A 72,089-nucleotide genomic window follows, 5' to 3' on the forward strand; every position below is an offset into this window, starting at 1 on the left:
GCTTCACAATATATTAATCTTTTTCTTCAAGGCTTTTGAATATAATGTGTTGTTAGAGTTAAAGGAAATTGTTGAATTGTGTTTTACCTCAAATGTGAAACTACTTGTCAATTGTCATCTTTACTATTTCTCCATTCCGTGTGCGGCTAACCACCTAATTGATGTTATTGAGTTTCTTTGGCAAGAAAACAACAGCTACACCAATACCACATGCTTTTCCAATTAATTCATCATGCTGCTGAAGTAGAGGTGAGATTAGGGACATACATAACATCTGGGGACTGTAGTCAACATGACACTGTGCCAACACCCACTGGGGTATAGGTACCAATTTGACATAGTTTGTTGCCTAGTTGAACAGAGTTGTCATTAAAAAATCCTTCAATAGCATGTTTACTGGACTGTCTCTAGGAAACACCCATATAGTATTATTATTAGTATTATTAGTTAGTGATTTATATAGCGACATTAATTTCATGGTGCTGTACATGACAAGGGGTTACATTCAAAGGAATAAATATCGTTTAAACAAAAAAAATTACAATGACAGACTGTTACAGAGGAGAGAGGACTTTCATTCTGCAGGAGAATGGGAAAGAGACAGAAGGTGGGGGGTGTGGCAAATCGGATGGTGGAGAGGCGGCAGCTCGTATGGTGGTGAAGAAGTCACATCTCCGACCACCATGCTCTCCAATTGACATCTTTTGAAATGCAGCCGAAATGTCAAAATCTCTATCTTCAGTTCTAGACAATGCATGGGCTCCTTTTAAACGTCAGCGGCCAACCAGTTAAGTATTAGTAGGTGAGAGCTTGTCAGAATCCTGCCCAAGAACACCAGGCTTCAGTTGTTGCGAGTAGTGTTGAGCATTCCGATACTGCAAATATCGGGTATCGGCCGATATTCGCTGTATCGGAATTCTGATACCGAGTACCGATATTTTTTCTATATCGGATACCGGAATCGGAAGTCCCCATAATGCAATGAGCCACTGTTGTGGCTGTGATTGGCTGCTGAAATGATGTCATCATGATGCGCGGTCTGTGCGCATCATAATGCGCGGTCTGTGCTGACTGCGGGGGGGTCTGTGCCGACTGTCGGGGATCTGTGCGGGCCTCTCGGGGGTCTGTACAGGCCTGTCGGGGGCCTGTGCCGGCTGCCGGTGGTCTGTACGGGCCTCTCGGGACCTCTCTCTTTACATTCAACACATTAGCCAGCTGATGGGACTACTACTGTCCCATCATTGGCTAATGTGTCAATCACTGTCATTGTAGCAGGCATCACCCGATGGGACTTGTAGTCCCATCGGACGATGCCTGCACACACACAAGACCCCCGGCAGGCCCGCACAGACCACCGGCAGCCGGCACAGGCCCCCGAGAGGCCCGTACAGACCACCGGCAGCCGGCACAGGCCCCCGACAGGCCTGTACAGACCCCCGAGAGGCCCGCACAGACCCCGCCCGCACACACAGACACGCACAGTGTCCGCCCACGCACCGCCCACACTCTTCCCCCCTCCCGAACAGGATGTACAAGGAAAGAAAGGTTTTTTTTTAATTCCGATATTTCTGTCCCATCGACTTGAATGGGACTTCCGGGATCGGAATCGGCGATACCCGATACTTTTTTTGTATTGGGCCGATCCAATCCAATCCGATATTTCTGAATATCGGATGGTATCGCTCAACACTAGTTGCGAGTCCTTTCCCCGTGAACATCCACATAATTTTGCTCTGGCTCTTCCAGGCATGATTTCATCTCGAAGATTTAGCCTTCGTAATACAGAGACAGAGTACAAGACAGAGTATAACAGCGCCTAAGCGTTCACCCTCTGCTACTCAGACTTTCTATCTGCGCAGTGACTGCCTCTAGGTGGAAGATGATGATAGTTGTAGTAGTTGGAGCATTTAACACAGTCATGAAGCTGCCATAACAACTTTAAACCAAATTCTTTTTACTCATATCCCCCACTGTAAAATGTGGCCTGTTTTTTTTAAAAAAAGCAACAGAGTGCCATATATAACTGGAGTAACAGACTGGAAAACACTGGAATACCGGCCTAAAATCCCCAAATTTTAATCACACGGACATATGAGGTGTGTCACAGATATACCACACGCTAAAAAAAAAAATTTTATTGGATGCAAAAGAGTGCTGGATATAACGAGAGTGACAGACTGGCAAAAAAAGAGAATTTAGGCCAAAAATGCCTCAATTTTTGAGACACGGATGTATGAGGCGTGTCACAGATATATCCCACTGTAAAATGTGAGCTGTTTTTTAAAATAATGCAGCATAGTGCTGTATCTAAGTCCAGCGAAACCCAGGACCAAAAAAGAAAACAGCAGTAAACTGGCCAAGCTTTGAGCACACACAGATATGAGCTGACACGGAGATGCCACTACAACAATTTTTTTTGGGTGTGGTAAATACTGCTGTATATAAGTCCAGTGACACCCCGGACCAAAAAAGAAAACAGCCGTAAACTGGCCAAACTTTGAGCACACACAGATATGAGCTGCACGCAGATACCACGCCGAAAAATGTGTAGCCTGTATTTTTTTAATATTTTGACAAAATACTGCTGTATATAAGTCTAGTGACACCCCGGACCAAAAAAGAAAACAGCCGTAAACTAGCCAAAATTTGAGCACACACAGACATGAGCTGACACGGAGATACCACACCGAAAAATGTGTGGCCTGTATTTTTATAATTTTTTGACTAAATAGTGCTGTATATAAGTACAGTGCCAGACAGCAAAAAAAATGAATTTAGGGCTAAAAAGACGAAAATTTTTAGCAGACGGATGGATGAGGCATGTCACAGATGTACAACACTGTAAAATATGTTGCCTGTCTGTATTTTTTGTGGGGTTCAGCAAAATACTGTCAAGAAATTGTGTAAGACACTCAAAAAAAAACTCAACCGTACCACGTAAAAAATAAATATTTCTCTGCACACTCAAAAAGGATGTTTGGGACCCCTTTAAAATTGGTGGATTTTCACGCTGTGCTAGGAAAAGGATCTGGCTGTATTGTGCACTGTCAAAAAGCAAATGGAGGAAAAAAAAGGGCTCTGGATTGCTTTGCAATAAAAAAAGCTCTATTAGCCCCGGCCAACAAAACTTTCAAAGCCAATTACACCTGGGGCTAGGTATATACGGCCAATATATCCCACAGGTAGCAGCAGCAGCACCAGGACACAGGACCATCTTGATATATGCAATGATATGTATACACACATACAGTGCCTGCAGGCCTTGCACTGATGTGTATACAGCGACATACACTACCCTGTCTGCCTAGCACTGGAACCTATATACTCCGGAATTAGTCCTTAGAAGGACTGTTGGTTTAGCTGGATTTGAGTTGTTTCGGATGGTAGACCCCACACTCACTAATCTCACTAATAAATCCCCTATTCTGACCCTATCAAGGCAGCAGCACTCCCTACACTCTCTCAATCCGGAGCTGAATGCGGTGAGCAGGGCTGCGTCCGGTTTCTTATACCCCTGATGATGCTGTGCGGCCAGCCAATCACTGCACGACCACAACAAAGATGGCTGCGGCGTTTTCATTTCCTGGCAGACAATCCCTGCATTGTGATTGGTTCTGTAAAGTCTGCCAAAAAAGCTGGATGGAGACCCAAGTTCCCGCCGAGTAATGCTTGGTGCTTGCCAAGTACAGTGATACTCAGGTGAGTACCGAGAAGTGGCGAATATGTTCGCTCATCACTAAGTGGCAGTTAAGGGTACTTACTTATGCCTCAGCATCGCTTTTAATGACACTGAAAAATAAGTTTATAGCACCCCCAGAGTCAGAATTTCTATGGAGTCTCGGCTAGAGGGGGGTAGCTGAGAACCCAGAGAACATAATTCGGGTCTGTTTTTACCGATACCAGTGTTGCGGGCGACGTTATTAACAGAATAATAATAATAATTTAATTTCTCTCTCCTCTGATGTGATCGTACATCAGAGGAAAGAGAAATGGGGTGTCCTGATCCTCCCCCGGTACCTCCGATGTCCTTGCATCCACCCGTGAAGTCCCCCTGCCATTGGCGGCATCTTCCGGGAAGAAAATGGCTGTGGTATGCGCAATGAGCCCACCGAGATCTGCCGACTGGCACCTGGCAACAATAGGAAATTTTTCCTATTGGTTTATTTTGATCACTGTGATAGACCCAATCACAGTGATCAAAATAAAAAAATAGTAAATCAAACCCACCTTTATTAACCCATTAGTTAGGCAAAAATAATACAATTAAAAAATGTATTTATTTCCATTTTTCCATTAGTGTTAGAGTTGGGCTAAAGTTGGGGTTGGGCTAAAGTCAGGATTATGGTTGGGCTAGGGTTAGGGTTAGGGGCTAGGGTTAGTGTTGGGCTAAAGCTAGGGTTGGGCTAAAGTTAGGGTTGTGATTATGGTTAGGATTACGGTTAGGGGTGTGTTAGGGTTAGGTTTGTGGTTAGGGTTATGGTTGAGATAAGGGTTAGGGGTGTGTTGGGGTTAGGGTTGTGGTTAGGGTTGCGGTTAGGGTTATGATTAGGGTTGGGATTAGGGTTAGGGGTGTGTTGAGGTTAAGGTTGTGGTTATGGTCACAGTTGGGATTAAGGTTAGGGGTGTAATGGGGTTAGGGTGGAAGTTAGAATTGGGGGGTTCCACTGTTTAGGTACATCAGGGGTATACAAACGCGACCTGACAGGACCATTGATTCCAGCCAATTTTGTGTTCACAAAGTCAAACAGTGCTCCCTCCCTTCAGTGGCTTTCCCCCACATACAGGGTATTGGCGTAATCAGAAGAAATTGCACAACAAATTTTGTGGTCCATTTTCTCCTGATACCCTTGTGAAAATAAAAAAAAATTGGTTCCATAGTAAATTATTTGTGAGAAAAGAAATATTTTCATTTTTTCCTTCCACATTGCTTTAGTTCTCGTGAAGCACCTGAAGGGTTAATAAACTTCTTGAATGTGGTTTTACACAATGTGAGGGGTGCAGTTTTTATAATGGTGTCACTTTTGGGTATTTTCTGCTATATTAACCCCCCCAAACTCACTTCAACTGTGAGGTGATCCCTAAAAAGAATGGTTTTGTAAATTTTGTTGGAAAAATGAGAAATCGCTGTTCAACTTTTATCCCTTATAACGTCCTAATAAAAAAAAATTATGTTTCCAAATTTGTACTGATGTAAAGTTGACATGTGGAAAATGTTATTTATTAACTATTTTGTGTGACAGTGCTCTCTGATTTAACCCCTTCCTGACATCAGACGTACTATCCCGTCCATGGGACCCGGGCCCCTATGCCCATGGATGGGATAGTCCGTCTACCGCGATCAGCGGCGCCCACGTGGTGAGCGCCGCTGATCGCGGCCGGGTGTCAGCTGATTATCACAGCTGACACCCGGCACAATGTGTCAGGGGCGTCACGGACCGCCCCCAACACGTTAACCCCTTGCACACCGCGATCAAACATGATCGCAGTGTACCGGGGGTTAAAGGGAAGCATCGGCAGGGAGGGGGCTCCCTCCATGCTTCCCTGAGCCCCCCACGGCAGCGCAATGTGCAGCGCTGCTGCCGGGGGCTCCTTTCCTGCAGGCCCCCGAATCCAAGATGGCGACGGGGGCCTTCGGGGGCCTGCAGGAAGCTGGCTTCCTCAGTGCCTGCAAAGCGCAGGCATGAGGAAGCCTTGTGCACTGCCTGTGACAGATCGCTGATCTGTCACAGTGATCTGTGATGTGACAGATCAGCGATCTGTCACAGAACAGTGATGTCCCACCTGGGACTATTTAATAAAGTAAAAAAAAATTAAAAAAAAGTGTTAAAATAATTTAAAAAAAATCGCCAAATAAATTACAAAAAAAAAAAAATATTCCCCCAAATAAATCTATTTTTTGAAAATAAAAAAAAAACAATAAAAGTACACATATTAGGTATCGCCGCGTCCGTAACGACCTGCCCTATAAAACTGTCCCATTAGTTAACCCATTTAGCGAACCCCTTAAAAAATAAAAATAAAAAATGAAGCAAAAAATAATGATTTATTATCATACCGCCAAACAAAGTGTGTAATAACGCGCGATCAAAAAGACGCATATAAATATCCATGGTACCGCTGAAAATGTCATCTTGTCCCGCAAAAAACGAGCCGCCACACAGCATCATCAGCGAAAAAATAAAAAAGTTATAGCTCGCAGAATAAAGCGATGCAAAAATAATTATTTTTTATATAAAATAGTTTTCATTGCATAAAACCGACAAAACATAAAAAAAGACCTAAATGAGGTATCGCTGTAACCGTACTGACCCGAAGAATAAAACCACTTTATCAATTTTACCGCACGCGGAACGGTGTAAACGCACCCCCCCAAAAGAAATTCATGAAACGCTGGTTTTTGTTCATTCTGCGTCCCAAAAATCGGAATAAAAAGCGATCAAAAAATGTCACATGCCCGAAAATGGTACCAATAAAAACATCAACTCGTCCCGCAAAAAATAAGACCTCACATGACTCAGTGGGTCAAAATACGGAAAAATTATAGCTCTCAATATGTGGTGATGCAAAAACTATTTTTACAATAAAAAGCGTCTTTTAGCGTGCGACAGCCGCCAAACATAAAAACCGCCATAAATAGTAAATCAAACCCCCCGTTATCACCCCCTTAGTTAGGGAAAAATAATAAAATAAAAAAAATGTATTTATTTCCATTTTTCCATTACGGTTAGGGTTAAGGTTAGGGCTAGGGTTAGGGTAAGGGTTAGGGTTAGGGCTAGGGCTAGGGTTAGGGCTAGGGTTAGGGCTAGGGTTAGGGCTGAGATTAGGGTTAGGGGTGTGTTGGGGTTTGGGTTGGAGTTAGAATTGGGGGTTTCCACTGTTTGGGCACATCAGGGGCTCTCCAAATGCAACATGGCGTCTGATTTCAATTCCAGCCAATTCTGAGTTGAAAAAGTCAAATGGTGCTCCTTCCCTTCCAAGCTCTGACATGCGCCCAAACAGTGTTTTACCCCCACATGTAGGGTATCAGCCTACTCAGGACAAATTGCAAAACAATTTTTGGGGTCCAATTTCTCCTGTTACCCTTAGGAAAATAAAAAATTGGGGGCAAAAATATCATTTTTGTGGAAAAAAAGGATTTTTTTATTTTCACGTCCGAGCGTTATAAACTTCTGTGAAGCACTTGGGGGTTCAAAGTGCTCACCACACATCTAGATAAGTTCCATGGGGGGTCTAGTGTCCAAAATGGGGTCACTTGTGGGGAGTTTCAATAGTTTAGGTACATCAGGGGCTCTCCAAACGCACATGACACCCGCAGACCATTCCATCAAAGTCTGCATTCCAAAACGTCACTGCTTCCCTTCCGAGCCCCGACGTGTGTCCATACAGTAGTTTTCTCCCACATATGGGGTGTCAGCGTACTCATGACAAATTGGACAACAACTTTTGGGGTCCAATTTCTCCTGTTACCCTTGGGAAAATGAAAAAATTGGGGACTAATTGATCATGTTTGTGGAAAAAATGAGATTTTTTTATTTTCATGCCCGGGCATTATAAACTTCTGTGAAGCCCTTAGGGGTTCAAAGTGCTCACCACACATCTAGATAAGTTCCTTAGGGGGTCTCATTTCCAAAATGGGGTCATTTGTGGGGGGTTTCCACTGTTTAGGTACATTAGGGGCTCTCCAAAGGCAACATGACACCCGCAGAACATTCCCTCAAAGTCTGCATTCCAAAACGTCACTACTTCCCTTCCGAGCCCCGACGTGTGTCCATACAGTAGTTTTCTCCCACATATGGGGCGTCAGCGTACTCAGGACAAATTGGACAACAACTTTTGGGGTTCAATTTCTCCTGTTACCCTTGGGAAAATAAAAAAATTGGGGACTAATTGATCATGTTTGTGGAAAAAATACGATTTTTTTATTTTCATGCCTGGGCATTATAAACTTCTGTGAAGCCCTTGGGGGTTCAAAGTGCTCACCTCACATCTAGATATGTTCCTTAGGAGGTCTAGTTTTCAAAATGGGGTCATTTGTGGGGGGTTTCCACTGTTTAGGTACATTAGGGGCTCTCCAAAGGCAACATGACACCCGCAGACCATTCCGTCAAAGTCTGCATTCCAAAACGTCACTACTTCCCTTCCGAGCCCCGACGTGTGCCCATACAGTAGTTTTCTCCCACAAATGGGGTATCAGCATACTCAGGACAAATTGGACAATAACTTTTGAGGTCCAATTTCTCCTGGTACCCTTGGGAAAATAAAAAAATGGTGACTAAAAGATCATGTTTGTGGAAAAAATACGAATTTTTTTATTTTCACGCCCGGGCGTTATAAACTTCTGTGAAGCACTGGAGGGTTCAAAGTGCTCACCACACATCTAGATAAGTTCCTTGGGGGGTCTAGTTTACAAAATGGTGTCATTTTTGGGGGGTTTCCACTGTTTAGGTACATCAGGGGTTTTCCAATCGCAACATGATGTCCGATCTCAATTCCAGCCAAAAACGTCAAATGGCGCTGCTTCCCTTCCGAGCTCTGCCATGCGCCCAAATAGTGGTTTACCCCCACATGTGGGGTATCAGCGTACTCAGGACAAATTGCACAATAACTTTTAGGTCCTGATACCCTTGGAAAAATAAGAATTGAGGGTGAAACGATCATTTTTGTGGAAAAAATATGATTGTTTAATTGTACGGCTTTATGTTATAAACTTCTGTGAAGCCCTTGGGGGTTCAAAGTTCTCACCACACATCTAGATAAGTTCCTTAGGGGGTCTAGTTTCCAAAATGGTGTCATTTGTGGGGGGTTTCCACTGTTTTGGTACATCAGGGGTTTTCCAATCGCGACATGATGTCCGATCTCAATTCCAGCCAAAAACGTCAAATGGCGCTGCTTCCCTTCCGAGCTCTGCCATGCGCCCAAATAGTGGTTTACCCCCACATGTGGGATATCAGCGTACTCAGGACAAATTGCACAATAGCTTTTAGGGTCCTGTTACCCTTAGAAAAATAAGTTTTGAGGGTGAAAAGATCATTTTTGTGGAAAAAATATGATTTTTTAATTGTACGGCTTTATGTTATAAACTTCTGTGAAGCCCTTGGGGGTTCAAAGTTCTCACCACACATCTAGATAAGTTCCTTAGGGGGTCTAGTTTCCAAAATGGTGTCATTTGTGGGGGGTTTCCACTGTTTTGGTACATCAGGGGTTTTCCAATCGCGACATGTTGTCCGATCTCAATTCCAGCCAAAAACGTCAAATGGCGCTGCTTCCCTTCCGAGCTCTGCCATGCGCCCAAATAGTGGTTTACCCCCACATGTGGGGTATCAGCATACTCAGGACAAATTGCACAATAACTTTTAGGGTCCTGATACCCTTGGAAAAATAAGAATTGAGGGTAAAACGATCATTTTTGTGGAAAAAATATGATTTTTTAATTGTACGGCTTTATGTTATAAACTTCTGTGAAGCCCTTGGGGGTTCAAAGCTCTCACCACACATCTAGATAAGTTCCTTAGGGGGTCTAGTTTCCAAAATGGTATCATTTGTGGGGGGTTTCCACTGTTTTGGTACATCAGGGGTTTTCCAATCGCGACATGATGTCCGATCTCAATTCCAACCAAAAACGTCAAATGGCGCTGCTTCCCTTCCGAGCGCTGCCATGCGCCCAAATAGTGGTTTACCCCCACATGTGGGGTATCAGCGTACTCAGGACAAATTGCACAATAACTTTTAGGGTCCTGTTACCCTTGGGAAAATAAAAATTGGGGTGAAAAGATCATTTTTGTGGAAAAAATATGATTTTTTAATTGTACCGCTGTACGTTATAAACTTCTGTAAAGTCCTTGTGGGTTCAAAGTTCTCACCACATATCTAGATAAGTTTCTTGGGGGTCTGTTTTCCAAAATGGGGTCACTTGTAGGGGGTTTCCACTGTTTAGGTACATCAGGGACTCTCCAAACGTGACATGGCATCCGATCTGAATTCCAGACAATTTTGCATTGAAAAAGTCAAACGGCGCTCCTTCCATTCTGAGCTCTGCCATGCGCCGAAACAGTCGTTCCCCCCCACATATCAGGTATCAGCATACTCAGGACAAATTGCACAATAACTTTTGCAGTCCAATTTCTCCTGTTACCCTTGGTAAAATAAAAAAATTGAACCTGAAGTATTTTTTTTGTGAAAAAAAGTTAGATGTTCATTTTTTTTTAAATATTCAAAAAAATTCCTGTGACGCACCTAAAGGGTTAATAAACTTCTTGAATGTGGTTTTGAGCACCGTAAGGGGTGCAGTTTTTAGAATGGTGTCACTTTTGGGTATTTTCTATCATATAGACCCCTCAAAGTGGCTTCAAATGTGATGTGGTCCGTAAAAATAAAATCGTGTTGTAAAAATGAGAAATCGCTGGTCAACTTTTAACCCTTATAACTTCCTAACAAAAAAAAATTTTGGTTCCAAAATTGTGCTGATGTAAAGTAAGCATGTGGGAAATGTTAGTTATCAAGTTTTTTGGGTGCCATATCTCTGTGATTTAAGGGCATAAAAATTCAAAGTTGGAAAATTGTGAAATTTTCAAAATTTTCGCCAAATTTCTGTTTTTCTCACAAATAAACGCAAGTTATTTGAATGAAATTTTACCACTAACATGAAGTACAATATGTCACGAGAAAACAATGTCAGAATCACCGGGATCCATGGAAGCGTTCCAGAGTTATGACCTCATAAAGGTACCGTGGTCAGAATTGTAAAAATTGGCCCGGTTATGAACGTGCAAACCACCCTTGGGGGTGAAGGGGTTAAGGGTACAAAAATTAAAAGTTTGAAAATTGCAAAATGTTCAAAATTTTGGCACATTTCCATTGTTTTCATAAATAAACGCAAGTTATATCAAAGAAATTTTACCACTAACATGAATTACAATATATCACGAAAAAACATTCTCAGAATCAGTGGGATACATTGAAGCATTTTAGAGCTATAACTTCATAAAGTGACAATGGCCAGAATTGTAAAAATTGGCTTGGTCATTAAGTACCAAATTGGCTCTGTCACTAAGGGGTTAAGGCTATCTGTTCATGTCCTCAAACTGAAGCACACTTGGGTTATGAAGCAGGACAATGATCCAAAACACACCAGCAAGTCCACCTCTGAATGACCTAAGAAAAACAAAACAGACTTTGGAGTTGTCTAGTCAAAGTCCTGAACTTAATCTGATTGAGTATGCTGTGGCATGACCTTTAGGGTATGTGCACACGTTGCAGATTTCCTGCATATCTGCAGCAGATTTGCCACTGAGGATCTGCTGCAGAATGGCTAGTGATTTATAGTACAAAAAACTCACTTTTAAATAATGTCAGGAAATTGCAATCATAGAGTGAACATAAATCTCTTTTAAAATACAAACTTTTAATCAATTCTTTTAAAATCACCTAACCCAGTGTAAACCGGTATACAAACCAGCAGATACAAATAATAATAATCTGACCAAACACCTGCCTGCCAAGACCCTACAATATACCTAATCTCGCTCCTTCCTTGCTGAGGAGGTTGGCACCCTAAGAAACGATTTTTTTTGCGCCCCCACTCAACGTGGACTATATCTCTCTCCCCTAATAAAGTCCAATAAATATATGTGGGAGAACAAGATAGTGAAGGAAGAAATGAAAGGAATACCTCCTTATACAATACTAGCTATGAACCCGTTCTACGCCCGGGTGGCGAGCATTTTTATTGGTATATGGTCTTCCATCCTGGTATGTGCCGCCACCCTCTTATCCTGGTACGCATGGCACCCCTCATTCCTATCCTGGTATGCATGGTACCCTCACCCTCCCCACCAATCCTGGTATGCATGGCACCCCATTGTTCATCCTGGTATGCATGGTCCCCTCACCCCCCAATCCTGGTATGCATGGCCCCCTCACCCCCTATCTTGGTATGTATGGTCTCCTCACCCCCTATCCTGGTATGCATGGTCCTCTCACCCCCCAATCATGGTATGCATGGTACTCCCTCATCCCTATCCTGGTATGCATGGTCCCCTCACCCCCTATCCTGGTATGCATGGTACCCCTCATCCCCCAATCCTAGTATGCATGGTACTCCCTCATCCCTATCCTGGTATGTATGGTCCCCTCACCCCCTAATCCAGGTATGCATGGTACCCCTCATCCCCCAATCCTGGTATGCATGGTACCCCTCATCCCCCAATCCTGGTAAGCATGGACCTCTCACCCCCTTATCCTGGTATGCATGGTCCCCTCACCCCCTATCCTGGTATTCATTGTACCCCTCATCCCCCAATCCTGGTATGCATGGTACCCCTCACCCCCCAATCCTGGTATGCATGGTACCCCTAATCCCCCAATCCTGGTATGCATGGCCCCCTCACCCCCAAATCCTGGTATTCATGGCCCCCTCACCCCCCTATCCTGGTATGCATGGTCCTCTCACCTCTCCTATTCTGGTATGCATGGTCCCCTCACTCCTATTAAAACTACACACATACAAAAGAAACCATTTATACTCACCCTTCTTTCCTCTGCTCCAGCGCTGTCACGTTCTGCTGGAGGCCGGGGCAGGAGTGTGGCCGGAATCGCGCATGCCCATAGCGCTCTCCGGCGCCATATTGCTGAAGACACACTGCAAGTGTGTCTTCAGTAAAATGGTGCCGGATCGCGCTATGTGCATGCGCGATTCCTGCCGCCGCCGTGCTCTTGCCCCGGTCTCCGGCCGAAGAGAAGCGCCGCGGCAGCGCTCCTCCGGGTCAGGTAAGTATGTAAGTATGGCGTCGGAGATTGTGGTATGCAGTGTGTACGGTACCGCCATCTCCGGCGCCATACACACTCCTCACCGCTGGATGCCTCATTCTGTCTGGAGCCAGACTGCGCAGGCGCGTCGTGCTTACGCAGTCTATAAAGGCTTCGGACAGAGTGACGCTTACAGCATTATATTATAGATATAATACAGTATCTCATAGGTTACTTCATGGAAATGGCAGAACAGGAGCAAAAAACAAAGAAAAATCTCAAATACATGCCCAAAAACTGCCTGCTCAATGACTAGCTGGCAGATTTTAGTACAAATATCCTACATAGATTGAAGCATCCAGACAGGATATAGCCAAAAATAAGTCAAGCTTCACAAATATTGAGGATAGCTAATAATGGCTACTCAGCAAATCCTCATATAGCAGCTCTATAAACAATACAAAGAAACAATAGATCAATTTAAGTAGGACTTAGTATGAGTTGAGGACACCCGACGCGTTTCCCCGTTGTCACGGTCCATCAGGAGGACTTGATAGTGCAGATGCCGGATGCCATGATGATTTATAGTACAATGTTAATCTATGGAGAAAAAAACCCGCTGTGAACATGCTGCGGAAAAATCCACGCGGAAATGCAGTGGTTTATTTTCTGCAGAATGTCATTTCTTTGTGCAGATTCCACAGCGTTTTTACACCCATTCCATTATAGGAATCCGCAGGTGTAAAAACGCACACCACAACCCTAACCGCAAACCTAACCCAACACACACCCCTAACCCTAATCCCAACCATAACCCTAACCCTAATCCCAACCCTAACCCTAACTTTAGCCCAACTCACTTTAGTTTAACTCTATCCCTAATGGAAAAATGGAAACAAATATATTTTCTTTATTTCATTATTTTTCCCTAACTAAGAGGTGATAAAGAGGCATTTATTTACTATTTTTTTTTATTTTGAACACTGTCAAAGGATCTAACTCAGTGGCCAAAATTAACTAATAGGAAAAATCTTCCTATTGTTGCCTGATGCCACTTGGCAGATCTCGGGGGGCGCACTGCGCATGCGCCCACCATCTTCTCACTGGAAAAAGACACCGGCGGCTGTGGGAGGAATCCCAGAGACCCAGGGACACTGAGAGGTACCGGCGGGAGAGATCGGGCACCTTATTTCTCTCTCCTCTGATGTGCAATCATATCAGAGTATAGAGAAATTAAATTTCATATCAGACTTTTTTTTACAGTCGCCATTATATGGTTAATAACAGTGATCGCAAAACCAGGATTGGTAAAAACTGACCTGAATCATGTTCTATGGGGTCTCGGCTACCCCTGGCAGCTGAGACCCTGGAGAAAATCTGACTCTGGGGGGCGCTATACACTTAAACCTCAGTGCCGTTAAACAGCAGCACTTTGGTTTAAGTACCCTTAACTGCCGCTGTGAAAAGGCATATCGGCGGTCATTAAGGGGTTAAAAACCTTTTGAAGTTAAAAAAAATGTGGTTAGTGCCATAATTTGAGTGTTTTTTTTTTATTGTGTGGCGAGTTGGTGCTTTTATTTATACAATTTTATGGTACATACTGATTGTTATTGCATATTTTACATTGTTACGGTGACCTAGAAAATGGAATTCTGGAGTCTTGATTTATTTCATATTTACAGATTTTATCGATTAAGATGAATAATTTTTTTTTTATATATTTGACTTTTTCTGATGCTGTGATAAGAAATATGTTTATTTTCCTATTCTTTACATTTCTTTATTTTTAACTGTGAAAAAGGAAGGTGATTGAAGTTTATATATATTTATATATCTACTGTATATCTATGTATATATATATATATATACTGTATATATATATATATATATATATATATATATATATACATTTTTTTTTTTACTTTGTAGGATCCTTAGGGGACTTGAACCTGCAATGCAATCCTACAGTATTGTTGTTTATACTAATATACTAAAAATTATTGTGTCCTATGATCCCTATTTTGTGGCTGGATATCACTTGAGAAATAGCATGATAGGCAAAGTTCTTCAGCTCCCCATGATCATGTTATGGGCAGGTAGGAGGTAATTACAACCCGAATTAATGTGCTGTCCGGATTGTGCACTTAAAGGGAACCTGTCTCCTCCCCAGAGCGTTTTTAAGTAAAAGAGCCACCTTCAGCAGCACTAAGGTTGCATTCTGTGAAGGTGGCTCTTCTGTTTCTGACCCCTAGTAACACAGAAATATTGACTTTTATAAATAGGTCCTCATACCTGTAATGCGCCCAATAGGTATGGTGTGTCCCCCTGTATCAGCCGTCCATCATGCCTCTGTCCTGTGTCTGGGCACCGCCTCCTCCTGTGTAGTATGCCTGTGCTGTGACAACTCTAGCTGCGTCTTCCCCATCCCCCTCCTCCTCTTTCTTTTTCCTCCCTCAGCACACAGCACCTAATGAGCTGACCTGCCAGTGACCTACTTGTGTGCCGAGAGTGGAGAAAGAAAGAGTAGGAGGGGGATGGGGAAGGCGCAGCTAGAGTTGACACAGCACAGGCACACTACACAGGAGGAGGCAGCGCCCAGACACAGGACAGAGGCATGATGGATGGCTGGCAGACGGCTGATACAGGGGGACACACCATACCTATGGGACGCATTACAGGTATGAGGACCTATTTATAAAAGTCAATATTTCTGCATTACTAGGGGTCAGAAACAGAAGAGCCAACTTCACAGAATGCAGCCTTAGTGCTGCTGAAGGTGGCTCTTTTACTTAAAAACGCCCTGGGGGGGTGACAGGTTCCCTTTAAAAGTCTCTGTCAGTAATTGAGGTTAATAGCAGCAATTGGTGGCAGCCCCAATCGCTGCTGTTAAAGGCAGATGACAACTATGTGATATAATTGTCATCTGCCATGTGAGGAGCAGACTAATTGACATGCTTCATGATGTAAAAGTACGTCATGTAGCGTTAGAAAGGTTTCATCCATAATAATATTTTATATGATGTAATACTTAATATTTTTATTGTAAAACTGTAGCTGAAAAAACTACAGCTGAATTAAAAAAAAACTACCTCAAGTACAGACCCTACATATAAATAAAAAGTTATCTCTATATAATATACATGCTTATATTAGTAAGATATAAAAATAGAAATGTTAATAGTTTATTTTTAGCAAATAAAATGCAAAGCGAGTGAACAAAAGACAAATCTAAAGTAAATCAATATTTGGTGTCGCCGTGGTTTGCCTTCAAAACAGCATGAATTCTTCTAGATACACTTGTACAGTTTTTGAAGTATCTCAGCAGTTAGGTACCAGACATCTTGAAGAACTAAACACAGATCTTATCTGAATGAAGGCTTGCACAAATCCTTCTATTTTTTCATGTAATCCTACACGGACTTGATGATGTTGAGATCAGCAATCTGTGGCAGCTGTGTCATCACTTGTAGGACTCTGTTCTTCAGTACACTGAAGATATCTCTTAATGCATGGATAGACCCGTAGAAGCGCTATCCAAGCGCAAAATGGCCGTCATTCACCTGTCTACACCACATGTCTCCATCCACATACTGCTGCACCGCTTAATGTCTATATGAGTTAAAATAAAGGACTTTGAACCACAAAAGAAACAGTTTCGACTTTCTACATGCAGTCTTCAAACAGAGACTGGACTGTTTGAGCTGGTTTAGTGAATCCTGCATTGAGCAGTGGGTGGACACAATGACCCTAGAGGTCACTTCCAACTCTAACATTCTATGATTCTATGAATGGTGGAAGAGGTAGCTGATGGTTCCCCGTTCTACCATTGTATTAATCTGAAGATGGAAATATAATTGGATTCAACATGCTGGATGTGGGAAGGGGTTGCTGCTGTTTGGCACCTGGACCCCCAACTCATGAACCCTATAGCTGAGTAGTCTGCTACTACTGGCAGTATGCCACTGATTTGCAGTATGTAAATTGAGTAAATGATTGGTAATGAATATGCATATGTCTGGCTAATATAAGTGCATGTGTAGCTTGATGGTGCATGTAAAGATTTGTGTCACTATAAGAAGTGGTGGGCATAACAAATTAGCACAGGGGCCTTGGCTTTGAGTGGGAGAGGAAGGGCAATAGGTAAAGGCAGAAGTCATGTGGTTAACTCTGGCTTGATTTAGAAAATAACATAAAATAATATGATGAATGTGAGTACCTTAATTTAAGTTAATTAAATCTGCTAAATCTAATTCATATCTAACAGCACAGAACGTTTAAGATATCTCTATGTGTAAACAATTTAAAGCAGTCTCAGTGTTTGGCAGCAATACTCTATAGACACAGTTTGACATTAACATAATGAACTCACGACCACAATGAAAATGAAAGCTTTATTTTAGAAATATTGGCTTCGGAGTTCATGAAAACTTTACCACAGTTATTATAAAAGCTGTATACAGTATTTGCAGGTTATGAACCTTATGAAAGCTGATACCTTAAAAATGCATTATTTTGTGAAATTCCCAATGTAATGTGTAAGTAGCCTCATGGAATGTTTCCATATATGTAGATCATTGGTGGAAATAAACAACTATTGCTTTAAAGAATATGGAAGGAGACGGACATCATGTTTTAGAACATTCTGTACAAGGAGTACAGGATGAGGCATGATCATAAAGGGGCCTAACGGTGGCCAGAGTGTCGTTTTTTAGGGAGGTTACTCCCTGTAAACATGTCTGTAAACCAGAATGGTCATTCTATGCTGCTATGTTGTAATTAGTTCTCTGTTTGCTTTTATGGGCTTCCAAGACCCAGATGATTCATTCAGTCTGCTTATATTATGCCTAAGAAGCTGACATTAGATATTTATCGCAGAAAAATGCAACTGTGTTAAAGAGGTTATCCAGAACGATAGAACATTTTACTATTGGCCTAAAAATTAATAGGCAGGTAGTTGTCGGGCGTGGATCTCTGCCAGCCCCGAGTGTTCAAAGACTGCTCCTGTCGGCAATTCAGCGGCTTCCACTGTCATCAACTCAAATGAGCAGTAGCTTTTCTTCAACTCTGCTCTGTTGTCTAATTGAGCCAGCTGTCAATCAGCATGACATAGACACTCAGGCATGTCAACAGATAAGCCTGGAAGAGAATGAGCTGTTTTGATTATTTGGAGAAACTAAATTGCCAACATGAGTGTCTAGAAGCCACAAGTAAGGCTTTAAAGGGATTATCCAGTACCAGACCAGTTGAGATTAATCAATTCTGGACCCAGACTAAAATACTAATAATGCTTGCTCACCACCTGGAGCAGTTTCACTGCTCCTGTTCTGGTGGTAATGTCACATTGTTGTGTCACGTGCAGGCTGCATCCAAGGAGCAGCCACTCGTCTGCTGATACTCATCAATATTCAGTTAGGGTGAACATCCGCTTAAGTTAAATAGTAGAGGCTGCAGCTAACAAACGGCTGCTCATTGACTGCAGCCTGCACATGACACAACAATGTCACATCACCATGCAAAGTGCCGCTGACATCAATGGAATGGCGTTACTGCAGCAGATTAGTATACTTTTTTATTTTAATTCAGGTCCTGAATTGATGAAGTTGGGGTTGTCCAGTATTGGGCAACCTCAAGATTTTGTTTCAGTATTTTTTTTTCAGTAAAAAAGGGAATTTTTTATCAAGTTAGAAAACTTTTCCCAAATGATGTGGTGCTTCTAACTCCTCATGGAATTCAATCCTGTTTCCTAGAATACAAAACTGAAATGTGCTTTTGTGAACTGGCCTTTTCGGTACCAAGAGTAACCAATGTGCTAATTACATTTCTGTTGTATCTCTTTATGGATTGGATGGTTTATCTCTCATTACATTGATGTCAGACACTGCAGCAATAAATAGAAATGTTTGCAGGGATCCATTATGGATCAAAAAGGAGAAACAAAAACAGCTCTCCATTGAGTCAGTGACAAGAGTCCATGATCGACGCCACTGCCGGTGCTCAGGTAAGGCAGCAATGAAGAAGAATCCAGCTCCCAATGCAGCAAACTTGATAAAATATGCAATTTTTTATTTGAAAAATATTAAAACCAAATGAGTATCAAAAACATATATTGCAATAATCCATGCTATGGAAAAATGGTGGGGAACATAGGGTCTATGGATGACTGGATGACCCTTCATATAATTTTTCCGGGCTTTACACTTTGTTTAAAGCCTTTGAGTATAGAACTACCACAACTACACTTTCTTATTTTTTATGAGGTGCTACATTTGGTGCCTTCATGGGTGTTTGGATGATCCTGCTTATAAATTTTGGCAGGCTTTTCACATAGTGTATAGCATTTATGACTCTAGGGTTACCGCTACATGACAATTTGAACATAACGTGTACGAGGCCCTCCTTTATGTGTAATGCAGAGTGTAACTGAGTCCCTAATTTTTGGCACTTCTTGCTTCCTTCATAAAGTACACTGAAATGTCTATTTCTTTAAATAAAAAGTTCAATTTTGGTTTACTTAAATTATTTTTAATTCCTTTTAAATTTTTTTCTTATATACAAGTCATTTTACAGGAAAAAATGTTTAACTTTTTTCCTGTAAACTCCAATTTCTTATCGACTTGGAATGTTCTCCTTCCATTCAGCACTTTTTCCATCCATTTCAACATTTTCACTGCTCCCCCAGACCTCCTTGTAAGGTCTGCCAGAAAAATATTCAGCTTTCTCATTGACTCCCATTGTACTCGTTACTAAAAACGAGCACACGAGCATTAGAAAGTGCTTGGTTCCAGTAGCAAGCATCCGAACTGCGCGAGGGACTGATTCCCTTCCACCAAATAGAATTCATATCTTCTTTTAGGATATGTAGATTGCATTTCACTCTATTGCAAATGGTAGAAAAGTGTGTAGTGTAGGTGAGTACCAGGGTGGGTATTTCATTATTAGAGTTGTCTTTATTTCCCTTTTTACCAAATTTGTTGATTAAGGCGTTCCTGGATTTATTATCCATGATTTTAGCTGCACAATTTAGAGACCAAGGGGGATAATTTTATTTTTGTTAATCTGGAGTTGATAATTTGGAATTCCTTCTGAAAAGAAACTGTATCACTTCAGTATCTCTTGGCTCCGGTATGTTCCCCAACTGGGATAGCCTTGATAGGGGAGAATGAATACTAAGAGCAGGCAAAATCGTATTACCAGAAGTTGGTTTTCTATATGTTTTGCTTTTGATGGGTAAACTGTGTTGGCCAATAAGTGCTAAACCCAAAAATGTAATAGAATGTTTATGTGATGAGCTAGTGAAACGCTAGTTGAATTGATTGTTCTTCAGAAAATAAAAAAAGATGATATATCAAATGATTGTCCATACCAAATAAGTAATATATTCTCTATAAATCTGGTATAAAATGTGATAGAACTTCAGAAGGAATTTTCTTCATTAAAAGTGAAGCATTCATCCATTATCTATATTATACATGACACAGATGAGAGGATGAAACAACCAAATTTCTGCAGTCGTCGGCAAGTAAAGTAGACTCCATTATGGGTCCAGATTTTGAGTACATATGTTGTGTAATTATTATATGCTTCATTTACACATTGTTTTTTCTGTTTACTATAACTACGTTCCGTATAAAATGGTTTGTCTTTAAACGGCACAAATGGTTATTAGCTAAATTACCTATCTGAAAGCTTGATAAACAATGCTCCATTACGTCTCTTTATCTTTATCAAGGAAGAAAAAGGGATCAATATGAGAAGATTTGGTTTCATTGTGCTCCAGCTACTGTAATTAGCTTCATTTCACAAGGTGCCTAGGAGGGCAGGATTTTTGTCATGGTAAGTTTGATTAGAAATGAATGGAGAAAGAAACACATTCTTCAGCATTTCCTTCAGTGCAGATTATAAAGTAGACTTATTTTCCTTCAACAGAAGTGATAAAGTCTTGTACACACGTGTATTTTTGGAGATACTGTATATACAGTTATGGCCGAAAGTGTTGGCATCCTTGTAATTGTTTTAGAAAATGAAGTATTTCTCCTAGAAAATTATTGCAATTACACATCTTTTGGTATACACATGTTTATTTCCTTTGTATGTATTGGAACAACACAAAAAAACTGAGAAAAAAGGAAAATAAGACATAATTACATGAAAAACAACAAGAAAATGAGACGGACAAAATTGTTGATACCTTCAACTTAATATTTGGTTGCCCACCCTTTGGAATACTGTAGATAATTGCACTTAATCACTAACAACTGATCAACTGGAATTTAGGACCATTTTTTTTTGCAAACTGCTCCACGTCTCTCATATTTGACGAGCGCCTTCTCCCAATAACAATTTTAAGATCTTTCCATAGTTATTCAATGAAATTTAAATCTGGACTCATTGCTGGTCACTTCAGAACTCTCAAGTGCTTTGTTTCCATCCATTTCTATGTGCTTTTTTATGTTTTGGGTCATTGTCCTGCTGGAAGACCCATGAACTAGGACACAAGCCCAGCATTCTGATACTGAGCACTATATTGTGACCCAAAATCCTTTGGTAATCTTTAGATTTCATGATACCTTGCACACAGTCAAGGCACCCAGTGTCATAGGCATCAAAACAACCCAAAACATTGCCATGATGTTTCATTTTTATCAGATATCGACGGATAGTTCACGCTGACACTGATGCATCCTGAGCCTACAGGACAGCTTGAATTTCTCTGGAACTTGATTGGGGCTGCTTATCTACAATCTGAACTATCCTGTATTGCAACCTTTCATCCATTTTTCTCTGCTGTCCATATCCAGGGAGATTAGCTACAGTGCCATGGGTTGTAAAGTTCATGATTATGTTACCCATCGTGGGCAAAGGAACATTAAGAACATTAAGATCTTTGGAGGTGGACTTGTAACCTTGAGATTGTTCATATTTTTCAACAATTTTGGTTCTCAATTCCTCAGACAGTTGTCTCCTCTTTTTCTGCTCTCCATGATTAGCGTGGCACACACAGACACACAATGCAAAGATTGAGTCAACGTCTCTTTTTATCTGGTTTCAGGTATGATTTTCATATTGCCCCACCTGTTACTTGCCACAGGTAAGTGTGGATGAGCATTACATGCTTGAAACTAAGTTGTTTCCAAACAATTTTGGAAAGGTACCAACAATTTTGTCACTACAATTTTTGGGGTTTTGTGTAAAATTATGTCTAATTTGCCTTTCCCTCTATTTTTTGTGCTGTTCCAATACACACAAAATAAACATGGAAATAAATGTGTATAGCAAAATATTTGTAATTGCAATATTTATTTGGGAGAGCTACTTCACTTTGCACAATTTCAAGGGTGCCAACACTTTTGATCATGACTGTATGTACATATATACAGTTGTGTGAAAAAGTGTTTCTCCCCTTCCTGATGTCCTATTGTTTTGCATGTTTTTCACACCTAAAATGTTTCATATCACTAGAGTTGAGCGAAACAGGTCGAAAAATTTCAAAAGTCGCCGACTTTTGGTAAAGTCGGGTTTCATGAAATGAAACCCGACCCTAGGGTGAGGTCGGCCACGAGCTCAGCGACTTTAGCGCCAAAGTCGCGTTTCAAAAGTTTGTTTTCCGCGCTTTTTCAGCCAATCAGGATCCACGGACACTGTGGGCAACGTGATGAAATAGGCAGGAGTCACCACCATCTTTGAGAAGGGCATGCAAGTGAATGGCTTGCTTTGGGGGGCATCACAGGGGGTATAAAAGGGCGTGCACGCCGACCGCCATGTTACTCATGCTGATCTCAGAATAGGGAGAGCTGCTGCTGATTCTGTAGGGAGAGTGTTAGGCAGGGAAGAAGACACCAAAAACTGCTTCTGCTGCTAGCGATTTTGCCTGTACAACACACCAGTCACTGTGTATGCAGTGCAAGTGGTGGCTATATTTTGCTGGATCAGCTGTGTTGGTTGTTAGGCTGCCTTATAAGGCTTCCTGATAGCTGCATTGCTGTTTTCCCACTGCTCTGCAAACTGCTTTTTTAAAAGCAATCCAAATTTTTTTTCTTGTCCTGGTGAGGTACTGAGCATGCATTTTTTCACACCATACAGTGGTGTACGCTCCTCACACAGTACCGTGTAACGGCTGTTATCACGGCCACAGTGAAGCTATCTGTGTGTGACTCTGTAAGAATAAGTCGAGGACATGTTCCACTCTTACAGACCTCCACCTTCTAGTTTTGTCTGTTTTTCAAACAGTTAAGTATATTTGCTGTTTGATCACATTCAAAACTATAGAGATACAGTGTGTGTCAGTCCGTATACTTAAAAAACACGGAGCTTGACAATTTTACGGACACCGGACAGCGGTGTACGTGCACGCTCCTCTCTCAGTACCGTGTAACGGCTGTTATCACGGCCACAGTGAAGCTATCTGTGTGTGACTCTGTAAGAATAAGTCGAGGACATGTTCTGTTCTTACAGACCTACACTCTAGGGAGATTCCTATTCTGCCCAATTCTATATAGACCTTGTAGTTTGTCATACACTAGCCAATTTCTGCCTGTGAAACAGCAGTGTGATATTCACTGGGCCTCACACAATCCAACAGTGTCCACAAGTGTGTTCAGAAATTCTACATCTCCCCAGTCCTATAGTGACATTTTTCACACCTGCGACATTGAGCCTGTGACATAACGGTGTGATATTCACTGGGCCTCACACAATCCAACAGTGTCCACAAGTGTGTTCAGAAATTCTACATCTCCCCTGTCCTGTAGTGACATTTTTCACACCTGCGACATTGAGACTGTGACATAGCGGTGTGATATTCACTGGGCCTCACACAATCCAACAGTGTCCACAAGTGTGTTCAGAAATTCTACATCTCCCCTGTCCTATATACACCTTGTACCTTGTTTTACATTACTATATAGTTTGTGGGATTTTGTGTACATTTTTACCAAAAATGAGGAAGGCTGGTGGAAGAGGCCGTGGAATTGGGCGGGGGTTGCCAGCTGGTAATGATGGTGTTGGTGGTGGATCTGATGGTAGTGGCAAAAGCAAAATAGGACCGAATGCAGGAGGTGTTGAGCCTGCGTCATCATCTGGCTACACAAGGCCTCGAAGGCTTAGTTTTCTAGGAGTTGGAAAACCGCTTTTAAAGCCAGAGCTTCAGGAAAAAGTTTTGGCTTATATTGCTGACTCATCCTCCAGCTCTATCGCCTCCTCTTCTGAAGTTGTAAAAAATAAAAGCACTGAGTCGTCATTGGAGGCTCATGTTCATGAACCACACCTTTCCTTGTGTCCTTCACCCCAACCAAGATTGAAGGATGACACAGGCCATACAACTGATTACTCCATGGAGCTGTTTTCACATACCATGCCTGGGTTATCAAGTGAAATGCTGAATTACCCAGGCCAAGATGAATCTGACATGGAGTGCACTGATGCACAGCCACTGATAGATGATTCTGCTGGTACATTCAGTCAGAGCACTACATTGTCCTCGCAGTGTAATGAGCCAGATTCTGACCCTGATGAGACTCAGGTGCCCCTTCCCGCATACTATATTACCATACACGGTGACACAGAGGAAGGTGCACATGACATTGAAGAGGAGGTGATGGATGACCCAGTTGTTGACCCAGATTGGCATCCATTGGCGGAAGAGGGTGCTGCTTCCAATAGCTCAGATGAGGAGGAGGAGCATCCACATCAGACATCGACATCGCAACAGCTGTTATCTGGCAGGCCCGGAGCACTCCAAAGACAGGTTCCAAAAATCAAAAGAGTTGCTGGACAGCTTGTCCAGACGGTCAAAATAGCACAGCGTGCTAGGCCGCAAAATGTCTTCCAAAGTGGGAAGAGTGCAGTGTGGCACTTTTTTGAACAAAATCCTCATGATCATGCCAAGGTTATCTGTAAGAAGTGCGCAAAGACCTTTAGCCGAGGGAAAAATCTGAAAAATTTGAATACCAGTTGCATGCTTAGACATTTAACCAGCATGCACTTGCAAGTGTGGACACAACACCAAACCTCAAGTACCACATGTGCAACTGATCACAAAGAAGGTAGTCAGCAACGCTACATTGTTTCCCCCACTGTAAGCCAACCGGTTAGCACAGCAGCAAATGTTGAGGTGTCGTTGCAAGGCCACAGCAGTCAGGGAATCCCACTGTTTTATCAACGAAAGACTGAATCTAGGCCATCAGAAACAACACCAACTCCATCACCATCATCAACCCTCTCTCAGTCCGCCCTGTCAACCGCTAGTTCCACCATATGCAGCTCTCAAGTCCAGCTCACCCTCCCAGAGACTATGAGTAGGTCAAGAAAGTACTCAGTCTCTCATCCGCGTACACTGGGTTTGAACGCCCACATTGCCAAACTAATCTCGTTAGAGATGATGCCCTATCGGTTGGTGGAAAGCGCAGCTTTCCGCGAACTCATGGCCTATGCAGTTCCACGTTATGACCTACCCAGTCGCCACTTCTTCTCTCGCAAAGCCATCCCAGCCCTCCACCATCATGTGAAAGACGCATTGTCCATGCACTCAAGCAGTCAGTGAGTGGAAAGGTGCACCTCACAACAGATGCATGGTCCGGTCGGCATGGCCAGGGCCTTTACGTGTCCATCACTGCGCACTGGGTTAATGTGGTGGATGCAGGGTCCACAGGGGACAGCGGTGGTGGGACAGTGCTGCCTAGCCCACGGTATAGGAAACAGTTGGTTGTAGGCATTCGACCCTCCTCCTCCTCCTCCAGAAGCGAAAGCTCGTCCACAGAGCGCAGTCGTACGAGCACTCCATCTGCAGCTGCCACTGTTGCACACGAGGTGTCCCCCTATCGAGCAGCTAGTGGAAAGCGTCAGCAGGCTGTGTTGCAGATGATGTGTTTGGGCGACAGACACACCGCGGAGGTGCTGGCCGAGTACTTTCAGCGACAAACTGAGTCATGGCTGGGCAGTATACATCTTGAGGCTGGCAAGGTAGTTAGTGATAACGGCCGTAATTTTGTGGTGGCTATAGCCCTTTCAAAACTCAGCCACATACCTTGCTTGGCTCACACCTTGAACCTGGTGGTGCAGTGCTTCCTCAACAATTATCCGGAGTTAACAGCCCTGCTCCAGAAGGTGCGAAGACTGTGCGCGCACATCCGCCGGTCGCCTGTACACTCCATTCGTATGCAGAAGCTGCAGCGATTGCTCCACCTTCCCAACCACCGCCTCATTATCGACATTGCAACAAGGTGGAACTCCACCCTGCACATGGTTGAGCGGCTGTGCGAACAGAGGCAGGCCATAATGCATTTGTGGGAGGATACACGGCCAGGCACTTTGAGAGCAGACATGGATTTGACAGGTGTGCAGTGGTCGAAGCTGAAAGACCTCTGTAAAGTCCTTCAGTGTTTTGAGGAATGCACACGTCTGGTAAGCGCAGACGACGCCATCCTAAGCATGAGCATCCCACTTATGCGTCTGCTCATGCAAACTTTGACGCACCTTAAGGAGCAGGCGTCTGCAGCCAATGTTGACGAGGAGGAAGAGGAGGAGGGAATCCTTGATGACATTCAGCCATTGTCTGCTCAGGGACCTCTCCTGGATGAGGTGGAGGAAGAAGAGGAGGAGGAGGATGATGATGGGGATGATTACTTAGGGGAGGAGGATGCATCTCGTGGGGCAAGTGAAAATGTTGGCGTGGCAAGGTCTGGTACAGTGTTTATGCATGACTGGAGGGATGTGGATTTGCCAGAAAGTGCTCCTCCAACCAGCACTCGCAGTGCATCATTGACACCGGGATCATTGGCCCACATGTCAGATTATGCCTTGCAGATCCTAAAAAGGGACCCCCGCATTGCCAAAATGATGAACGATGACGACTACTGGTTGGCCAGCATCCTGGATCCACGCTATAAAGGCAAATTACAAAACATCATGCCACACGAGAACCTTGACCTAATATTGGCTAATAAACAAGCAACTCTGGTAAACCGGTTGGTTGAGGCATTCCCAGCACACAGCAGCGGTGATGGTTCTCACACGAGCCGTACGGGCCGGGGGCAGCTTGGCAGAGGTGTTCGTGGTGCACACAGCAGAAGTGGCGTTTGAGACAGGGGTTTCATGACAATGTTGTGGACTGATTTTTCAAGTACCGCTCACACAACTGGTAATACTGCATCGATGGAAAGTGACAGGAGATAGCAGTTGTCAACTATGGTTACAAACTACTTTTCCTCCCATATCGATGTTCTCCCGCACAGGTCATTCCCCTTTGACTATTGGGCCGCTAAACTGGACACCTTGCCTGAATTGGCACAATATGCCTTACAGGAGCTCGCTTGCCCAGATGCAAGTGTGCTATCGGAAAGAGTCTTCAGTGCAGCTGGATCAATCCTGACAGTAAAAAGGACCCGTCTGTCAACCCAAAATGTGGATGATCTAACCTTCATTAAAATGAACCATGCATGGGTTTCCAAGGATTTTGTCCCACCTTCCCCAGATGACACATAGGTTGCCAGAAAAATGGCTTGCTTTGGTCCTCCTCCTATTCCGCGAACTTGACCTATTTCGCCTTTTGCAGCAGCTGAATGTCCCACATCAACATATGCCACTTTGTAAACCACCCTAACTGGGCTGCCCCCCCCCATGGCCGGGGTCACCACCTAGCGCATGAAACCATGAGAGTGCCGTTGCCCTGGACAGGTGGGTAGGCCGACTCTTGGGCGCGGGCACTGGCACAGGGTCCCTCATAGGGCAATCAAGTGTCTCTGACGGTGGTGGTGCACACCCGCCGTCAGACACACCGTCGTACTATGAGGGGCCCAGTGTCAGTACCGACGCCCACGAATGTGCCCCCCTTGGGCAGGGCCCCAGCATTTGCAATGTTTACCTCTCCCTGCTCCTCTGCTGTGTAGTCTGGGCTGTCAAATCCTTCACTGGGAGTGCCACAGCAAATTGATAGAACTGAAATATGATGGTTAAGATGTAGCTATGCCCTGTCCTGCTGGCTGGGCTCTAGCTCCAGATGATCAATGGCTTCCATTTCTTATGGACGTCGACTCACAATGACATGCAGTGGTGGTTTATCATCAGCTTTCACAGTTTTCCTACTCACAAACGTGTGACATTCCTGCGCACATTTTAAAATGTGCCCTCTCATGCCAATCAAATAGAATCGCCTACGGCCTGTGGCTTCTGTCTTTTGCGCTCCAAAGTTACATGACAGATCATGATAGCCAGTGAGCACCATGTTTACATCGCTCCCTGTGATAAAAATTTGATTGAGATGAGTAACAGTGATGGAATCAACGGAAGTGCGATACAGCAAGACTTTATTCACAAATAAATGTTTTCACTGTCTCAACACACAAATTAATTGAGGGTCAGCATCGCCTATGAGAATTGTGATGGAAGTTTTTCCTGTGAATAGTAATTCTTAGATTTCTGCAATCACTAGCTTTTATGTCAGTAATTGTATGCATCTCATTTCCTGTTGCGGAGAGGCTGGACTGTATTACTGAGACAGAAATATATATGAAGATTTAAAAATAACACAAAAAGTATATAGTTGTGTACGCCTCAAATGCATTTCCTTTTCACCACTTTTTAGATTGCTGTGTAATCCATACTGAGAACACGGAGATTTTACATGTTTAAACTATGCTATATATACCTGCTATCCAGTGATAAAGTACCCTTTCTCAACTTTGTACAATCTGGTCAAATCCATACTGGGCCTGAGAACACCTGAGTCTGCCTCCTGATCTTTAGACATATATTTTTAATGTGTAAACTAGGCTACATATATACGTGTTATCCAGTGAAACTGTACCCTTTATCAACTTTCTACAATGTTGTTGAATCCATACTGGACCTGAGAACGGCTGCCGAGCTGTTAAGCAAGCTACAGCACCTGTGGTTTGGACACGTAATTTTTTCAGGAATGACGGTTAGGCCTAACTCCAGAATTGCAGTTGACCTGACCTTACTGGGAAATCATCGTTCGTTCGCGGGGAATAATCTGAATCCCAGATCCCCATCACTAACGGAGTTCAGCAGGTTATCTGCACCTGTAAGCGACAAAAGCTGGTTCTTTCAGTGTAGCGTGCATGCAGCCCTGGACATGTACGGGAATGCTAGACCTGTTATTGCTCGATCTCACATGCCAGAGTCTCGCTTATCCCTCTAGTAAGCTTGACGCGTATTGTGGGGGCATGCCGGAGTCTCGGTTGTTAACGGAATAAAGCTGAGAAATCGCTAGCACAACTACAAACACACATACCACACATAGAATTGACAAAGCTTTCAAAGTGTGCATCTTTTCTTTAGGTGGCATGGTTGTGGTTTCCCAGGTGGAGTCCAATTAAGCCACAGGTTCCACTTCTGGTGGTGCCCTTTTGGACATTCCTTTAAGGTTCAGCTTTGCAATCATACTGCCCCCGGAAGCCAAAAACTTTGCCTTCATGGACGCTGTTTGAAGGTTCGTGGGAATAACGCCGCCCGATCAGCAGTCGGCATATGGCTCGCCCTCCCAGGGCGGTGGGGTACTCGGTACCGGGCCGGTGTCAGTGGGATGTGTCACAGCAGCGGTGACCCGGACAGTGGCCCTGGGCGCCCATGTAAATGGTGTGGTATAATGATAAAGAGTTTATATAGATAGTTTGACGCCACCTGTGGTGTTCGGCAACATAGATGTTAGGCCGACACTGCATGCAGATCCTCTGGGACTGATGGTGTTGTGCAGCAAAGACGGTGAAGCTCCCCACAGGTGGAGCTGGAGTCCCAGGGAAGTGTAGATGTAGTGATGGGGGAAAGGCACAGGCGGTGTAGGTGCTGGTACCCAGATGTAGCGGTGCTGGAATAAATGTAGGACACCAGAGCATGCAGTTCCAAAGCTTTACTCACAGTCTGCAGGTTACACAGATGCCTGCCTCCGTGCTGTGTCCTCTGGGTCAGGACCTCAGCCAACCTCCGGGACCAAAATGGAAAGCTCCCTTCCAACACTCCGCCAACATGTACCTTCCTGAACGTCTCCTTTCTAGCGCTTGTGGGGGAAGCACTCACAGGACCGTGGTTCACTGAAGCGCCTCCTGTCTAACAGATGTTCCTCAGACTTTACTTATATGGCAGACAGCTGTAGTCTTTTCCTTCTGGCTCCCACACGTCGATGCTGGGGCCTCCGAGCCTTAGTTGGGTACAGAGCATTTATAGCTGCTACTTCCCCCGGTTTCTGCTGCAGGAACGTCAGTGTCCCTACAAACTCGGAGACTGGAATCGGGATCATGCGCTCCAGCTAGGAGTGAGCCTTAACTCTGCTCATCCTCCAGCTCCCCTTCTCACATCCACACACTTCCCCTTCCCTGCACAGAGTGCCCTAACTTACCTCCTCCCGACCACAGAGAGCAGCTCCTCAACAGTCAGGTTCAGAGGTCTCCCTGCTAGCCTGGAGTGGGAAATGTGTTGGGTGTTGGTTTCACTGCTAGAGAGATCCTTCGTTGCTCCCAAGCTTGACAACACACTCCCTAGGAGGAAGGTAATGCCACAGTGGCGACCGTACTCTTGGGGATGCCACAAGTGCACTGAGGCCCAGCCACTGCTGGATGATGCTGCTGATACATTGACCCAGACCACTACATTCCCCTTGCACTCTACACTGCCAGAATCTGACCCAGAGGAAACTCAGGTTCCCCTTCCCACATACTATACCACCTTACACGGTGACAAAGAGGAAGGTGCAGATGAAAGTGCAGGTTCCTTGAGCAGGTGGTGGTGGTGGCATACTCATGGGCGATGGCACTGGCACAGGGCACCGCATAGTACGCAAAAGTGTCTCTGCCGGTGGGAGGGCCTAAACAGCCAAGTGCAGTGAAATGGAAGATGGGGACAACAAGGATTTCAGAGTAGTGCTGGGATTCCCTAGCAAGGAGACGTATGTAATTGTTTTCAAGGTTGGGACAGCAATTTTTGGGGAGCACTATACTCTGGTGAATGATATATGGGGCCCACCATACACTGGAACATTCCAAAGGTGGACATCAGACACTGGAGCAGCATTTACAGGGCCCATTATACACTAGAGCAGTAGAAATGGGGCCCATTATATATGGAGCATTATTTGGGCCCATAAGACAGTGGAGCTTCATTCATTGGGACCAACATATACTATAGCATTATGTGGAGCTCATCATATTCGGTTTGAAACATTATATGGGATCAATGATTCCATATGGAGAAATATATGGGCCTCATTACTCTGTATAGCGCACTAAGCGCTGGCCATAATACTGTATGGAGTTATATACTGTCCGTTTTTGGAGGTATTGGAGAATTTAAAATGGATATCAGTCATGAGATGTAAGAAGTGAAGTATTTTTCATTGTACTATACTGCTATTTCTCTGCCGAATCGGAGCATCATGAGTTGTGGTATGTGTTAAAGGGGCGCTCTTTGGCCATGGGCCCACGAAAACCTGGAGCCAGCCCTACCCCCCCACAACTGTAGCAAAATAACCCCCATTTTTCAGTGTGTAACTAGTATTATGAAGTAAATTAAGGTTGACAAGCTTAAGTAATAAGAATTGATGCTTTTGGCATTCAAATGGGCACTGTAGGTGTGTTTCCTGTCCTCCTCTCACTGCCGACTTTAATTCCCCATCGACTTACATTGGGTTTCGTGTTTCGGTCGGACCCCCGACTTTTCCCTCTAGTCGGCCGATTTTGCTCGACCCAACTTTTGGAAAAGTCGGGTTTCATGAAACGAAACTCGACCCTAAAAAACCAAAAATCGCTCAACTCTAGTGTCACGGTCCGGTCCGGCGCCACCCAACTTCTAGCAATGACATCCTCCTCCTTATTTCTGCCACAGCTCCTGCACAGGCGTACTATATCTGCCCTATTGAGGGCAGAGTAAAGTACTACCTTGCCCGTTACAGTCTCCATCTGCTGCGTTGACTGTAGTGGAAGAGGTGTCGATCCCCATTAACCCCATTCTGCCATATGACATACTATCCCGTCCATGTGCCCTGGGACTTAATTCACAGGGTTGGTATAGTATGTCATAGCGATGAGCGGCGCCCACGTGGTGAGCACTTTAGGTGTGTTTCCTGTCCTCCTCTCACTGCCGACTTTAATTCCCCATTGACTTACATTGGATTTCGTGTTTCGGTCGGACCCCCGACTTTTCCCTATAGTCGGCCGATTTTGCTCGACCCGACTTTTGGAAAAGTCGGGTTTCATGAAACGAAACTAGACCCTAAAAAACCAAAAGTTGCTCAACTCTACAGATCACCAAACAAATTTAAATATTAGACAAATAAAACACAAGTAAACACACAATGTAGTTGTTAAATTAAGGTCTTTATTATTAAGTCAAAAGGAAATCCAAAACTAGAGGGCCCTGTATGAAATAGGGATTATCCCCCCTTCCCCTTTAAAACATAAATTGACTAGGGTTTATTACATCTTTGGGAAGCTGAGTTCAAATTCCCTAGCCTCATGCCGGCCTGATTACTGCCACACCGATTCTCAATCAAGAAATCACTTAAATAGGTCAAAGTTGAGTAGACCAAAAGATCATCAAAAGCTAGACATCATGCAGCAATTCAAAGAAATTCTGAAGCAAATCAAAAACAAAGTAATTAATCTAACAGTCTGGAAAAGGTTATAAAGCCATTTCTCAGGCTTTGAGACTCCAATGAACCACAGTGAGAGACAATTATCTACAAATGGCGAAAACATGGAAGAGTGGTGAACCTTCCCAGGAGTGGCCGGACGACCATAATTACATCAAGAGCACAATAATGACTCATTAAACAGGTCACAAAAAAACCCACAACAACATCTAATGAACTGCAGGCCTCACTTGTCTCAGTTAAGGTCAGTGTTCAAGAGTAGACTTTACCATAAGAAATAGACTGAGAATAAAATGGCCTGTATGGCACAGTTCCAAGACGTAAAAGTTCATCTAATTTTTGCCAGAAAACATCTTGATGATCCTCAAGACTTTTAGGAGAATACTCTGTGGACTGATGAAACAAAAGTTCAACTTTTTGGAAGGTGTATGTCCCATTACATCTGGCATAGAAGTAACACCGCACACCGCATTTCAGAAAAGGAATGTTATACCAACAGCAAAATATGATGGTAGTAGTGAGATGGTCTGGAGCTGTTTTGCTGCTTCAGAAGCTGGAAAACTTGCTGTGGTAACTGGAACAATGAATTCTGCTGTCTACCAAAAAATCCTGAAGGCGAATGTACAGCCATATGTTTGTGACCTCAAGCTGAAGAGCATTTGGGTTGTGCAGCAGGACAATGATCCAAAACACACCAGCAAATCCACCTCTGAATGGCTTAAGAAAAACAAAATTAAGACTTTGGGGTGGCCTACTCAAAGTCCTGACGTGAATCCGACTGAGATGCTGTGGCATTACTTTAAAAAGGTGGTTCATGCTTGGAAGCCTCCATTGTGGCTGAATTACAACGATTCAGCAATAACAAGTTTGCCAAAATTCCTCTACAGCAGGGGTGGGCAATTAATTTTCCTGAGGGGCCACATGAGAGACCATGACTGATGTGGAGGGCCTAACTAATAGCTTGAAATTAATTCTACTCAATATTTATTTATTAATTGTATCGCTTAATATTGAGCATAATTAAGTATGCTGACACCCCCTATATATCTTTGAACCACCCACAGCCCCTTATATGCAGCATGAGCCTCACACAGCCTACTACATATGTTGCATGAGCCCCACACAACCTCCCTATATACGGCATGAGCCCCACACAGCCTCCTTATATATGGCATGAGCCCCACACAGCCTCCCTATATACGGCATGAGCCCTACACAGACTCCCTATATACGGCATGAGCCCCACACAGCCTCCTTATATACGGCATAAGCCCCACACAGCCTCCTTATATACGGCATAAGCCCCACACAGCCTCACCATGTACAGCATGAACCCCACACAGCCTTCCCATAAACTGCATGAGCCCCACACAGCCTTCTTATATACAGCATGATCCCCAGTCTCTCCACATACTGAATGAGGCCCCACACAGCCTCCTTTATACTGCATGAGGCCCCCACTGCCTCCCCATAAACTGACTGAGTCCTACAGAGCCTCTCCATACATTGTACGATAGTATACAGCCTTCCCATAGCCTCACCATGTGCAGCATATCACCCCCAAAGCCTTCCCATGTGCAGCATGATACCTCCACAGCCTCACCATGTGCAGCATGTCACCCCCATAGCCTCCCCATGTGCAGCATGATACCCCATAGCCTCACCATGTGCAGCATGTTACCCCCATAGAGCCCCCATGTGCAGCATGATACGCCCATAGCCACCCCATTTGCTGCATGAAACCCCCATAGCCTCCCCATGTGCAGCATGACACCCCCATAGTCTCCTGTGTGCAGCATGACACCCCCATAGCCTCCCCAGGTGCTGCATGTCACCCCCCATAGAATCCCCATGTTCACCCCATAGAATCCCAACTTCACCCCCATAGAATCCCCATGTTCACCCCCATAGAATCCCCATGTTCACCCCCATAGAATCCCCATGTTCACCCCCATAGAATCCCCATGTTCACCCCCATAGAATCCTCATGTTCACCTCCATATTCATACACATTGAAAAAAAAAAAACACATACTCACCTAGGTCCCATTCCTAGGTGTCCTGCTTCTGTTGCTGTCTCCGATGCACTGACTCTCCGACGGTACACAGCTGACGTGATGACATGACATCATAGTGTCAGCTTTTTACACGCTGATTGGTGAAGGAAGTGGCCGGAAGACCCTCCCCTTCCAATACTAACTGCAGGAGACAGCGAGCGAGTAGACAGTGCGGCCCGCGGACCTCAGGTTTTCAGCCCCACGGCTGTCTCGGTCCGCAGGCTGGACTGAGACAGCCAGAGGGCCAGATGTGGCCCACGGGCGACACTTTGCCCAGGTCTGCTGTACAGCGTTGTAAAAGACTCATTGCCAGCTATTTTAAAGGGTGCTAAAGTGCTAAGGCTGCTAAGGGTGGCCCAACCAGTTATTAGGTTTAAGGGGCAATCATTTTATCACACAGACCCTGTAGGTTTGAATTTCATTTTCCTTTAATAATAAAGACCTTAATTTCAAAACTGCATGTTATGTTTACTTTTGTCATCTTTGCCTAATATTTAAACATGTTTGATGATCTGAAACATTTAAGTGTGACAAACATGCTAAAGAATAGGAAATCAGGAAGGGGGCAAACATTTTTTCACACAACTGTGTGTGTATATGTACAGTATATACTTGTATATGCAAACTTTTTTTAGACTGTGTTGAAAAAAGGAAAACATTCAGCACACTAAACCTAAAAACTGGGAGATGGTTTAAGAAAAAACTGGGAAGTAAAATGCATCTAAAAATGAAAATGAGTCTATAAATACAGTAAATATATAGACAGGGAAATATGGCTGATTAAAATATGCCTTTATTGGAAGTATTGGCAAAGAAAGTGCTATAAAAAGGTGCACCACACTTATAACATAAAAACAACATGATATTCAGGAATACAATTAAAATATAACCGGGACCAATATACAAAAAAATCAATATTAAATCTAAGGTGCAAAATATGTTAATACAACTGATAAAAAAATCAATAAATGAATTACTTATGTCACCTTAGATAAAATTGCAAGCTGAATGATGTTATAAATTAAACCAGAATAAAATTTATGATATATACTGATGTGAAAGATAAATATAGTGTATACATACAGTATATATGTGTGTGTGTGTGTGTGAAAGTTTGAAGATATCCAAGGATATAATAATTAATACAGATCAAAAAGTTAATAATAAACATAATTATAAATTTAAGTGATGTAATCCAAATTAAAAAAAAAAACTAAAATAATAATCCTATTTCACCAAGTTAATATGACCAAAAACATAGGGTTAAAAATAGCCAACATCAGTGAAAATTATCAAGATATGTGTGGAAGTATGCAGCATGGAAGGGGGTTACCTGAGTATTGAAGTGATGTTAATTTTTAACATCATTCAGCTTGCAATTTTATCTAAGGTGACATAAGTAATTCATTTATTGATTTTTTTATCAGTTGTATTAACATATTTTGCACCTTAGATTTAATATTGATTTTTTTGTATATTGGTCCCGGTTATATTTTAATTGTATTCCTGTATATCATGTTGTTTTTATGTTATAAGTGTGGTGCACCTTTTTTATAGCACTTTCTTTGCCAATACTTCCAATAAAGGCATATTTTAATTAGCTATATTTTCCTGTCTATATATTTATTTATAGACTTATTTATTTTTACTTTTAGATGCATTTTATTTCACAGTTTTTTCTTAAACCATCTCCCAGTTTTTAGGTTTATCAAGTTTCGAGTGGTTTCCACTCTTTTATCTCTCTGGTTGGCTGTGGATATTACATATATCTTTCTATATATTTAATATTATTTTTTATATCATAAATTAGGATATATATTGAATTTTTTGGAATTTACATTTTTTATCACAGCCTTCCTTTTTGGTATTCTATTCAGCACAGTAAGTAGTTATGGGTAAACACCTACTGCTCGGGCATGGGCCACGAATACAGACTTCTCCAGGAAGTCCGTTTAACAGATCGGGTTCGGCTTCCCGAACATCGGGTGTTTTCCATGCTGTCATGGCATCCCAAGGAACACTGATGGCTCTAATCTGCTCTAATCTTATTACCACCAGTCAGAGAGCTGCGGTTCCCACTTTGTGAGATGACAGCGTGAACCAGCAGCTGTTACCGGCGGTAAAAGATTTACTGCCAGTCGCAGAGGCGTCGGCTGATGTGAGTACTACTCCCCTCAGCTTACGACAGCTGTGGCTAATAGCAAGAGCAGGTGCCGCAGATGGGTGTATATATAAGCCAGTGCTTGAGCTATAAATAAATAATAAAAATAAAATGACGTGAGGTCTGTTCTAATTTTGGTGATGAGTATAGCAAAACTGACAGCTGCAGGCTGCAACCCTCAGCTGTCCCTTTTATCATGGGTGGTAATCAAGAAAATAGATGGTCCCCATGCCTTTTTTAAAATTTAAAATAACGGCATGGGGTCAACTCCATTTTTAACAACCAGCCAAGCTAAAGCAGAGAGCTGGGAGCTGGTATACTCAGGTTGGTAAGGGGCCAAGGACATTGCGCCCTCCTAAAAATTGCAGCACACAGCCACCTCAGAAAAGGCTAATTAAATGTGCAATTCAGGCATTTTGCCAGGCTCTACCCATTTGCTCTGTGGCATTAGCAAACAGAGTTAATATTTTTGAGTTTGATGTCATCTTTGTACTGTCAGGTGACATCAAACCCACAGGTTAGTAATGGAAAAGCATCTTTAAGACACCTATTCATTACTAACCCCATAGTCATAGTGTAAATAAAAAAACAATCAGAATAAAGTCCTTTGTTTGAAATAAAAATCCACACCCGGTTTTGTAAATTTATTTAAAAATAACTAATACTTGTAGCCAGACTGGTTAGTGCAAGTGAGGATTGTGGTCCCCCTGCCACAAACCAGACTTACCCAGGAGGGGCGTGACTAAGCAGCTACCATGGTGTTCACTGGAGACTCTAGTAGTGAGGTCAGGCTTGTGTGGCAGGTAGCTACCAGGTACCACTTCACGTTGGCATCTGGCAGCAGCAGCTGACCGCCAATAGGATAGGACACTGTAACGATAGGTGCAGGCAAATACTATAGGTATACTATCTTGCTCAGTACTGGCAGGCACAGGTGATATATAGGCAGGCATGGTTGACACTTTGGCAGGCAGTCAGGCACGGCTGACATACTGGCAGGCAGGTGGGCACAGCTGACACTCTGGCATGCAAGCGGGTGGACATAGTTTAGACTGGAGGGACAGAAACAGTTTCAGGAAGGACTGGGACACAGGCAGGTATGAATAGAATACAGGGATGGGTAGGGCTCAGTTCAGACTTGGAGCATTTTCAGGAAGGACTGGGACACAGACGAATATGACGCGAATACGGAAACAGGTAGGACCCAGTTCAGGCTGGACAGACAAGGAGCTGTAGGTGCAGAACATGTGCAGAGCTGCAGGGCGGCATTTGTGGCACAGATGCAGGGCTGCAGGTGTGGCAGAGCTGCAGGTGCCGCAGAGATGCAGGTACAATACAGATGCAGAGCCACAGGTGTGGAACAATTGCAGAGCTGCAGGTGTGGAACAGATGCAGAACCATAAGTATGAAACAGATGGCAGGACCTGATTCACAGAGGTACTTACAATGAAGTAGCAAGTGAACACAAAGATCACTAACGTTGTGCAGAGACAGAAGAATAGAGATACGTGCTGGTTCAGACACTGCAGGTCTTTAGAGATAGAAGCTGGTTCAGACACTGAAGAATAGGGAATAGCAATAGAGATAGACACAGCAGGTTAGGGAAGGATCCAGACTTGGACATATACAGGTACAGGGATAGGTCCACAAGGACAGACACAGGTACAGGTTCAGGATACAGGCTTCAGGCTTGGGTACTCAGCCCCCCAGGGTGACATAAACAGGACAGGATCTAGCAATTCAGTAGTTGAACACAGACTGTTATGCAGAGAAAGTTATGCAGACATCTTCAAATTGGTGGAGATGCCTTAAGTACCAGGTGCCTCTTAGCAATTGGCTGGGGACACATTAGGAATGCACACACTGTCGCTTTAAGAATAAGGAAGGGCAGGCATGGCAGCCCTAAGCATACAGCCAGGAAGTATTCACACAGCAAGCAGAGGACACATGGTTCACAGCTCACAGCAAGCAGAGGAAAAAAACTCACTGAATGGCCAAGAGTGTTCAGTAAGTCGATGTGATGGGAAGCCACGCAGTGATGCCGGCAGGGATGTTGCAATAATAAACAGTTATACTCGCCCTATGCCCATTCCAGTGAAGCTCTTGTCCTCTAAAAAAAGTAAAATAATAAACAACAAAAATACCTTGCGCCTAATACATCAATGCCCATGTTCCCTATAAAAAAAAAAATAAAGAACCATAACCCTCACCTGCGCAAAATGAAAATGTTCCACGCCGTAATCCATGTCTGTGATATGTCGTGTACAACTTGGACGGTGCCATGATGTGACCATCCAGGCTGAAAGCCACAGGAAAATGACATCATTGATGTTAGCACAAGTCACTGAGGCTACATTCCCTCATTTAACTTTGAGGCAGGACGATAAACTGCAGTTAATTGAGTTTTGTTTAAAAAATTTGTGGATATGTGAATGACATGACAGTATATAATTACTTGTAAATCAATTAATATGATTTTCATAAATTTACTCCTTGAGTGAAGTGAAATTAATTTGTCTTTTTTACAATAATAGCTATATTTTAGCTTCATTTTCCCTTGAAATATACAATAACTACATCAATGTTAGATTAAAGGTTTGATAGGTGTGACGCTGAAGGCTGCATGACTGCTGGATTACTCTGATTTTTCTTTTATCTCTCACATATTAATAATAACTTACTTTCTGCAGCAAAAAATCTCTGGAGAAGAAATACTTTCTATTGCAATCCTGTTCACATAATATAAAATTCTACTTCTTTTAGCTTGAAGAGGGAGCAACAGGCAGCAGAACCATAATGTGAGGCTAGTCACTTCTAACAGCAAAGCCTTGAGTCAGAGTGGTCAAGAAGTCCAAGGTCAGAAGCCAGGAGGGTACCTCATAAACAGAAGGAAGAAACGAAAGCGTAGTCAGGTAACAAGGTCAGCGTACTGGGAGGATAACGGATCAGAGCTGAAGGGGTTAAACAGGCGGATGTCAGAACGAAGTCCAAGGTCAGGCAACAGATCAAGCATACAAAACTCACGGCACAGGAAAACACAGCATAAACCTCACAGGATGAATGTGTGTCTGTAAGTGTTCTGGGAAACACAGCTCAGTTAAGAAGCATGGTCATTAATTGGAATAATGAACACATGAGACAGCTGATGCCTCACAGTCTCAGATTGGATAGTCAAGCTGTCAATCAGCACACTGACAGATCAGCATGCCCCTGTATCAGATTGGATGGCCAAACTGTCAATCAAAGTACTGACAGCTTCAGCCTACCCCTATGTCAGATTGGAAGGCCAAGCTGTCAGTAACCACATCCCAGACAAACTGAAGGGTGGAACCGTGGCACATAACATGGGTCTTTATAAGATTAATAGGTATGAGCAAGCACTAAAATGCTGTTGAGAACAATGGTGTTACACTTTTAGTCCACTTTAAGGACAAACAATAAACCATTCAAAATCTAAGAGAAGCTGGAGTTTACAGGAAAAAAAGTTAAACATTCTTTCCGAGGTAATGAAATGTATATAAGGCAAAATTTAAAAAGAATTAAAAAAAAAAATAATTTTAAGTAAAATTTTAGTGAAATTTATGAAGGCACAAAGAAATGCTAATAATTAGATGGAAGAGTAACTCAGATACATCCTGTATTAGACATAAAGGAGGGTCTCATGCACATTCAGTTCAAATATTTATGTAGTGGTACTCCTAGACTCATAAATGCTATGTACTAAGTGCAAAGCCTGCCAAAATTTACAAGCAGTGTCATCCATCACCTTTGAAGGCACCAGCTATAGTACCTTATTCAAATATTAAGAAAGTGTAGTTGTGGTACTACAACTCTCATAAAGGCTCTGCACACAGGGCAAAGCCAGAAAAAAACTATAAGGAGAGTCATCCATAGATCCTAGAAGGCAACAACTGGAGGTCCTCATTCAGATATTTTGAATGTGTAGTTGGTGTACTGCTATACTCATAAAGGCTTTGCACAATTAAAAACACTTTTTGTGCTGCTGTAATTTGGTGGTGTGGAAAAGTCAGAGCTAATACAGGCTTTGTTCATTTTTATCAGAGTGAGCCTGTCAGCATATTCTGCTAACATACGAAAGCGTCTGTCTGCTCCGTTTGCTAGGACCCCCCGGTGACACTAAACACCAACTCAAACAAGACACTAGCGGCAGGGCAGCACAACACCTCCAAGGCATAGAGGGACAGCTCATGCCAGGTGTCCAGCTTTAAGACCCAAAAGTTGAAGGTTGCAGAGGAATTAGGGAGTATGATGGTTTTGTTGGCCAGATATTGCTTGACCATCTTTAAAAGCTTTTATATCTCCTTGTAAAAAATACTTGGCCTTCAGGGCATGGACGCTGGGAGGGTGTCATGAAATTGGCCCAAACCTTTGACAGTGTACCTTTTGCCTCTGCTGTACCTGTTGTATATCTCCCTCGCTTCTCCTCCTTTGTTGGGCAAGGAAGCTTGACCTCTTTGCCTCATGGTATAGCACCATTTTAATAGACCTCTCCACCTCATGAAGGAGAGATGCAAATTTTCCTTGCAGAGTTTGTCTATATGAGTGAACAACCAGTACTCTTTTTTTGGTCAAGATCTATGTTACTGAGAGTTACAGTATAGGCAGTGGTACATAAAGGAGGCCATATGTGCCATGCTCACTACAGCCAACACTTCCCTGTCTCCTCCATGACTACTCTACATATCATTCTCCTCCTCCATATCTTCCTGCTCATTCCTCTACTCAGCCCATCCACATAAGAGAGACGAGATGAAGCAGTATGGGTACTAGCCTCTGCTGCCCTATGAAGCAGCTCCTGTTCCTCCTCTTCCTCCTCTGTCTCCCCATCCTCTTTGTTACTCAATTCTCACTGAAAAGATGATATGAAGCTGGGCTGGGTAGTATCTCCCTGTCTCATGTCTTCCTCCATCTCCACTTGGTCCACATGGAAAGCTTCAGCTCTAATTGTGAGTAGTGACTGTTTCAATAGGTACCGAAGCGAGATCATTGCGCTGATTATGACATCATTTCTGCTCACCAACTTTGTGGAGTCCACAAAGTCTAGGAGAACTTCACAAATATGAGACATCCATGCCATACCATCAATAATGTGCAGAGAATGACCTGAATACCAACAGGTGTGTTGCAGCTGGTACTAAACAACCTGCCTCTGCTGCCCACAATGCCTTGCCAGCATGTGCAGTGTGAAGTTCCAGTTTGTGAGCATGTTGCAAACCAGTCAGTGAACTGGCACTTCTATGCTCTGCTGCAGGACTGCCAGAGCAGCAGAGCTGTAGGCGACTTGCGGAAATGGGGGCTGACATGGCGTATCTTGACCAGAATTTCTGCTAAATCTGGGTATGTTTTCAGAAACCACTGAACTACCAAGTTGACCACATGTGCCAGGCACGGCACATGTGAGCTTGCTAAGCTTCACAGCCACCACCAGGTTACGCCTGTTATCACACATGACATGCCTGTTTGGAAGTTCAGCGGCAAAACACAGATCTGTCTTGTCTGCTATTTGTTAAAGAAACTCTGCCATGGTGTATGGGTAGTCTCCTAGACAAATTAGCTGCAGCTGAGCCTGTTGCAGTTTGCTTAGGCAGTGCTGCAAAGCTTCCAGCTGATGTGGACAAAGTGTTCTGTGATTGCACTTTGGAGATGGAGTATGAGAAGGAGCAGGATGGGCTGCAGGAACTGGTGTAGAAGGTGGAGGAAACTCTGATTGAAGTAGGAGTAGCAATCCTTGGCGTCGGTAGAACACCTGTCATGCCGGGGTGGAACTCGGCCCCGGCCTCCACAATGTTCACACAGTATGCCTTCAGGCAAATGTAGTGTCACTGGCCACAAGAGCTTGTCCACGTTGGTTGTTATGTGGACAATCCCAGCAACTGTGTTGGTAAGGGCGATGATGTTCCTGGACATGTGCTGGTCCAAGCGAGGATGCCACAACTGGAGACATACTGGTGGCTGGGGACCAAGTACCAAGGGACCAAATTTCTACACCTATACCAGACCAAATTTTACTTTTATTTGAAAGTGATGACATTTCACACAAACCAAGTTCTACAGTATATATAAGAACAATGACTTTTGGAACAACCAAATATTTACATATGTACTAGGCAAATTTTGGATTTTATTTCAAACCAAAGAAAATTCACACAAACCAAGTTGTAAAGTATATGTGTCAATAGTCAATTTTTGTAACAAAAATATTTTAACTGTACCAGGACAAGCACTTTGTGAAAATTTTAACCCACTGTAATTTTACACAAAACACATTAAACTGTATGGATGACTAATTGAATCAGTAAAAAAGTAAACACTGTTTTGGAATGTTATATACCACCAAAATCTATTCAAGAACAGGTAATACTGTATGCATGAGCAATATATTACCGATACATTTTTGAACAAGTTTTTGGTGAAGTATATAGCAACGAAATGTACCTAAGAAGATGCAAAACCCTATGGATGACCATTATATTACCAATAATTTTTAACAACTTTTTTGGGAGGGTTAGATACCACCAAAATGTACTCCTAAACACGTTATACTCTATGGATGACTAATTTAATCCTGATAAATTATTTAACTCATTTTTGGAGTGTTATATATCGCCGAATTGTACCCCAGAAAAAGTAATACTGTATGGGTACCTAATTGAATCCAGATACATTTTTGAATGTTTTTTAAAAGGTTAGATATCACAGAAATTTACCCCAAAGCACAGAATAGTGTATGGGTGAAAAATTTAACCTAGCCAAATTTTTAATGTTTTTTTTTTAGTTTTACAAACCACCATGTTAAACTAAATTGATGAGTAATTCAATCCAGAAATAAATTTGGAACGTAAATATTTTAAAAGCGTAGTTTATATATTCCTACACTCATAAAGGCTTTGCACAAATTATAAAGCCAGAAAAAAATTATAAGGAGGGTAATATATAAATTATCTTCAGGTGTCCGCTTCTTTTTCTCCTTCCATAGGAGGCTGGAGGACTGCCTCCACCTGCTTCCTGGAGCCTGATTCCAAGGTGCCTGGGCTGTATGTGAACCAGCTTCCGGTAGTGCCAGAGCCCTCAAGATATAGAAATAGGAAACAGCCCCCTGTGCCACCTGCAATATTAACTGCTCCTGTATAGGAGGTCGGGAACTCCAAGGACAGTACACTCTCTTGGGGGTGGTAGTAACCCTGTGTCAAGCCCCCTAAAGGAGCTTCTCTCAGGCCCTTCATTCTTCAAGATGGGTTCATCCTGCTCCCTTTCTTCTGGGATCACACCCACTGCATACCAGTCATGTTGCCACTCCATTTTGAGGAACGTGACACTGGTTCCAGCCATCAGCTCTTGCAGACATAAAGGCCAGTGTTACTTCTCTACTGCCCGATGGATGAACAAGATATGATGACGGGTCCTAAACTCTTCAATAGACCCACTTCTCTGCTGACTGTTGCAAGTAATGACCACCCCCTGGGATGCCAACTGTCGGTACCTTGCGGCAAGAGGGTTTGATAACATAGCTCCAGACCTGGTCCTGGCTTGCCTCCTTGTCTCTTCCAACCGGCCTAGGCCCCACAGTCCACTCACCAGTTCCTGAATCCTGGCTCTCCAATCTGCACTCCGCAAGAACCCCAGCGGTAAAGGGTCCGGGCCTTGGTGGTTCCAGGAAACAGTCCATATTTGGATCACATGCTTTTGCCATCTTTGCTGTTACGCTAGCTTCCTCTAGCTCCAATATTCCCCTGGTCACTATTTTGAGAGTCTCACCTGGTTCTGCCATTTTTGTCTCCCACTAAGCATGTTACACTGTATGGATGACTAATTGAATACAGTAAAATTTTTTAACACTTTTATGTAGTATTAGATATCACAGAATTGATCCTCAGACTACAGAATAATGTATGGGTGAGAAATGTAATCCAGCAATTTTTTAAACACTTTTTTGAGTATTAGGTTTCACAGAAATATGCCACATAACACAAAATAGTATACGGGTGAGAACTTAACTCTGCCAAATTTAAAATGCTTTTTTGGATTGTTATAGATCTTTTTTTTTTTTACACCAGAACATAGACTAGTGTATGGGTAACCCAGGAAAAAATTTTAACAATTTTTTTGAGTGTTATATAAGAAAAAAAAAGTAACACAAAGCATACTTGATGGATCAAAATATATTAAATGTTTTCACCCCACCCAAAAAAAGCTTCAACTATATATTTTGCAAGGGACTGCAAAGCCTTAATCCCTGTCTACAAACTGTATTCTTCCACTGTCCCTGCTCCTGTCACTCTCTCTCACTTCCTAGACTAAATGCACAATGTATGTGATTCAAACAGTAAAGCAAACAATTAGCCCTTAGAAGGGTTATTAGAATAATGGTTCAGCTTCAGCACCAGTATCAACACTACAGGACTCTGATTCCTTGTACTGTGCACACACAGGCCTAGACAAGCACTCTCTCCCTCCAATATGAAGTGTCACAGAGCTGTGCAATGGCATCAATGTGCCAAGCCGAGTGGCACCTTTTTTTTTTTATGTCAGAAGGCCAGCCAATCACAGAAATGCCACAACCAAGATAGCTATGGAATTAGTTACTGGTAGGCAATCCCTGCATGCTTATTGGCTATGCAACAGGCGGCAAACAAATGGGGCAGGGATTTGAGTTTTTCATTGAGCACCATCCAATACTCGCTGAGTAACGAGTTCTTCTGAGCATTTTGATACTCGAGTGATAACCAAGTATCACAAAGCACGTTTGCTCATCCCTATTATTCAATGTAATCTGTTACTATTCCGGGGCCACTAGCAATGGTGGCCCCAAAATAGTAATAAATAAATAGCAATAAAACATTAAAAGTAAAAAATGAGATGCAAAAGAAAAAATGAAGTTCACTTTATGTTTTGTGGCTTTCTCTATGTTGTGGAACTGATATGCCTTCTACAATGGTAGCTAAAACTCTACAGAGATAAGGTTACCCGTTCATCTCTGCTGATTTACGTAGGCCACTGTGGGGCAGTGTCCGAGTGGATTCTTACAGCTCTGATGGACAGCATTAGATGGAAATGGTAATTTACTTTAGAAACAGCACATAGTTCTCAGGGTTTCAAGGACAAAGCGCACTTCTCCTCAGGAGACCAGATACCTTAAAGCAGGGGTGGGGAATGTCCAGCCTGCGGGCCATATATGGCCCGCCATATCATTTGATCAGGCCCGCAGCCACTCCAGAGCCGCGATCGGGTACCTTGTTGCAGGAGCCAGAGGAGCAGAGGAGCACTCTTGCTCTGATTCCTAGCCCCGCCCGCTGGATACCGCGCACTGATGCGTGCACGCACGCCAGAGTATGAGCTGCGCTGGACTGGTCTGTGGCCTGCCTCCCCGGCCTGCCTTCTTCATCATCCCAGCCTGCCAACTTCATCACCCTGGTCACCGGTGCGGTGGTGACCATGTGCTGCTGTGTGTGCGGTGCGGGGCCTGGGGCCATCTAGGAGTCACTGTGTTGAACACCAGGTCAGTATGTGCTGCCTAATGTGGAACTGTGCTGCTTAATCGGGACATGTGCTGCCTAATGGGGACATGTGCTGCCTAATGGGGACCTGTGCTGCCTATCGGGGAGATGTGCTGTCTAATGGGGACCTGTGCTGCCTAATGGGTACCTGTGCTGCCTATTGGGGACCTGTGCTGCCTAATGGGGACATTTCCCTGCCTATTGGGGGCCTATGCTGCCTAATGGGGACCTGTGCTGCCTAATGGGGACATGTGCTGACTAATGGGGACATTTGCCTGCCTATTGGGGACCTATGCTGCATAATGGGGACATGTGCTGCCTATTGGGGACATTTGCCTGCCTATTGGGGAACTATACTGCCTATTGGGCACCTGTGCTGCCTATTGGGGACATTTTCCTGCCTTTTGGGGACCTGTGTTGCCTAATGGGGACCTGTGCTGCCTAATGGGGACATTTACCCGCCTATTGGGGACATTTTCCTGCCTATTGGGGACCTGTGCTGCCTAATGGTGACATTTGCCTGCCTATTGGGGACCTATGCTGCCTAATGGGGACCTGTGCTGCCTATTGGGGACATTTTCCTGCCTTTTGGGGACCTGTGCTGCCTAATGGGGACCTGTGCTGCCTAATGGGGACATTTACCTGCCTATTGGGGACATTTTCCTGCCTATTGGGGACCTGTGCTGCCTAATGGGGATCTGTGCTGCCTAATGGTGACATTTGCCTGCCTATTGGGGACCTATGCTGCCTAATGGGGACGTGTGCTGCCTAATGGGGACATTTACCTGCCTATTGGGGACATTTTCCTGCCTATTGGGGGCAGTTACCTGCCTATTGGGGGACCTGTGCTGCCTATTGGGGACCTATGCTGCCTATTGGTGACCTGTGCTGCCTAATGGGTCCTGTGCTGCCTAATAGTGACATTTGCCTGCCTATTGGGAACATTTACCTGCCTATTGGGGACCTCAGAGATTTAGTTTTCGTAGCCTCAGCTGCATGATTTATGGCTGCTGGACAGCCTGAATACATGTGAGGAATGCCTGTTTGTTAAGGAATCCCCACGTTTTCAGGCTCACCAGCAGCTGCAAATCATGCAAATGCGTCGACAGAAACTAAATCTCCGAGCACGCCAAAATACTCAGAGGACAACCGAGTATGCTTGGAAAAACCCGAGCAGCGAGTATACTCGCTCATCATTATTAATAATTTTATGCGGCCCCCGAGCGCTATTATAAAATTCCAAATGTCCCTCGGCAGAAAAAAGGTTCCCCACCCCTGCCTTAAAGGGAAGCCATCATCATAAAATGAGGCATTGATAAAATAGGTTTTTTGTGTTACATCTTTTTTTTAACTCTTAATTTTTTTGTTTCATATCACGATCTTTATGTAATAAAAAAAAACAAACAAAAAAAACGAAATTAGTAATCTTGCAGTTTTCACACTGGCCACTGAGGTTTTTTAGACTCATACTTCCTGTCATTTCAGGAAGAGTTTTCAGCAGGCATCTTATCATCAGATGCTGGATTACTTTAATAGGTACACCTCTATATGGGTCGCCCTCGCACACCCAGGGCAGCGGGGTACTCGGTACTGGTCGGGTTTCCTCCCTCTACTAATGTACCTATACCCGACATTGCCATTTCTGTGGGTGGTTCCACTATTACTCCCCAGCAACAGGCCCGCTGTCTTGGGGTCATACTTGACTCCGAGCTTTCCTTTGCCCCCCACATTCGATCACTGGCTCGCTCTTGTCATCTGCACCTCAAAAACATTTCTAGAATTCGACCATTTCTTACTTTTGACTCTGCAAAAACTCTTACTGTTTCTCTTATTCATTCTCGTCTCGACTATTGTAACTCCCTTCTAATCAGTCTCCCTCTTACCAATCTCTCCCCTCTCCAATCTGTCTTGAATGCTGCAGCCAGGATCATATTCCTCACCAATCGTTACACCGATGCCTCTACCTTGTGCCAGTCATTACACTGGCTACCCATCCACTCCAGAATCTAGTATAAACTTATTACCCTCACCCACAAAGCCCTCCATAGCTCAGCACCACCTTATAACTCCTCCCTTGTTTCAGTATACCACCCTACCCGTGCCCTCCGTTCTGCTGATGACCTGAGGTTAGTATCCTCAATAGTCAGAACCTCCCACTCCCGTCTCCAAGACTTTACACGTGCCACGCCAATTCTTTGGAATGCACTTCCCAGGTCAATACGATTAGTCCCCAATCCCCAAAATTTTAAGCGTGCCCTGAAAACGCATTTATTCAGACTGGCCTATCGCCTCAACACATTAACCTAATCTATCCCTGTGTGGCACAGCCAAAAGTTTTACCATAAACAGATTTCCCGCATCATGTTCCCACATGCTTTATGCATCCATTAGCCCTCTGTGTTTGTACTGTTACATACTTAACATTATGGCTGGTTCATACAATCAGGGCAACTGTTGCCACCCACCTTTCGTGTCTACCTGTTTCCTCATAGACTGTAAACTTGCGAGCAGGGCCCTCTTTCCTCTTGGTATTTGTTATAATCTACTGTATGTGATTATTGTTATGCTGTAATGTCTATTGTCTGTACAAATCCCCTCTGAAATGTAAAGTGCTGCGGAATATGTCGGCGCTATAAAAATAAAATGTATTATTATTATTATTATTACTGGGCCAGTGTCGAGGCGGGAATGTGTCACAGCAGCGGTGACCCGGTCCGTGGCCCTGGGCGCCCAATATCAATGGCGGTGATGTTAATGGTGTTAGAGTTTATTAGAATAGTTTGTCACGCCACCCATGGTGTTTGGCAAGTAAGATGTTGAGCCAACGCTGCATGCAGATCCGCTGGGACTGATGGTATGGTGCAGCAAAGATGGTGTAGCTCCCCACAGGTGGAGCTGTAGTCCCAGGGCAGTGTAGGTGCAATGGAGGCGGAGAGGCGCAGAATGGTATAGATGTTGTTACTCAGGTGTAGTGGTGCTGGAATAACTGGAGGACACAAGGGTGTGCGGTTCCAAAGCTTTACTCACTGTTTGCAGTTCACACAACTGCCTGCCTCCGTACCGTGTTCTCCAGGTCAGGGCTCCAGCCAACCTCCAGACAGGATAGGATTCTCCCTTCCACACTCCGCCAACATGTACCTTACTGAACGACTCCTCCAATGCGCCTTTAGGTGCGAAGCACTCCAGTACTTAGTTTCCCTGGAATGCCTCTCTCTAGGTGTTCCTAGTCTTTACTTGTATGACTGACAGCTGTAGCCTGCTTCGGGGACTCCTCACTGCGTCCTGGCTCTCTATTCAGTTGCTGTTGTGTCCCAAGTCTATGATGGGAGCAAGGCGTTAGCGGCTCACTACTCCTCCGGTGTCTGTTGCCGGACATAAAGATCCAATCAACCTCGGGGACCGGGCCCCGGCCTTTGCGCTCTCTGGACTGGAAGGGTTCTCTATCTTTCTTCAACCAGCTTCCCACTGTCCTTCTATTCTCCTTCGCTCCGATCTGTTCTCTCTCTCTTATGGAAGGTTAGGTTATCAATCTTATCCGTCTTTTTCTCTGGTCTTTCTCGTGCCAGCAGCCCAGATCACTGGGACCTGCTGCATCACGTCCTTCAGACACCCATCTTCTCTCTTCTCTCTCCTCTAACCAACTAGCCTCAAATCCTACACCTTCCCTCTCTTTTATATCTAACTCCACCCGCCTCCCCAGCACCTCTCGTGTTACGAAGCCAGGGACCACAAAAGGCACCCTATGACCTTTCCAGCATAAAGCATGGATGGGTCCCTGCTGAGCTATCCTGTGTGTGGGGTGCAGGTGTTGGAATGCGGAAAGGCGTTCCCAGCCTACCTAGATGGTGGGGCACCACACCTTAGGAGAAGGTGCAGTACCTCTGTGGCGACTGAAGCCTCAGGGGCGCCACATATACACAGCTAATAACACAAGATTCACCAATCACAATAGTCAATGTCACAGCTGAACCTCGTCAAAATTACCTTTGCACAGGTGTATTAGACGCTGTAATTACAAAAGATACGGTCATGATCTGATTATTGTGGCTATGTACATCTGTTATTTCTATAGATAGATAGATAGATAGATAGATAGAAAGAATGAGATAGTTAAATAGATAGGTAGATAGAAGGAATAAGATAGATAGAAGGCACTAGATAGAAGGAATGAGATAGATAGATATATCTGTAGATAGATAAAAAGAATACAACAGCACATGAATCTAGGCCATGTGAAAACACAGAAAAACATTAAAACCGTTTAATTTAGATAATAATCCTCAAAAATATTTTTTCAATTTTTTTTTTAAACTTACAGTAATAGGTGAAAATGAAAGTTCTTAGTGCACAAATTGACCAATTCTTGTAAGCCCATCAACCATGGCAAGGTGACCGCCCTCTGATGGGTCCCTGTCATTATGAAAAATATATTTTTGAGGATTATTATCTAAATGGTTTTAATGTTTTTCTGTGTTTTCATATGGCCTAGATTTATGCACATGTGCTGCTGTATTCTTTTTATCTATATTGTGCAGTTCACACTAGGAGCTGCTGGTAGTTTTTTTTTGTCTATAGCTATAAATAGATAGATAGATAGATAGACAGACAGACAGACAGACAGACAGACAGATAGATAGATAGATAGATAGATAGATAGATAGATAGATAGATAGATAGATAGATAGATAGAAAAAATCTGTGTTAGGCCGGAGTCACACTTTACGAGAAACTCGCACGAGTCTCGCACCTCAATACCCGGCACTGCCGCCGGAACTCGGACCGAAGCGTTCAGCTGCATAGAAATACACGCAGCCGCACACTCCGGTGCCGGGTTTTGAGGTGCTAGACTCGTGCAAATTTCTCGTAAAGTGTGACCCCGGCCTTAAACGCACTATCTGTTTTATTTAAAAAAAAATTGAGTCGGCTACCGTGCAATTCTCTGCACCAGAGAGGGAAGGCCGACGGTCGGGACAGATATTTGTAGCCTGGGAAGGGGGTAACACCAATAGATCTTCCCAGGCAATGAATATCAACCTGCAGCAGTCTGCATAGCCTTTACTGGCTATTAAAATAGGGGGACACCAAAAAAAAAAAAGGTGTGGGGTCCCCCTATATTTTATAGCCAGAAAGGCTATGCAGACAGCTGCGGGCTGATTATCATAGCCTAGGAAGGAGCCATGGATACTACCCCCTGGCTAAAAAAAACAGCTCGCAGCCACCCCAGAGATGGTGCATCTGTACGATGCGCCAATTCTGGTACTTAGCCTCTCTCTGCCCACTGCTGTGTAGCGGTGGCATATGGGGTAATAAGGGGTTAATGTCACCTTGCTATTGTAAGGTGACATTAAGCCCAGTATACTCCCTGATCCGACGTAGTCCCTCTTTAATAACGAGTGTCCTATGATGATTTCCCCTATAGAGCTGTTGACGCGCCCGAGGGGCCGTGGGATACTCGGTATCGAGCCTGTTAACTTCAATGGGAAATGTCACAGTGGCAGTGACCCGGTCCGTGGTCCCAGGCGCTCATGTAAAAAGGGTAGAATTGGATGGGGATAAAGTTTATGTAGTGATTCATGACGCCAGTTGGAGTGTTCGACTGTAGTATAGCCGGCACTGCAGATGATCTCTGGGGGAGTAGATGGTGATGCAGTGCAGATGTTAAACCCTCTCCAACCAGGGCAGACCCCCAGAGATTGTGAGGCAAGTAGAAGGCATGAAGTAATAAGGCAGGAGACAAGGAAAGTCACTTTATCATTTACTGTAGTTCAGGTGCAGTTCAGAGGAGATATTACAACTCTCACCAGGTTACAGTCTGCTCTGGAGAATGGGAGTTATCCTTCCCTGCTGTGACTCAGAGTAACTTCCTGCTATTCTAATCCCTTCTGGGACCAAGGCTTCCCGGAGTTTAGAACTTCCCAGTATTGCCTCTACTCACTGTTTATTTCTCCTTCAGCAACTTGCAGCGTGAATCCTGTGTGAAGCAGCTCAAGTTCCCACTTGCACTATCCTTCACTGATCCTAGGTTATTGCAGTATTTCTGAGGGAAAACACTTTTCTGCTGGTCGTATAGTCCCACTCAGTCTCTCAGCTTACCACCCTGCTCTGAAAGCATGGATGGTCTAGGGGCTGGTCCCTGATGCTTCTTAGCTCTCACTCCTGGATCAAGCACATGTCTTAACATGACTTCCAAGAGTTCTTCTTCTCCTCCTTCTTCTTCACACTGAGAACAACAACTCGGCCCCTCCCCATCCCAGTTAGGGTATGTCTGCAAAGCTCACAGCTTCAGACAAGTGAGGGAGTGAGGCAAATTGTGTGTGTGTGTTGTGGTCTCTAGCAGAGAAAGCATAACTCTCATTGCTCACAAAACAGTACATATTTAACCCTTTTGTGGCGATGAAGACACAGGGCGCCACATTGTCACATCAGCAGATGTGACTGCTCTATAGACCTCCGATGACACACTGACCGGAGATAACCCTCCCGTATTGTGTCATCCGATGTAATGTAAGCCTCTTGCTTTACGGCACTACAGCATGAGAAAATTCTCACGTTGTAGTGCCGCAAAGTGACAAGATGAACTCCCGTTACCTGTGGAGTGATACAATGCGGAGTATTATCTCCGTTATTGTATCACTGGAGCCCCTGGAGAGTGGTCACAACTGCTGATGTGACAGCTCTCCATGGGAGATCGTCGTGGGACAATCGTTATTATATGGGCTACGTCAGAACAGGGAGTATATTGGTTGGTTATTTTTTTATTTTTTCAGGTGAGGGAGGGCTTTGGGGATTAGCTGATTATGGTAAGTATGGACTATATATGTGTGTGTGTGTTTTTTTGTTTTTTTTCACATTCAACACATTAGCCGGATGATGGGACTACTACTGTTTAATCATTGGCTAATGGTGTCACTGTATCAGGCATAGCCAGATGGGACTAGTAGTCCCATCGGATGGTGCTTGCATACACACTGACACACACACACACACTGAAACAGACCCGCAAACCCCCGCCGATACTGTACACAGCCCTGTCGACCCCGCACACAGACCCACAGACCCACAAACACAGATTCACACAGACACCAGCAACATACACATACACGCAGACCCCCCCACACACAGACACAGATTTACACAGACACAGGCACACACACTACACGCAGACATTCTCCGCTCACACTCTGCGCACACCCTTCCCTCCTCCCAATCCGCAGCGCTTCTCCTACCCACATCCGCAGAAAAAACGCAGATTTTTTTTACACTTGCGGTTTTGCTGCAGATGTGCCTGACTCAATGCAAGTCAATGGGTGCAGTATCGCTGCACAATGAATTGACATGCTGTGGAAAATAAAACACTTTGAATCCGCGTGGTTTTTTCCACAGCATTTGCGCAACAAAACTCCATTTCCCATAGATTAATATTGGCTGTGCACTACACTATGGATTTGATGCGAATCTGCGCGTCCAAAAGCGCTGCGGATCCGCATCTAAATGGGCAACGTGTGTACACAGCCTAAAAGCTTGGTTGCTTGTTACTCAAACTGAATGATCAGATGCTTGCTTTGAGTAACGAGTACAATGGGAGTCAGGCCAGGGTCACACTAGAGAGGAATACGGACGAGTGAGAGGCGTTAAAAGCACGCATTACACACGGACAAATGATTCTCTATGGGGCAGCTCCCAACAGCCGTATATTTCTCGTCCGTATTCTACGGTCCGTGCCAATCGCAGCATACTGCGATTGTCAGCGTACTACGCCCGTAGTACGCCAATGAAATACGGATTACACACGGACCACACATGTGACTTGCGAGAAATACGCACCCGGTGTCCTTTAGAAAAGCCGGCAATGCAGTGCGCTATACAGTAAACTCACACTGACAGGTTTAATAAAGAAATGATAGAATAGATATATACACATAGAATACATATATATATACATACATGTCATTGTGACAAACATATATATATATATATTTATATTTCCCAGAGTTCTTCATAGCAGAATAGCTGTCACTTAAATTGCCGGCTTCTATCAAATCATTCCCCAACCCGACATGAAATGACACATGGTTTACATTCAGTAAAGCATTTCATTTCATGTTTTTTTATATGTCCCTGACTAATAATTAGATGAGGGTTTGTGAGCAAAATTTGGGAGTTGTAGTTGTTATTTTAAGGGGTTAATTCGTTGTTTAAAAATGTGTGGGCTTTCCATTGCCCTATAGTGGTGGCGAGTGCGTTAATCTAACAAAGGGTTAATGTCACCATTCGATTGTAAGGTGACTATATATATATATGCATTCTATGTGTCTATATCTCTTATTTCGTTTCTGTTAGAAACCCTGTCATAGGGCTCCATTATATGTCCATTTTGCAAGGCGGCGAGAAAATCTCGCCATACGGATTGCATACGGATGCCATACGGATTACATACGGATGCAGACATGCGCAAAATACGCAACCACACCTTGCTTACGGATGACATACGGAGCACTATTTAGGGGTCATTCATCCGTATTACGCATGTAAACTACGGACCGTATTTTGCGTCGGTTAGTGTGACCCCGGCCTCATTGTGAAATAAGAGCATTTTTCCAGCAGACCCTACAAGGGAGTCTGGGGGGGGGCAGTAAAATATTGAAATAGAAGGAAAAAGTGCTGAATGGAAGGAGAATTGCATGGGGAAGACCTTTGGAGGCATCTTTGACTCCAAGATCGCAGCTGAGAACAATGGTGTCACACTTGCTCTACTTAATGGACGGACAATAAAACATTAAAAATCTAAGAGAAATTGGAGTATACAGAAAAAAAAATGTTAAGGAATATTATTTCCTGTATAGTCACTTGTATATAAAGCAAAATTTAAAAAGGATTTTAAAAAATTAAGTAAACTAAAATTAAAATTTTTAGAAAAAAAATTAAAATTTCACTGTAATTTACGAAAGAATCAAGAACTGCCAAAAAATTAAATGGAAGAAGAACTCAGATATACCCTGTATTAGACATAAAAGAGTCATGTAGTGGTACTCCTAGACTTATAAAGGCTATGCACGAAGTGCAAAACCTGCCAAAAATAACAAACAGGGCCAATCATACACCCTTGAAGGCACCAAATGGATTGCCTCATTCAAATATTCTGAACAAAGTGTAGTTATGGTACTCCTACAACTCATAAAGCTCTGCGCACAGTGCAAAGCCTGCCAAAAATTATAAGGAGGGTCATCCATGCAGCCTTTAAGGCACCAACTGGAGTGCATCATTAAAATATTGAAGATTAAAACACTTTAAGGGTTGCTGTCATCTGTTGATGTGGAAAAGTCGAGGCTAATCCAGGCTTTGTTCATTTCTGTCAGTGAGCCTGTCAGCATTTTCTGTTGACAAGTGAAAGTGCCTGTCTTTACTACCCCCCTGGGGGCACTAAAAACCTGCTCTGACAAGAATTTAGCGGCTGGGCAGCACAACACCTCCATGGCATAGAGGTTTTGTTTTTGTCGGCAGATATTGCTTAACCATTTTTAAAAACTTTTCCCTCCTTGTGAAAAATACCTTGCCATGAGGGCTTGGACACTGGGAGAGGGTCATGAAATTGGCCCAGGCCTTTAACAGTGTACCACTGCCTCTGCTGAACTTGGTGTGTGTATCCCTCCTCTCTCCTCCCTGGTTGGGCAAGGAAGCTTGTCCCTTGTCACTAGCATTATCTAATGGGAATTTTTTAACATATTTTCCACAATGTCCTTCTGGTATAGCACCATTTTAGTAGACCTCTCCTCCTTAGGTACGAAAGAGATGCAAGTTTTTCCTTGTAGTGTGGGTCTAGCCAGGTGAACAACCAGTGCTCCTTTTTGGCCAAGATGAATATAATGTGAGGGTCACTGGAAAGGCAGTGGTAGATAAAGTCGGCCATATATGCCAAGCACCATACAGCCAACACTTCCCTGTCTCCACCATGATATTGACTCTGAAACTCCTCCAGTCTGTTCTTCCTCATTCCCCTACTCACCCCATCCACATAGCATAGACAGGACGAAGCTTGTGTGGGTACTAGCCTGTGTTGAACTAGCAACCAGCACCTGTTCCTCCTCTTCTTCAGCCTCCACCTCCTTATTGTTACCCAATCCTTACTGAGCAGATGAAATGAGGCTGGGCTTTCCCTATGTCATTTCTTCCTCCATCTTCATATTTTCCCTTCTTGTTTTTAAACAATGTTTTGATTCCAAGAAAAAATTGGTTGCGATCCCGTGCTGTAATGTCTTCATACTTTTTTTTTCTCCTCCTCTGCCCAAAAGCTGTGGTATGTGCAGGCCATGTATGGTCACACACAGCCATTACACAGTACATAGGAGGGGCACGTTTATAAGATTTACTATGTAACCCCTTAACATCCAATGACGGGCACAGTCCGTCATGGCCGGGTGTAAGTTCCCGCACCAGGATGGACTGTGTCCATCATGCATTTAAACTAAACTGTTTAAACTAAACTATGACAGCTGAGAGGCATGGCAAGGGGTGCAGGGAACCGTGTTGTCGGTCCCCACACCCAGATCGCTGTGATCGGCCAGTCAATCTGATTGACTGATCACGGCATGACCGCGCAGGAGATCCTGAAATATCAGCACCTCCCACCCGGTCAGTGCAGGAGCTCAGCGCTGCCAGTGGATGAGCTTCTGCTCTAACAGTCAGAAGTGGTATCCGTGCCACCCCTGGCTGTTAACCACCTAAATGCTGCGATCGAGCACGATTGCAGCATTCAGGAGTGAGGCAGAGGGGTGGGAGTTCCCTCTGCCTTCAGATCGGCGTCCCCACGATTTTATTGCAGGGCCCGATTGTTGCCGTGGTGACCCCTGGGTCATCAAGCTATGGAAAGCCTCTGAGACCATGCTCACAGCATGGTGTCAGAAGCTTTCAGCATAGGTATGATACAGTACCTGCAAATAAAGTGAAAAAAGTGAAAGTCCCATAAAGGGACTAGCTAAGAAAGATAACTTTTTAAAAAAATATGTAAAATATTAAAAAATTAGAATAATAAAAAAATCCACAAATAAATACACATTTTTATGTAAAAAAATTAAATTAAAAAAAGTACACATGGTTAGTATCGCCGCGTCCGGAAAAATCGATTTTTAAAACTGTCACACTAGATAACCCCTTCAGTGAAAGTCGTAACAAAAAAAACAGAAAAAGAAGCAAATTATGCTTTATCATTACATTGTTTGGAAAAAGTGGAATAAAACGCAATCAAAAAGACGAATGTAAATAAAAATAGTATCACTGAAAATGCCATCTTGTACCTCAAAAAACAATCCACCATACAGCTCCATCAGCAGAAAAATAAAAAAGTTATAGCACTCAAAATAAAGCAATGCAAAAATAATTATTTTTTTCTATAATAGTTTTTATTGTGTAAAAACGCAAAACCGATATAAATGTGGTATCGCTGTAATCGTACTGACCCGAAGAATAAAGCTGCCTTACCAATTTTACCACATGCAGAACAGAGAAAAAAAAACAATTCCTCAATTGCTGGTATTTGTTCATTCTGCCTCCACAAAAATTGGAATAGAAAGTGATAAAAAAAAGTCATGTGCCTGAAAATGGTACCAATGAAAATGTCAGCTTGTCCCGCAAAAAACAAGACCTCACATGACTCTGCGGCCTGAAATACAGAAAAATTATAGCTCTCAAAATGTGGTAATGCAAAAACTTCTTACAAAAAAGTGTCTTTTAGTGTGTGACAGAAGCTAAACATAAAAAAAGATATAAATCTGGTATTGCTGTAATCGCACCGACCCAAAGAATAAAGTTGATTAATCACTTATACTGAACGAGGAATGGCGTAAAAAATAAAACCAATTCTTCACTTATTGTGGATTTGTTCATTCTTCCTCCCAAAGATCGCAGTAAGGCAATCACAGTGGTTTACCTCCACATATGGGGTATCAGCATACACAGGACAAAGTGCAGAACAACTTTTGGTGTCCTATTTCTCCTGTTACCCTTGGGAAAATAAAAAATTGGGGACAAAAAGATACTTTTTTGTGGAAAAAATATGATTTTTTATTTTCACGGCCCTACATTATAAACTTCTGTGAAGCATTTGGGGGTTCAAAGTGCTCACCACACATCTAGATAAGTTCCTCAGGGGGTCTAATTTCCAAAATGGTGTCACTTGGGAGGGGGTTAACACCGTTTAGGCACATCAGGAACTCTCCAAATGCTACATGGCGTCCAATATCAATTCCAGCCAATTTTGCGTTGAAAAAGGCAAACGGCGCTCCTTCCCTTTCAAGCTCTGCCGTGCGCACAGTGGTTTACCTCACATATGGGTTATCAGCATACTCAGGACAAATTGCACAAGACCTTTTGGGTTCCAAATTTTCCTGTTACCTTTGGGAAAATAAAAAATTGGGGGCAAAAAGATAATTTTTGTGGGAAAAATATGATTTTTTTATTTTCATGGCTCTACGTTATTAACTTCTGTGAAACACTTGGGGGTTCAAAGTGTTCACCACACACGTAGATAAGTTCCTTGGAGGGGTCTATTTTCCAAAATGGGGTCACTTATGGGTGGTGTCCATTGTTTGGGTACATCAGGGGCTCTCCAAACGCGACAGGGCGTCCACTCTCAATTCCATCCAATTTTAAGTTTAAAACCTCAAATGGTGATCCTTCTCTTACAAGCCCTGCTGTGCGCCTAAAGAGTGGTCTTCCTCTACACATGGGGTATCGGTGTATTCAGGAGAAATTGCACAACAAATATTGTGGTTCGTTTTCTCCTGATACCCTTGATAAAAAAAAATTGTGTCCAAAGTAAAATTTTTGTGAAAAAAAGTTAAATGTTAATTTTTTCCTTCCACATTGCTTCAATTCTTGTGAAGTACCTAATGGGTTAATAAACTTTTTTAATGCGGTTTTGAGCACCATGGGGGGTGCAGTTTTTAGAATGGTGTCACTTTTGGGTATTTTCTGACATATTGACTCCTCAAAGTGACTTCAAATGTGAGGTGGTCCATAAAAAAATGGTTTTGTAAATTTTGTTGAAAAATGAGAAATCGCTGGTCAAATTTAAACTCATAACTTTCTAACAAAAAAAAATTTCAAAAATTGTGCTGATGTAAAGTAGACATGTGGGAAATGTTATCTATTAACTATTTTGTGTGACATAATGCTCTGATTTAGGGGCATAAAAATTATAAGTTTGAAAATTGTGAAATTTTCAAATTTTTTGCCAAAATTACATTTTTTAACAAATAAACACAAGAAATTTTGAAGAAATTTTACTACTATCATAAAATACAATATGTCACGAAAAAACATTCTCAGAATCAGTGGGACACGTTGAAACGTTCCAGAGTTATAACTACTTAAATTGACAGTGGTCAGATTTCAAAATTAAGGCCTTAACCTACAAAGTGGCTTGGTCCTTAAGTGGTAAAATTAAACACATTAAATTGTGGAAATTATTATTATTCCAAAATCTATTGATGAAAATGAACTTTTGCTCATGGGAAAACCCCTGTAAAAATTGTAAACCACCATAATTTTATACAAAGCACATTAAACAGTATAGAAGGTAATATCAATTTTTGGAACAAAAAAAATGTGTGAACTGTAGCAGGCCATGCGTTTATTAAACATTTTAAACCATGGTAATTTTACACAAAGCTTGTTAAACTGTATGGATGAGATGAGAATTACAGTCAATATTTTTACTCACTCCCCCCAAAAAAGTGGTCACCTGCAGCAGCGATATATTTAGTAATGGACTGCAAAGCCCTAAGCCCTGCCTTGAGGCTGTATTCAGCCCTTCTCCCTGCTCCAGCTGTCCTTAGGCTAAATGCAGAATGTATTGCATAGAAACAGCAAAGTACAAGATTAGCCTTAAGAAGGACTTTTAGTATTATGGCTTAGCAAAATATCACCACTAGAAGACTCTGATTACTAAAACTGTGCACACAGGCATGGACAACTTCTCTCCCACTCCTGTTAGGAATCTGGGTTCTATGCTGCCTATGCGGGAATCCAGATTCTCACATTTGTCTCCAGAGGCTGTCCTTTTTTCCAACTTCTGAGCATGGCCATGGGACGAGCTCCCATTAGAGTTCAGGAGTCAGGTGCTCAGGTCCTGCTCCTGATTCCATTGGCTTAGCTTAGGGCTCTGGAGATTTCTGGCAGGTCCCGTACGCTATAAAAAGTGCGCATGGCCGCTATGCCATGCGCTAGTATTTCATACTGCTGCTGTATGTATGGTGACGGATGCTTGGACTGGTGACTGACTTATTAAGAAACCCCTTCCCTCTGACATTACGATTGTGTGAGTGATTGAGCAGCCGCCAGCGCCAGCGCGCTCCAGCTATTCCTGTCTCAGCGACTAGCGTCCTGCATCGCGCCAGCGATATTGCGGTGTCTTCTCTTTGGCTCCATTCACACCGCGCTGCGATTGCAGTTTCTTGAGCGTTCGCAGTTGCGACGCCTCACACCTCTTTTCACGGTAGGTCTAGTTTGGAGTAGTTCTGAGAGTTAAGGCTACTCCTGTGACCCTGTAATACCGTGTCTTTATCGCTGTTGTTCTGTGACTTAAACAGACACAGCGTTTTTGTGTGCTTTAAGTTTGCAGCTCTGTGTCCTCAACAGAGCTTGCTTCAGTGCACTCTGGGTGCAGTTAACCCCGTGCACATTAACGCCACAGTGCTCTGCCTCTCTAGCAGCGGTTATATCACCTGCCCCACGGTGGACCCCGAGTGGCGAAGGCACTTTAATTATTTATTTTTTTAGTGCCTTCCGCCACTCCTAACACACTCCAAGATGAACTGTCCCTGAGCTATGAAATGGTGTCAGTGTGCCGAGCGTGGCAAGGCAGTCCTCTTATAGCGTTTGAGGAGGTAATGTGGCCAGCCAATCACAGTAATGCCATTACCAAGATGATCTTGGCATTACAGTGACTGGCATTCAATCCTTGCATGCTTATTGGTTGTGCAACAGGCACCAAACATGCAGGGTGGGAATTTGAGCATACAATCTTAGCACCAGCCAAAACTCGATGAGTGCAGAACATATCCAAGCACCCAGATACTCTAGTAATATCCGAGTATCACCAAGCACGTTCGCTCATCACTAATTGGGAACAAACTCAGGGATCTGACAGTTGGGAGTATGGAGGGAAAAGTCAGAAGTCAAGACAAAGAGCAGCACTGAAATGAAATCTCAGGATCTAGCAGCTATTCTTGCAAATGCAGTTGGATTTCTCAATTTTTAAAATCCATACTAGAGAAGATAAAAATAGTCAGCACATTGCACTTTTGGCTCTGCATGAGCATATCTGACCATCCTTGGTTAACTCTATTGTCTAGAAATGGAATGGAGTCAACAAACTCTAAACATAAATGGGCCACAAAGGTTTTTACTAGTGATGAACGACTGCTGTACAGCCTAAATATATGTGGGAAACAAACAGGCATTCCTCACATGTATTCAGGCTGTCCAGCAGTCGCAAATCATGCCGCTGCATTGACAGAAACTAAATCTCTGAGCACACTAAAATACTCGGAGGTCACCCGAGCATGCTTGGGAAAACCCGAGCAACGAGTATACTCGCTCATCACTGGTTTTTACCAGTTTGGAGAACCTAAAACTGAAAATCCTGAATACTTAACTTCTTATTGATAACTAACTTTAAGATTAATCAATGAGTCCATGCTAACCAGACATGAAAATAAAGGTTTCAGGTAACCATATAATGACCCAAATGTATAGTTCCTTTCCTGAACAGTTCGTGTTGAACAAAGTATTGAGGTATGTCATATTAAGGTTGGCTTTTAAACTCCCTTTATGGTTTCATAGAATCATAGAATCGTAGAGTTGGAAGGGACCTCCTGGGCCATCTGGTCCAACCCCCTGCTCAAAGCAGGATTTGCTAAATCATCCCAGTCAGATGTCTGTCCAGCCTCTGTTTGAAGACTTCCATTGAAGGAGAACTCACCACTTCTCGTGGCAGCTTGTTCCACTCATTGATCTCTCTAACTGTCAAAAAGTTTTTTCTAACATCTAATCTGTGTCTCCTCCCATTCAGTTTCATCCCATTGCTTCTAGTCTTTCCTTGTGCAAATGAGAATAAAGTTGATCCTTCTACAATGTGACAGCCTTTTAGATATTTGTAGACAGTTATTAAGTCTCCTCTCAGTCTTCGCTTTTGCAAACTAAACAATCCCAAATCCTGCAACCTTTCCTCATAAGACAGGGCTTGCAGACCGGTCACCATTCTGGTTGCTCTTTTCAGAACTTGCTCCAGTTTGTTGATGTCTTTTTTAGAATGTGGTGCCCAAAACTGGACACAATATTCCAGTTGAGGTCTGACCAAAGAGGAGTAGAGGGAAATAATGACTTCACGTGATCTAGACTGTATGTTTCTGTTAATACATCCTAGAATTGCATTTGCCTTTTTTGCTGCTGCATCACACTGTTGACTCATATTCAGTCTGTTATCTATTAGTATACCCAAATCTTTTTCACATGTGCTGTTGCTTAGGCCTATTCCTCCCATTCTGTATATGCTTTTTTCATTTTTATTGCCCAGATGTAGTACTTTGCATTTTTCCCTGTTAAAAACCATTCTATTAGTTGCTGCCCACTTCTCCAGTTTATTTATATCTTTTTGAATCCTCTCTCTCTCTTCTCTAGTATTAGCTATCCCTCCTAGCTTTGTGTCATCAGCAAATTTAATTAGTTTACCCTCAATTCCTTCATCTAAATCGTTGATAAAGATGTTGAACAATACAGGGCCCAGGACAGAGCCCTGTGGTACCCCACTTGAGACATTCTTCCAACTGGATGTGCAGCCATTTACGACCACTCTTTGGGTCCGATCACTAAGCCAGTTATGAATCCACCTAACAGTTGCCTTGTCCATTCCATACTTAGTCATTTTTTCAATAAGGATTGTATGAGATACTTTGTCAAATGCTTTGCTGAAGTCAAGATATACTATATCTACAGCATTTCCTTCATCCACCCAATCAGTGATTCCGTCATAGAAGGAAATTAAGTTAGTCTGACATGACTTATTAGTTACAAACCCATGCTGACTCTGTTTAATCACTTCATTCTTATCCAGGTACTGACATACGTGTTGTTTAATAATTTGTTCAAAGATCTTTCCTGGTATAGAAGTCAGACTCACCGGCCTATAGTTGCCTGGGTCCACCTTCTTCCCCTTTTTGAAGATAGGAACAACATTTGCTCTTCTCCAGTCTTCTGGGACTTCTCCTGTTCTCCAAGAATTTTCAAAGATTATGGAGAGGGGTTCAAAAATTTCTTCTGCTATCTCCTTCAGTACTCTGGGGTGTAATTCATCTGGACCTGGAGACTTGAATTCATTTAGGTTAGCTAAGTGTTTCCTCACTATCTTTCTGTTTATAGGTATCCTGGATTCTTCTATTCCCTTAATAGGACAGTGAAGAACAGTTGATGTTACATTTCCTTTCTGAGAGAAAACAGATGCAAAATAGGAATTTAAAAGTTCGGCCTTCTCAACATACTGTCTTACCAGGATAGTTTGGGTAACTAGGAATATTTTGGGATAAAGTCCTAGCCCCTTCTGGTACCGCTTCTATCACATATTTTAGAGTAAACTAACTTAACGGGCTGTTCTCAAGATTGAATATTATCTCCTATCCAAAGCATATCAGATAACTTTCCAATTGCAGGGGGTTCAAATGTTGTGGCCCACCAATAAATCCAAGAACCCGACTACTTTTGACCCACTCTACACTTGGCTGAATAGAGTGAAGGTTGATTATGCACACTCCCTCTCCATTCATTATAATAGGAGTGCCACATAGCAGCCAAGCACTGCATTTGGCAATCTGTAACTCTCCCCTTAAGAATAAATAGAGTGTCAAAGCGCATCATCAACCTCTCCACGCAGCCTGGTGTAGAACCTATATTGAGAGTCAAAACTGGTCGGGTTATTATGTCAGATGTATGGCATGTGTGTAAGGATATGGACATGCTGCCCAAGTTTCCCTCATTAAGAAACACAATTTATTGTTAAAATGTGTTATGTGGTGTAATGAGAAATGTCATATACAAAGTTGTGTGAATTGTGATGTGGGTTATTAATATGTGCAGTTTGACTATAGGGATAGTTGTAGTTAATGTTTGGGACACGCCCTGAGTGGGAGTGGCTGAGTTATAGGGAAAGTGACAATTTCTTGTCAGAGAGAAAATGATTAACGTTGTAAAGGAAACCTTCATAAGACTGTGTACCCACTATTCCTTGTATATAACTTATCAAATTGCCATTCAGTAAAGAGTTTATTTTTGAATGGTGGTCTCCCTTATTGAACTGTGACACATCTGGCTCTGACAAACCTACAACAACGATTACATGTGGCTTACATGGGCAAAATGCCCTCACAGCACAATTCCACACACCCAGCCAGAACCTCTACTTTCATATAAAGTGATGGGGCACCCCAGATCAGTGACTTACCCACAGCTACCACCTCACTTCACGTTACACTTCAGTTGGCTGGAGTTTTACAGCTGGAAGAGCAACATCATGTGGGAAGACTCGAGTTACATGGATAATGATGACCATTGCATGGTCTAAGATGGTACTGAACAAAAACTGTAAAATGGTGGTGAGTGGCACAAAACAGCCAGGAGGTCCCACCTATTGTGGGTGTAGAAGAAACAAAAGTGCGCAAAACGGTATCCGGCTCTTCAGAGGCTACACCTACAGAATGGCTTGTCGGAAGTGGGAGTGCCAGCCTACAGCTGAGAGTTGCCATTGCTGCAAAGTGAAGTGAAACAAGATATTGGGATAAAAACAATGCATTCTATATGAAGAGTGGTTAAAGCCATACTACAAGAAATGTCATTACATCCATGAATAAATGCAACTTCACATTTTTATAACATAAATGGCAATTCTTCAAAGCATGGAATTCTTCCTTGTTAGAACTACAAAAGGCCTACTTTCTAATATGAACAATTAGTATAAGCAAGATGGTAATGATACAAAAACCATCATTAGGATAGGCATAATTAAATTCAGTATACAATGCCGACTGACCATCAGTGCCAAGTAACAGAAGCAAACTGCATAAAACGTTCACCACCAGTACTAAGCAGGGATTTAACTATCGCTTCTTAATGGCCAAAAAAGCAATCAGCCACAAAAATGTTTAAAAACAGCTGTATAAAATAAGCTGAAATTAAGACAGCATGTCCAGGTCCTGTACAAACAGCACTTGCACTAAATGTAGAGGAAAACCACAGGAAAAAAAAGCAATGAAAACATAAGCTCATCCCAAACCCAATTCTAGAAATGAATGAAATAAAGTAATACCATGGAAGAGAAGCAGCCACCTGCCCATCTCACCCCAAAATATTACACAAGTTAGGAAAGGAGCAAGGGAGTTTTCAAGGGATTGGTTCAAATCCGAAGTAACTCATCATATCACCTGTCCAAAGCAAGCAGTGGGGGTATACATCCACATATACTGTACATTATATTTGTTGCTGATCAGGACATCTGCTTGAATTTTTCCTTTTGCAAGCAGATAGACTTGCATGAGATTAGAATAAAATGGCTTTTCTCAAAGAGAGCTAGGAAATGAAGTGACCATTGAGGTGTTAAGATTGAAAAATATGGTGAAAACTTGCCCAATCTGTTGTAACAAAAACATCTGCAAATAGTTTATAATGTTATACTCGTAGAAGCTGAAACTAAAGGGGAACACAAACTTTTAAGGAAAACATTGTTTTTCTTTGGTTGGTTTCACACATCCTTATTTTCTCATATGTGAAAAATGGTCTGTGTTTTTTTTCAGTGTGTTGTACCCATTTTTTGGTCCATTATACAGTTTTTACAATGCTTGTTGCATCTGCTTTTCACATATGAAAGAAAAGTAAACTTTATTTTTGCTGCTGATTTAACAGTAAAATATGGACAGCATATGGATGAAATCCATGTACTTTCCTTTTTTCTTCATGGGTCCATTTATTTGCATAGGAGAGTTTGATCTGCAACACGAATCAAATTAGGACAAAAATGAATAAAATGAGAAAATTCACATTTATTGTAATAGGTCGGTAATCTATCTGAAAAGGCTTAGTCAGACGAGCATATTATACTGTATGTGGGCTATCCTTGTGTGCATGGACCTCACATGGAGGGCACATGAACCCATTAGAGATAATGTGCCCATACCCATATGGCCATTTTTCCACACAGACCTATAGTGTGCATGGAAAAAAATAGCAACATGCACTGTTATGTATGTACTATGATTTACGGATCAGACTAGTGCATGTAAATAGCAATCAGTTTCTGCACTCATCCACTATGTGGAAGAGACTGGCCAGAGTATTAGTATAGCTGTCTGAACTCAGCCTAAAAGTAACGGGTGGCACATAAGCAAAAAAAAAAAAAAAATTAAAATGTGAAACTAACTACACTGGAATTTAAATTAATTCTATAATAGGCAATCAATATAACCAAGAGAATAATTGATAGGTAATATAAGAAAGTATTTGGATACAGCTCACCCTATCCAATATATGTATGTCGTTCAATCTGGTTCCAGGGCACTCCACTCTGCTGTGCATGGAAAAGGCTTATGAGTAGGAAGGAGCAAACCCGAACAATAAAGTTTTGGGATGGCTGTGATTGGCCTGTGCATCATGTGAGAAAAAAAATTATAATAAAAAACATGGCATCCCCTCTATTTTTTATAACAAGCACAGATAAATCAGACAACTGCAGGCTGCAGCCCTCAGCTGTCTGCTTTATCTTGGCTGGTTTTCATAAATAGAGGGGCCCACACACCATTTTGTTTTCTAAAAAAATTTAATTTAAATAAATAATTTAAAAAGAAATCGCATGGGTTCCCCCATTTTTGATAACCAGCCAAGGTAAAGTAAACAGCTGGGGGCTGGTATTGTCAGGCTTGGAAGGTCCATGGATATTTGGCCCTAAAAAGAGAAGCCCGCAGCTGTCCAACAAAAGGTCCATTAAATGAACCAATTCTGGAGCTTTGTCTGGCTCTTACAGCTTGCCCTGGTGCATTGGCAACTGGGTAGAGATGAGCGACTTTGCCTTTTTTAGAGTCGAGTTGGGTTTCATGAAACCCGACTTTCTCAAAAGTCGGGTCGAACAAAATCGGCTGATTATCGTGAAAAGTCGAAGGCCGACTGAAACACGAAACCCAATGCAAGTTAATGGGGAAGCAAAGTCGCCAGGGAGTGGAGGACAGGAAACACACCTACAGTGCCCTTTTGAATGCCAAAAACATCAAATCTTATTACTGAAGCTTGTCAACCTTAATTTACTTCATAATACTAGTTATGTACTGAAAACTGGGGGTTATTTGGCTAAAGTTGTGGGGGGTTAGGGCTGGCTCCAGGTTTTCATGTGCCCTGGGCCAAAGATCGCCCCTTTAACACATACCACAACTCATGATGCTCCGATACGGCAGAAAAATAGCGGTATAGTTCAATGAAAAATACTTCACTTTTTACATCTCATGACTGATATCAATTTTAAATTCTCCAATAGCTCCAAAAACGGACAGTATATAACTCCATACAGTATTATGGGCACCGCATAGTGCGCAATACAGAGTAATGAGGCCCATATATTTCTCCATACAGAATCATTGGTCCCATATATTGTTTGAAACAGTATATGATGAGCTCCACATAATGCTACAGTATATGTTGGTCCCCATGGATGAAGCTCCACTGTCTTATGGGCCCAAATAATGCTCCATATATAATGGGCCCCATTTCTAATGCTCTAGTGTATAATGGGCCCTGTAAATGCTGCTCCAGTGTCTGATGTCCACCTTTGGAATGCTCCAGTGTATGGTGGGCCCCATATACAGTTGTGGCCAAAAGTATTGACACCCCTGCAATTCTGTCAGATAATACTCAGTTTCTTCCTGAAAATGATTGCAAACACAAATTCTTTGGTATTATTATCTTCATTTAATTTGTCTTAAATGAAAAAACACAAAAGAGAATGAAGCAAAAAGCAAAACATTGATCATTTCACACAAAACTCCAAAAATGGGCCAGACAAAAGTATTGGCACCCTCAGCCTAATACTTGGTTGCACAACCTTTAGCCAAAATAACTGCGACCAACCGCTTCCGGTAACCATCAATGAGTTTCTTACAATGCTCTGCTGGAATTTTAGACCATTCTTCTTTGGCAAACTGCTCCAGGTCCCTGATATTTGAAGGGTGCCTTCTCCATTTTTAGATCTCTCCACAGGTGTTCTATGGTATTCAGGTCTGGACTCATTGCTGGCCACCTTAGAAGTCTCTAGTGCTTTCTCTCATACCATTTTCTAGTGCTTTTTGAAGTGTGTTTTGGGTCATTATCCTGCTGGAAGACCCATGACCTCTGAGGGAGACCCAGCTTTCTCACACTGGGCCCTACATTATGCTGCAAAATTTGTTGGTAGTCTTCAGATTTCATAAGCCATGCACACGGTCAAGCAGTCCAGTGCCAGAGGCAGCAAAGCAACCCCAAAACATCAGGGAACCTCCGCCATGTTTGACTGTAGGGACCGTGTTCTTTTCTTTGAATGCCTCTTTTTTTCTCCTGTAAACTCTATGTTGATGCCTTTGCCCAAAAAGCTCTTCTTTATCTCATCTGACCAGAGAACATTCTTCCAAAACGTTTTAGGCTTTTTCAGGTAAGTTTTGGCAAACTCCAGCCTGGCTTTTTTATGTCTCGGGGTAAGAAGTGGGGTCTTCCTGGGTCTCCTACCATACAGTCCCTTTTCATTCAGACGCCGACGGATAGTACGGGTTGACACTGTTGTACTCTCGGACTGCAGGGCAGCTTGAACTTGTTTGGATGTTAGTCGAGGTTCTTTATCCAACATCCGCACAATCTTGCGTTGAAATCTCTTTTCAATTTTTCTTTTCCGTCCACATCTTGGGAGGTTAGCCATAGTGCCATGGGCTTTAAACTTCTTGATGACAATGCGCACGGTAGACACAGGAACATTCAGGTCTTTGGAGATGGACTTGTAGCCTTGAGATTGCTCATGCTTCCTCACAATTTGGTTTCTCAAGTCCTCAGACAGTTCTTTGGTCTTCTTTCTTTTCTCCATGCTCAATGTGGTACACACAAGGACACAGGACAGAGGTTGAGTCAACTATAACCCATGTCAACTGGCTGCAAGTGTGATTTAGTTATTGCCAACACCTGTTAGGTGCCACAGGTAAGTTACAGGTGCTGTTAATTACACAAATTACAGAAGTATCACATGATTTTTCGATCAGTGCCAATACTTTTGTCCACCCTCTTTTTTATGTTTGGTGTGAAATTATATCCAATTTGGCTTTAGGACAATTCTTTTTGTGTTTTTTCATTTAAGACAAATTAAATGAAGATAATAATACCAAAGAATTTGTGTTTGCAAACATTTTCAGGAAGAAACTGAGTATTATCTAACAGAATTGCAGGGCTGTCAATACTTTTGGCCACAACTGTATCATTCTCCAGAGTATAGTGCTCCCCAAAAATTGCTGTCCCAACATTGAAAACAATTAAATAAGTCTCCTCACTAGGGAATCCCTGTACTAGTCTGGACTCCTCGTTGTTCCCATCTTCCATCTCACTGCACTTGGCTGTTTAGGCAGAGGGCGTACAGACGTGATGTCATTGCGCTGTCTGATCAGAATATCACTGTCAGGACACACGGAAGATGTCATGGCAGTGGAGCAGGGAGAGGTAAGTATTTCAACTTTGCAAGTGCTGTGATCCGGAGCAAGCAGGAGGGGCCCACTCGTTGGGGATGGCACTGGCACAGGGCCCCTCATAGTATGGCGGTGTGTGGCGGTGTGTCTGACGGCGGGTGGGGGTGGGGTGGGCCCTCCCCTCCCCTCAGGTGGGCCCTCCCCTCCCATGGGCCCTCCCCTCCCGTGGGCCCTCCCCTCCCGTGGGCCCTCCCACCGGCAGAGACATATTTGCATACTATTAGGGGCCCTGTGCCAGTGCCGTCGCCCATGAGTATGCCCCCCACTTGCTCAAGGAACCTGCACTTTCATCTGCACCTTCCTCTTTGTCACCGTGTAAGGTGGTATAGTATGCGTGAAGGGGAGCCTGAGTTTCCTCAGGGTCAGATTCTGGCTGTGTAGAGTGTGAGGGGAATGTAGTGGTCTGGGTCAATGTACCAGCAGAATCATCTAGCAGTGGCTGGGCATCAGTGCACTTGTGGCGTCCCCAGGAGTACGGTCGCCACAGTGGCATTACCTTCCTCCTAGGGAGTGTGATGTCATGCTTGGGAGCAATGAAGGATCTCTCTAGCAGTTCAACCACCACACAACACATTTCCCACTCCAGGCCTGTAGGGAGACCTCTGAACCTGACTGCTGAGGAGCTGCTCTCTGTGGTCGGGAGGAGGTAAGTTAGGGCACTCTGTGCAGGGAAGGGGAAGTGTGTGGACGTGAGAAGGGGAGCTGGAGGATGAGCAGAGTTAAGGCTCACTCCTAGCTGGAGCACATGGTCCGGATTCCGGTCTCCAAGTTTGTATCCCTCATAGTACGGCGGTGTGTGGCGGTGTGTCTGACGGCGGGTGGGGGTGGGGGTGGGGGGTGGGCCCTCCCCTCCCGTGGGCCCTCCCCTCCCGTGGGCCCTCCCACCGGCAGAGACATATTTGCGTACTATGAGGGGCCCTGTGCCAGTGCCGTCGCTGTCAGGAACTGTCAGGAACTGACGTTCCTGCAGCAGAAATCGGAGGAAGTAGCAGCTGTAAATGCTCTGTACCCAACTAAGGCTCGGAGGCCCCAGCATCGACGTGTGGGAGCCAGAAGGAAAAGGCTATGGCTGCCTGCCATACGAGAAAGTTCCAAAAGAGAGTCAACAGGGGGAACTTCATTGAACTCAGCACTGTGAGTACCTCAGATAAGCGCCAGAACGGAGGCCACACTACCTATCTGCAGAGAGAGAATTCGAAATTTGCTTCCAGGCTGACTAACTCCACCTGTACTCTGGGTCCTGGACGGCACTTACCAAGTACAGGTAAAGGAACTGCACGACTGTGTCTGTCATCTTTCTCCTGCGCCTGGCGCACGGCTCTGCTTCATCCTGCACTGCACACCATCTACCAACTCTTTCATCTGCCCTGCGACTACGGCCCTATCTGTGCAGGGCTTCTACATCTTAGCTGCACCACAACATCTGTCCCAGAGAAATGACACTGCAGCGCTGGTCAATCTAATCAGAAACCACAGGTGGCGTCACGTATCATTCACCTATAAATGTAATTCACCCCTTTGCATGGACGCCTAGGGCCACGGAACGGGTCACCACCACCGTGACACATCCCTCTGAGACACCGGCCCGGGACCGATTAACCCCACTGCCCTGGCTGGCCACCCACACTCCATGTCAGATTCATCTTGGACTTGGGAATTCACGATTTGACTTGATAACCCAGGCATGGTATGAGAAAAGAGCTCCATGGAGTAATCTGTAGTGTGGCCTGCCGCATCCTTCACTTTTGGTAGGGGTGAAGGACACAAGGAAAGGTGTTGTTCCTGACCAGGAGCCTTCACTGACGACGCAGTGCTTTTATTTTTTGAAACTTCGGAAGAGGAGCGATAGAGCTGGAGGCTTTGTCAGCAATGTAAGACAAAACTTGTTCCTGAAGCTCCGGCTTTAAAAGCGGTTTACCTACTCCCAGAAAATGGAGCCTACGAGGCCTTGTGGAGCCAGACAATGACGCAGGCTCACCACCTCCTGCCTTAGGTGCTATTGTGCTTTTGCCACTACCAGCAGAAACACCACCACCAACACCACCATCAGGACCAGCTGGCAACCCCCTCTCTCTTCCACAGCCTCTTGCACCGAACTTCTTCATTTTTTTTGAAAAAGGTAGCCAAAATAACAACAGCTATATGGTACTGTAAAACAAGGTAGAGGGTCTATAGGCCCAGGACAGATTACACCGCAATGTGACAGGCAGAAATTGGCTGGTGTATGAGAAGGCAG

Source organism: Dendrobates tinctorius, unplaced genomic scaffold, assembly GCF_039654945.1.
Source record: "Dendrobates tinctorius isolate UK_male_01 unplaced genomic scaffold, ASM3965494v1 ptg000004l, whole genome shotgun sequence".
Taxonomy (NCBI): Eukaryota; Metazoa; Chordata; class Amphibia; order Anura; family Dendrobatidae; genus Dendrobates; species Dendrobates tinctorius.